General features: G+C 36.0%; 1 protein-coding gene across 5 annotated transcripts; it reads right to left on the bottom strand.

Moving 5' to 3' along the window:
• Nucleotides 1-34605: 34605 nt before the first annotated feature.
• LOC131041352 (pentatricopeptide repeat-containing protein At5g65560) lies at nt 34606-65381 on the bottom strand. 5 transcript variants are annotated; one of them, XM_057974397.2, is made up of 6 exons: nt 61868-65381; nt 61714-61769; nt 54204-54320; nt 35027-35236; nt 34872-34937; nt 34606-34738 (listed from the first exon to the last, which is right to left on the bottom strand). In XM_057974397.2, the coding sequence occupies exon 1, from the start codon at nt 64917-64919 to the stop codon at nt 62055-62057; it is 2865 nt and encodes a 954-aa protein (XP_057830380.1). In that variant the 5' UTR covers nt 64920-65381; the 3' UTR covers nt 34606-34738; nt 34872-34937; nt 35027-35236; nt 54204-54320; nt 61714-61769; nt 61868-62054. The 5 variants fall into 5 exon arrangements, with proteins under 5 accessions (XP_057830380.1, XP_057830378.1, XP_057830379.1 ...); XM_057974395.2 differs by having other exon boundaries at nt 61714-65381; XM_057974396.2 differs by having other exon boundaries at nt 34872-34904; nt 61714-65381.
• Between the last annotated feature and the right edge of the window lie 6708 nt (nt 65382-72089).

Raw genomic sequence — 72089 nt, 5'->3', positions numbered from 1 at the left:
TCAGAGGCATGAGCCTAGGGTTTTTGACTTCACTTCATACCTGGTAGACAGATTACATGAATGTTTCTTGAACCTGAAGGATAATCTAGACAAATATTTCAAGCACTATTCACTGCTAATGCATATTATTTTATTTTATGGGAAACTTAGAGGGTTATGGCTGGAAGAATTGAATGTAAATACAATTGGAAAAGATGGAAAGGAGCTTCCAGTGCAATTATGGGTTTCCCTTTGGGATTACAGATTTGTGAATTCTCATTACCTCAAATTTGAGGAATTCTTTGTCAAACCAAATTTCTTGCTCTTTGGTGAGCCTTGGGAAGGATCATTTTCTGAGGAGGTCAAGAAGTTTCTTAGGCCTCACGAGCACCAAAATCCAAAGGTCAATCACAATTGGGGTGATTGGTACTCATGCAAAAAATTCACTTTTGTTCAATGCTATGGATTTGAGGGTTATCCATATATGCTACCAAAGCCTGCACCAGACAAGATTGCCTTCTTGGAAATTGTAAGGCAATTAAGTGTTTCTAATGCCAAACATTTTGGAGGAGAACACAAGCAAGCTTTCCTCCCTAGTACACTTTACTTCCAGGACTTTAAAATTGTGTCTACCAAGGCATATGAAGCCATTGATAGGAAGTTGGTGGATGAATACAACATGTTGCAACACATATCTAGAGCACACTATGATCCTGAGGGTTACATCCATGCACACAGGAAGAAGCAAGAAATGGGAGATTATTTTCATCAGGAAGATGAATTTGAAGATATGTGTAGAAATAAGGAGGTGGAAGAACTGGTGGATGTTATGGATACCTTGGAGAAAAAACTAGAGGAGAGAAGGCAGAGATTAGAAAACATGAAAGAAGAACCAACCCCGAGTGATTCAGGGGAGAACGAGGTTGTTTCCAAGCTTCGGGCACCTGAGAAAGAAAAGGATCCGGAAGCACATGATAGGCTCATTGTTGCACTGAAGGCAGAAATAGATGAAAGAATGACAGAGCATGTTTCTTTTGTGTCAGATAATCAATTTATAAAGTCTAAATAGTTGAAATCCTTCCTGTACCATTTCAAGGGTAAGAAGTTAAGGGAGCAGTGCCAAATATTACCCCTGAAAATGAGGCAGAAATGAAGAATAGATTGAAGGAATATATTGACACAGAAATTGAGACTATGATCCCACAAAAGGGAAGGCAACTACTAGTAGAGGCTGTGACTATTGTGTTTCCAAGTTGGGACCTGAGTGCCTCATTTATTTTTGATTCTTTGCTGAACTTAGACAATAAGGATATGAAATTGAATATCCAAGGAGTAAAAGACATCTTTATTGGATCAAGGTATGATCCAAATGAGGAAGAAATGTTGTTGTGGGCCTTATACCCTCCCAATAAAAGGCCAAAGATCATAGATGTGGACAAAGCATTTGGTCACATGATGACCTTGAAAGTTGGAGAAGTAGACCCTATGGTCACGACCGATATAGGTATTAATATTTCAAAATTCAATAAGGCCCAGATGAAGCATGATATAGCGGAGAAGAATAAATACAATGCCTTATATGAAGAAACCCTTAAGAGGAGTGGGCATCTGATCCCTCAAATTACTGATTCAGGAGGTCAATGGAAGAAGAAATTCAAAAAATTGGCTTATGAGCATACTAAGTTGAAGAGGGATATGAAAAGCATCAGGGTTGACACTGCTTGTGTTTTGTTGAATAAGACATATGAGAATTTGGAGAAGGCGTTGGATGAGTTATGGGGTGTATATAAGAAGAATATGGACAATATGGTTTCACACACCAGAATTTGAGATAGACTCAATCTGTTGTTGCAAGATGCATCGACTAGAGAAAAGATAAAAAGGAAGGTTCAGAGTTTGCTTGTCACACATGAGGAAGATGCAAAGGAATTGAAGTCGGGATTTGACAAATGCCAACATATTGTTCAATGTGGGGTTCCTCATTTGGTAGATGATACAGGAGTAATCAAAGAGAAGACCATATGGCTTTATGAGTGTAAGTCTTTACTTAGTGCAGCCCAAGCCATTGCCAAAACATATATCCTTGATATGAATGACATTGTCGACCAGTTTGAGAACCTTTACATGATCGAGAATGTAGTCAGGGATGCGATCTTCAATGCAAAAACTTACAAAGACCCAAGCTATTTATGGCACATTCAGAAGTGTAGACACCGGTTGTATCAAAAACCTTAAGTCATTTGTTTAATTTTGTGTTTGTAATGCAATCAGTGTTTTAGTTAGGTTGTTTAGTTATTGTTCAGTTAGTTGTTAGGATAATGGAAGGGTGTGTCTTTCCATTCGTGCCTCTTGGCATATGTATTTATAATGAGTCATTTTGATTGTAATTGGTATTTTTTTAGAAAGAGCATACTGTCAGGCAAGACTGTAGGTTATATGTATTAAGGAAGTCTATAGAACAAAGAAGTATCTTTTTATGCAAACAGACTGTAATGGAGTATTTTTAAGTGCAGCTTATGTATACAATCATCTCTTAAGGATCAATATATGATGGTTCGTTGTTTCTTTTCCTAAGTATTGTGCATACTTTTGTTTTGATGAATTGATTTGTCCTTTTTATAAATCTATCATATGATTTACTATGATATGTCATCACATGTTGTTACATTAAACGTGATACTGGGTTTTCATTGTTGTGTAACACATACTAAAACCTTTATAGTTGATGATCAATATCGTCTCAGGAGTTGATAAGATCTTTTGTCCACAAAGTGTCATAAGTGCCCCTTGGATAAAGGCACTGGTCTGCTATTTGTCTTTTAAGGTTTTGGTTGATCATACATTCAAGGTCCTTGATAAAGAAACATTTCTTTGTAAATTCTATATGAACTGATCTTTACATATTTCTTTTGAAGTCCTGAAAGCATCCTTATTTTCATTATACTATTATAATCATTTTCATTTCTTTTCAAAGTATTCAGTTAAAGCACATAATAAAGCATAGTTGCAGAACAACAATTTGCCATTTTTGTAATTTGCTAAAAGACTTAAATCAACTTTAAATAATCTCGTTGGTGCTTGAGAGGAAAAGGTATACCCACCTAGGTTCAGTGTAGCCTAAAGTACAGAGGGATTTGGTCTTTGACCATCCCTATTCATTAGCCAAGGCTGATTGGATTACTTGAAGATTTGGCAAGCCTTTTTGGTTTTCCAATCTATGGTTTTGGGAACCAACAGATTGGCGACTCTGCTAGGGAATTGTGATAAAAAGTACTTAAAATTTTTTATGGTTTCATTTCAAACTCTGCTAGAGGAAAGAGACCGAAAAATTAGTAAAAGATATTATTCCTCTTAGGAGGTGGTGACTATACATGTAATACATGAGTAATGATTGGTATGTTGAGAAAATAAGAGAAACTCCTAGAAATTTGTCATTAAGATTTATGCAGGGGAGGAGATCTCTACACAAAGGACAAGAAGATCTTGTTCAGTTGAGTCCCAAGAAAAGGAACAAAGGAAAAAAATCAAACATGGTATTTGAAGGATATAAGAGATTTCCTAGCAGGAAGGAAGATTCTTCGTCTACTAGCAAATCTGAGAATAGAGAGGAAAATCCTTTTCATAAAATAAGTTAAAAGGATAATAGACATAGCCATGATGATATCATGAATGCTGAGGAACAGGAAGAAAAACAGTGGGATGATCTTATTCTTAAAATGGCTGATATGAGTGTTGATGATGCCAAGATGGTGAGGGAAATTAAAAGGCAACCAGATTGGGTGTTACAGAAATTAGGAATAGAGAGAAATAATATTTCAAGCCCTAAGATAGACAAGGTAGGATAAGAGAGAGGTGAAACAAGTAGACTAATAGTTCCAAAATATAGTCCTCCTCATATGAGAAGAAATGACCAGTCTTTTGTAACCTATAACAACCCGTTGGTAAGTGAAAATAGAAGATGGAGGGATGTGCATAGGGATAAAAATGATGAAAGGTCAGAGGATGGAAGAAGGAATGGAGACGGGGAAAATTATGGGAACTCGATTAACACAAATAGGGCTAACCATGTAGGAAATAATGGGTGTGGCAGCAACCAGAATAATGGACAAAATATAGGTAACAATGGCAATTATGGAAGTGGCAATGGTGGAGGTAGGAACAATGGTAACAATAATGGCAATGATAATGGGGGTGGAAACAATGGTAATAACGGAAACTATGGCAACAATGATGGGATTATGAACAATCAAAGCAACCGTCATGTTGGTAGACAACCCTTAATGATTGAGAGGTACAGACAATTGGATTTCATTGGCATTGTTGGTTATCCAAATCAGATCACTAATAATTTGAGATTATCAATCCCAAAAATTTTAGGAAATTGAGTTGATTCAGCAGAGCAACATGTTATTAATGTAAAGAATATCATCAAAGAATTTGAGATTCCTCATGAAGATGTATTCATGAAGTTGTTGGTTTAGTCTTTGACAAAGGATGCAAGGGAATGGTATAGAAGCCTTCTTGACAGATGTATTTGTAGTTGGCAGGAATTTGTGACGCTATTCTTGGAAGAATTTGGAGATCACAATGATCCTTCATTTGCATCCCATGAACTAACAAGCATAATTAAGAACCAAAATGAATCAGTTAATGAATTTAATAAAAGATTTAATAAGGTATTAAATAGAATACCCAAAGATGTCAAACCAGTTGATTCATTTTTTATTAACTTTTATTTAAGTGCTTTTGACAGCAAAACTCATTATGAGATTTTGTCTCATAGACCTAACACTTTACAGCAATCATTCAAAACAGTTGTTACTATTGAAAATAATAGGAAGGTGGCTGGGAAAATTGCTAAGAGAGATGATCCAAAGTTGTACAACTCCAGGGTCCCCAGGAAAGATGATCTTACTCAAATCATGGACATGCTCAAGGACTTAAATGGTAAGTAAAGTCATAATGAAAGGCCACCATATAGGAACAATAAGCAAATAAGTTACAATAGGCTAAGGTTGCATGACATGCCATATAATACAAATTGGAAAGATGGAAAACCAATAAAACCAAATACCAACAAAGAGACTCCTAACCCATTAAAGAAAACTACAAACTTTGTAGATGAATATCCATGGTGTGACGTATGTAATCTGCCTCATGTTGTAGAACAGTGTATGATTGCCCAGAGCTTGATAGAAGAAGAAGATAAAAATGAAGATTATGAACAAACTGTTAATGCCTTCTCATCTGATTCATGGAAAACAAGTTTGTACCCATGCTAGGTATTATGAAGGATGTAGAGTTCAGGTTTCCAACTTGCCTGGATACTACATATAAAACAGACATTAATGTGGTACAAGTTCCAACGAATTATGGAATGTTGTTGTCCAAGCAATGGTCAAATTTGGTGGGTGGTCATGTTCAGCTTGATCTATCTTATGCTACTATTCCAGTCAAAGGGACAACAATAAGGATAAATAGAGAGCCAAGATCCTCATATCTCATAGAAGAAGTTGATCCCGATGAAGCAACCTACTTTTGCCATTCAGATATGGACAACTTCCAGGTAAGTATTTCTAAACCTTTAGAGATTAGTGAAGTTACACAAATAGTTAAACAAAATGAAAATTTAATTTGGAAATTATACTTTGATGGTGCTTGCAGTAAGGAAGGAAATGGAGCAGGAGTTGTACTTATTTCACCTAATGAAAATAAAATTAAATACTCTTTTTTGTCAACCTTTGAATGTACTAATAATGTTGCTCAATATGAGGCCCTTTTACTAGGACTTAAATTAGCAATTAAACATGGCATTAAGTTACTAACGGTTTATGGTGATTTAGAATTAGCCGTTTCATAGGTTAGAGGTAAATTCGCTGCAAAAAATGAAAAATTAAAAAATTACAGGAACAAAGTATGGGATTGCATTGAACTATTTGACACTTTCTCCATCAATTGGACTGAAAGATCAAATAATATTTGGGCAGATTTCATGGCTAACTTGGCTATCAAGCATAATGACATCCCTTTGGATGATATTACCCAAGTAGAAATCAAGACCAGACTGTCAGTGCCTGAGAATGTGAAAAGTTGGCAAGTTTTTGATGATGACAAAGATTTGCTAAAAAACTTATTTTGTGAAGATCAGTATGAGCACCAGCAGATTGATTGGAATGGACTTGTGGAAGACAAGGATGACAAAACAACTGTACTTGGGCAAGAAGTACTGCAGTTGAAAACTAATAAAATCCCAAAAGGGTTAATAGATCTTGCAAGAATGTTTGACAATAAAGATGTAATGAATTTCAGGCCTAATTCAGGAGGATGTGAGGAGATCGAAAAGGTAAATTTAGGAAGTGAAAGCAACCCAAGAGAAGTGTATATTGGAGGGAAGCTCACACCAAAAATCAGAACAGAATTGATTAATTTACTGAGGAAGTATAGGCATGTTTTTGCTTGGTCATATGATGACCTTAAAGCTTACAAGGAAGATTTTTTCCATCATGAGATACCTTTGAAGCCCAATGCAAAACCTTTCAGAAAAAATCAAAGACTTATGAATCCTACCTTGGCTCCGAAGATAAAGGAGGAGTTAATGAAAATGAGAAATGCAAGGATTATTGAGCCTATAAGGCACTCAACATGGGTATCAAATTTAGTACCAGTAAGAAAGAAAAATGGTGATATTAGGTTATGTGTAGATTTTAGAAATCTAAATGTTACATCTTTGAAAGATAATTATGCCTTGCCTAATATGGAAGCTTTGTTGCAGAAGGTCACAGGGAATGAGTTGTTATCTATGATGGATGGCTTCTCAGGTTATAATCAAGTCAAAGTTAGGGAAGTAGAGAAGTTCAAAATTTCTTTCACTACACCTTGGGGTACTTATGTTTATGCTAATATGCCTTTTGGACTAACAAATGCAAGAGCTACATTCCAGAGAGATATGGACGTGGCTTTTGAGGGCATGATTGATTGTATCTTGGCAGTGTATCAGGATGATATGACTGCTTATTCTAAAAAGGCAGAAAATCATTGTAATGATCTGGAAAAGATTTTTATCAGAGCGCTAGAGTATGGCATATCTTTGAATCCTAAAAAATATCATTTTTAGGTTACCGAAGGAAAATTGTTAGGTCATATTATCTCCAAAGATGGAGTTAGAATTGATCCAGAAAGTATTGCTGCTATTGATAAAATTCAAATTCCAAAAACTGTTAAAGCTATCCAATCTTTCTTCGGTCAAATTAACTTTGTGAGAAGGTTTGTTTCAAATTTTTCTGAAATCATAAAGCCTATTGCTAAAATGTTGAAAAAGGGTTCTGAAATAAAATGGACTAATGAAGCTCTTGAAGCCTTTGTAAATATTAATAGAGCCATCAAGGAAGCCCCTGTATTAAAATCGCTTGATTTCTCTAAGTCGTTTCAAGTGTTTTCATTTGCTTCATTCCATACTATTGCTGATGTCATGTTACAAAAGAATGATGAGGGTCATGAACAGCCAGTGGCATTTTTTAGCAAAACATTGCAAGCATCTGAATTGAATTATGATGTAAATGAAAAACAAGCTTATGCTCTAGTGAAAGCTGTGAAATATTTTAGATCATATCTAGTTGGTGCCACCGTTATTGCCTATGTACCAAATGTTGTTGTTAAAGACATTTTCAAACAATCAAAAACTACTAGAAGGAGATGCAGATGGATAAATCAGATCCAAGAATTCAATATTGATCTACAAATCACAAAGTTGGTAAGAGGTCAAGGTTTAGCAAAATTGATGGCAGAATCCAATCTTGAATCAGCACAAGTAAATCAAATGGAGTTGGAAGATGAACAAATGAGCATTGAAAGATGCCCTTGGTATACAAATATTGTTCACTTCTTGAAATACATGAAATGTCTAGACAATTTAAACGATAGTCAAAGAAGAACTTTAAAGCCTCAAACATCTAGGTATGTATTACTTAATGGGGATCTATACTGGAAAAATAGAGATGGTAATCTTCTATTGTGTCTAGATGAGTATCAAGCATCTGTTGTTTTAAAATATTTACATGAAGGTGTATGTGGAGATCACTTCTCAGCTAAAACCACTGCTCACAAAATTCTTAATGCTGGTTATTACTGGCCTCAAGTTTTCAAGGATTGTCATACTTATGTCAGAAAATGTGAGGCTTGTCAAAAGTTTTTAGGGAAGATCAAATATAATGGAGCCATTCCTCTCAGGCCCATGCATGCAGAAGAACCATTCCAGATGTGGGGTATTGACTTCATAGGAGAGATAGAAAACAAATATAGTGGTGGGCATAAATGGATTTTGGTTGCTAGTGACTATTTTACTAAATGGGTTGAGGCTATTCCTACAAGACAGGCTACAAGCAAAGTGGTGACAAAGTTTCTCTTAGAAAATATTCTGACTTGATTTGGAGTACCTCGGAAGATTGTAGTAGACAATGCGATGTGTTTCAGATCCAAGGAGTTCTCTAATATCTGTGAAAATTATGGTATCACTTTGTCTTACTAATCACCTTACCATCCCCAAGGAAATAGACAAGCAGAATCAAGCAACAAGAACTTGTTGAAGATTATCAGAAGGATGTTGGGTGATAATAAAAAGGTTTGGGACTCAAAATTGGTCTTAGCAGTATGGGCTGATAGAGTGACAATCAAGAAGTCCACAGGATTTGCCCCATATGAGCTTGTATATGGCAAGGAAGCAAGATTTCCCTTAAATAATTTGCTTCCAGTTTATAAATTTGTTATAGAAGAATGTTTGGAAGAAGTAAACTTCATGGGGGACAGATTGATGACTTTAGTTGAGCTAGATGAATGTAGAGGAGAAGCTCAGGAAAGAAACTTACAGAGACAACAAATGGTAAAAGCATTACATGATAGAAAAGCATGTGACAGATCCTTTAAAGATGGGGAAAGGGTGTTAAAATGGAATGCCAAAGATCAGGATAAAGGGAAGCATGACAAGTTCAATGCACTCTAGCTAGGACCTTTTATCATTTCAAAAAAAGGTGGAGAAAACTCCTATTACTTGCAGGATACTAATGGTCAATGTAGACACCTAAAATTGTCCAGTCTAATTAAATAAATATTTTATTTATTTAATTATTTTATCTTAATTCTTCTATTAATTAAATAAATCTTTATTTATTTAATTAATTCATTTATCCTATTCTCGCCTTAATTCTCATTTAAATAAATACATTTATTTATTTAAATTATCTTTTTTCCTAAATTAAATAAATATCTTATTTATTTAATTAATCCCACTTCTTCTATTAATTAAATGAATATTTATTTAATTAATTCATTAACCTTTTCTACCTATGACACATGTCATTCATCTCTTAATTCCTACACTACCTACCCACTCATTATTTTCTTATTTTCTCTACCTACCCTCTAATCATAGCCGACCATTTATCTTTTACACCTCTCAATCTCATCCCTTCATTTCTTATAGTGTCTTCTATATAAGGAGATGTTTCCTTCATTATCAAGCCCCGATAATTATTTGACTACACTACGCCTTTGAATTTCCATATGCGATCCTACTTGCAACCACATTTCCGTTCTTTGTTAAGCTCTAGTGCATATAAAATATGAGAGCAAATATATCAAGCAAGATCAATGGAGATAGGAAGAATGGAAATTCAAACCCTATTGGACATGTGATGGTATAATCTTTGTGATTTCATTTGATTTGCATTGTCTAGGGTAATCTTCATATGTTATGGTGGATCTTTGTTGTTGTTAGGCTAGGGTTTTGTGGTTGAATCTATTTAGTCATTCAATATTGTTGTTTCCATTTTCACAATAAACATTTTGGCACACCTGGTGTGACATGGATTTTTGTTAGATCTGTGTGTTTTTGTAGGTTTTCCTAACCATATATTGTTGTTTTGTCAAACAATTTGGAAAATAACCTTGTGCAACTAGGGTTTTGGACACAAAATCAAGATCTTGGAGAGATTCGATCATATATCACAAATGGCTTGGAAATTTTGTACCAATTTTTTTTTGTAGGTTTAAGACAGTATCAAGAACTCTCAAACCAAAATTCAGATCTATTGGAGAATATTTTAATTTTCTATGAATTTTCATAAAAATTTGATTTTGAGAGCAAATGAGCGAATTTTTCGGATTTTCTTACATTTTTGGAAATATCTCATAATTATACACAGGATCTGTTCTTTGTGGTTTTAATTTTGATACAAAATATTTCCTAAAAATTTGGATCTTTAAAAATTAGGGTTTTCATTATTTTGATTAGATCTCACAAATGGCTTTGAATTTTCGCATCAAATTGTTTTTGCAGGTCAAGAACTTTATCAGAGTTTTTGGAGAATATTTGAAATTTCTATGAATTTTTTATGTATTTTCATGAAAAATTAATTTTGAGAGAAAATTAGCGAATTTTTTGGATTTTCTTATATTTTTGGAAAGCTCTTTGATTTATACATTGACTTTGTTTTTTTTAATTTTAAATGTGATGCAAAATCATTCCTCAAAAATTGGATCTTTGAAAATTAGGGTTTTGTATTATTTTGCTCATATCTCACAAATTAATCGGATTTGTTGCAGGAATTTTTTTATGGAGGTTTGGAAGGTCATCAAGAGTGTCCAGTAAAAATTGCAGATTTTTTAGATCCATTTTGCATTTTATATGAATTTTTTATGATTTTTCATAAAAAATTAATTTTTGGAGCAAATTAGCAAATTTTTTGGATTTTCTTACATTTCTGGAAATTTATTGAAATTTTGTAGGTGGTTTTTTTTTGTGATGAATCAAATATTTGAATTGGTCAACAAAACGCATTCTTGAAGGCCCCTATTTCACAAAGTCTTTTGGATCTAAAATTTACCTAACTTGTGTGCTTGCAGGAAGGGGTGATCATTTCAAACAATCCAAACTACTAATAGATCTTTGGTGCAGGACCTTGGCAAGGGTTTTTGATATTTCATTGTGTGCCTTGTTTTCATTGACTAGCAAACACTTCAATTGGTGCACTAAAATTGAACCAATGTCTTTTGTGTCTTGGGCAATAGGCTCTTTTTTTTTAATCTTTAGAGGGTCTGTCTCCTCGTGTGGTCATTAGGACTACTAGTGAGGAGAGAATGACCCAAGTGGTAGCAAGGAAAATCCATCCTCTTCTGAACCACTATAAACAACCGTATTCATGGTGAAAACTATGGATAACGTGTGCTGATTAGTTCATACCGACACTATGTCTCCCCATAAACCCGTTTGATCAAATTTATTTGATTAGTTGTAGGGCATAAGCCCTATCAGCTGGGAGCCTTCTATATTTATAGATCTGAAAGTGTCGCATGTATGGCCACACGAGCGGATGCCCTTACTAGCACCTTTTTGTTTTAGAAGCCAAAATCCTTCTAGTTTTCGGAGTAGGAGGTCGGACCTCTGGAGCGGCCCACACACATACGGTTCTTAGTAGAGATACAAAGTTCACCACGAGGAGTTTTCATGGGGACTGATGCTTGGCTGCCCCGAGAAGTGAGTGTTGAGGGTGGATCTAGTGGGGTCAAGCATCTAAGTATCCGCTCTGAATAGCGTAGCGTCATGTGGGATCAACAACTATTGTCATGGCCGACCATAAGAATTGTGCTTGTCTTATTTTAAACATTCAGACATTCAAGACCAAACATCAAAACATTGTGTCTTTTGTGTCTTCAAGTGTATGCAAAACATTTTTTACATCAAACAACACACTTTTTTTGAGTCATTTTGAGTCTAAACACTTACAAACATTGAGTCCTCATCAACATTGTGTCGTCTTGTCACGAAAAAATAGTCAAAAATTTAGATTTGGTCACAACAAACAACTTCACAAATTGGAAAAATTTACAGTCCAACAAACAAGAGCAGTTAGTTTTAGAATTCTTGAGCTTCCTAAGCTATCTCTTCAGGTTTTCATCTAGAATTGAACATGTCTTTGGGTCTCACAAAGTTCATCATTGATTTACACCTTACATTACATTCACATTTGTCTAAACTTGAGTCAAAAGGTCACTTGCTTGTCATCATCATACTTTGTCAACACACTACATACAACAACATTTTGCTAAGTGGTCCCTCATCAAGGTCTATCACCTTTGGGTCTCATTTTGTCTTACTTAGAGTCAAGGTCAACATACCTCATCAAGAGAAACTATCATCTCTTTGATAGCCACACCTACTCTACTACATACATACTTGGTCTTACACTTTGGACATTGCAAGTAAACCTCAGATTCATTTACATTCCATCCAATTCTTAAGCTACTCTACTACATACATACTTGGTCTTACACTTTGGACATTGCAAGTAAACCTTTGCAACAACCTCACCTCAACATGGATCAAAGGAGGCCTAATAGTGGAGGCAATAGAGGACCACATATGGTGCCTGAATCACCATCATCTTTATTTCAAAAACCTGAGGTCCCAAACACACATGGTCACGCATATGATACTCACCTTCACAGACCATTATGGAAGTCTTATGCAGAAAAATATACTCAATCACATACCAATGTTAAGGACCAACCACCAAAGCAATTGGATATCCAAAGGCATGTTCAAAATTTGGACACAAGGAAACCCCGCATCAAATTTGGGGGCAACACACTAGAACAAACTCATGACATGCCTGTAGAGTATGGTATACATGGACAACGCAAATATTCCATTCCTCATCATGACTCTATACCAAGTGGTCCATATACGCAGCATCATTATAGACCTCCTCCATATGAACATGTGTATGATCAATACCATCCATATATGCAACATGCTCCTCCTCCACCCGGTGGTTCAGGCATGGGATATGGTCTAAGAAGTCGGTCTCCACCTAAGAATAATTTGGAACAGCAAATCAAGGACTTACAAAAGAAAATGAAGCCAAAGCCAACTTACACAATGAGAGACATATGTCCCTATCCATTTGAAAAAAGCATTCCAATACCTCCATTTCCTACACACTTTGTGACACCTAAGTTTGATAAGTACAGAGGCAGAGGAGATCCTAAGGCACATATAAGACAGTTTTTCACAGCTTGCATTGAGGTAGCAACAAAAGAGACACATTTAATGAGATTATTCCCACAAAGCTTAGGAGATCAAGCTATGGAATGGTTCTGCCAACTTCCACCTGGAATTAAGTCTTGGGGTGATCTAGCAGAAGCTTTCATACAACATTTCTCATACAACATAGAGATAGACATATCAGTCACTACCTTGTGCAAAACCAAGCAAAAGGATGGAGAATATTTTTCATCATTTTTACAAAGATGGAGAAATCTAGCTAGCAGATGCTCTTGTGAAATTCCACAGAAACAAATGGTAGAAATGTGCACTCATAATGTTAACAAAGACATTGGTTATGACCTAAGAAAAGCTTGTTTGTCCACCTTCAAGGACGTCATTGAAAAAGGCTTGGCAATAGAGAAGGTCCCTATTGAACAAGGAGTCATTAAGATATTCAAAGAAAACAAAGAGGACTTTAAAGGAAAAGACAAGCCAAGATTTTGGAATAAAAACAAGAACACAGTCAGTGATGGTGTTGTTGATGCCAATACAGTGCGACCCAAAATAGTTTTTTTGGGATCAAGCTCTACAAACAATCAAGTGAATACTCAAACAACTTCCAAATCATGAAAGAAGTACACCCCATTGGGAGAAACACTTGAGTCAGCTTTCAAGAAGCTAGTGGCAAACAAAATAATAACAATTTTAGATTTTCCTCCATATGAGCCAAAGGTTAAACCAAATTGGTGGAATGATGATGAATATTGTGAATTTCATAAAAGCAAGGCACATAAAACAAGAAACTATCATCGACTAAAGAACATCATACAAGATCTCATTGATAGAGGTGACATTGAGATTGAAGGACACTCATCCAATCAAGAACATGAAATGTTTAAAGAACCATTCCCAAAACATGACAAGGGAAAAGTTAAAGCCACAGATGAGCAGACCAACTATACCAGAGCATCCTATAACTATGATTCAACTGTTAATCACATTTTGATGGAAAATTATGTTTCTACCATTATCATCAAGGACAAAACGCTTGAAAATTCTACCCAAAGACCCAAGATTGTCCTAAAAGGCATTGGATCTTCTTCTGAACCTACCTCTGAATGTAATGTTACTACTTGTGGAGGTAAATTCACCTTGCAAGGTGCTCCAGCTAAACACACGGCTTTCTCATCAACCAAACCTGAGTATGACCTTGTAGAACAGTTAGGGAAGACACCCGCACTTATCTCCATCCCCGAGCTCTTACGCATATCCCCTGCACATAAAGATATTCTTGACCAAACTTTGAGAGACACTTATTTATCCACTGATCTGAATGTGGACTAGTTTCAATCCATGGTGGGATACCTTTCTGTTCCACACTCCTTGACATTCACAGAAGTTGATGACGCCTCTGTGAGCCAACCACATAATGCACCATTGCACATTGAAGCTTTCCTACACAAACATCGAATAAAATGAGTCCTGATAGATGGAGGAGAAGGTCTAAACATTTGTACTTTGAACACAATAATACAATTGGGATATTTTGATAAAGTCGCGAATGCTACAAACAAAATTACCATCAAGGCATATGATGATGAAGAGCGTTCATCAAAAGGCACAGTCACCTTACCTCTCAGAGTTGGGCCAGTGACGAAAGATGTGGTTTTTCAAGTCCTTGATCTAGATCTCACATACAACATACTTTTGGGACGTCCATGGATTCATGAGATGAGCGCAATCCCATCTACATATCATCAATGTATCAAGTTCCCACACAATGGAGTTGAAGTGACCATCAAAGATGACCCAAATCCATTCATATATTGCAACAATTTGCAACCTAGATCAGAAATAACAATTCCAGTTAATAGAGAAGCAACTCCATCCTCAGCATATGTGGATCCAGAATCCTTGAAAGCTTCTACATCAAAACAAGTAGAGATCAAAGAAAAGTTCAAGATTAAGGACATCAGATGTGGTGAGTATATCTTTCATGTTGATAAACTCCCACTATCTCTTAAGACATTCAGTCAAGAAGATCAACCTACAAACAATTTGCAATTCCAAGGAATTGGGTGTGAATCACCTAGTGTTGTGGCTACTAAGTTTGAATACAAATCTCCTCCAGTGGTGTAAGCATCTCTTGATATCAGTAGTCCTAAGAGTGGTTCCAACAAAGAATCTATTGAGCGTATCGCCAGCCCCCTTGAGAACTCATATAGCTTTACCATTTCATCCACTCATTCCATTTCCACTACACTTCCAGACTTGGATCAACAAGAATCACAAAAGCCCTTACTAATTGGGGATCAGAAATTAAACCTTGAAAAGAAAAAAACTAAAAGTCAAAACTAAAGAAAAGTTCTTCAGTCCAAATCAAAATCAAAAGCTATTGGACTCTGAAAAAATCAAGGTCAAGGATAAAAATCCTATGAAGAAAAAAGAGCAAGAGATGATCTCCCCTAATATCAAAATAACTGGGGGCAAAAGTTCTACAATTTCAAGTAAAAAAGAATACTTGTTGATACTAAGTCTGCATCATGCTACCATACTTTCACTTCTTTTTGCAATCATAAGCCTTCATCCCTCATCCACTTGTTCTACACATCCATTCCCTTCTAGTGATTCATCATGGACCTTTAATGGAGCTTCCTCGAAGGACTTTGTTATCAGGGACGCCCAAACTTCTTTAGGTGACACGCATACAGGTCTACGTAGTTCACACACTAGTAATTCTATATTAGTTCCTTCATCAAGAAAGATAGTCACTCAAGCTACACATAATTCAGTCAAGGAACAATGCAGCTACAACCATAAGATAAAGCCTCACACATTCGAGGTGGGTGACTTAGTTATAAAAGAAAATCCTAAAAATCAGCAAGACAAACAGAAGAAGGACAAGTTCAAATCAAATTGGCTTGGTCCTTACATCATCACAGCAGTCTATGGATTCGGTGCATATCAACTCTCAACCAGAGAGGGTGAACCTTTGGAGAATCCTATCGACAACATGCACCTTCACAAGTTTTACACATAGCTCTTCAGAGTATCAAAAAAATTCAAAAATACAAAAAATTAAGAAAAAAAAATACAAAAATACAAAAAAATCACAAAAATAAAAAATTGTTACTTGGTGAAAACCTGGCAAACAGGCGCCTTGTGACACACAAAAAAAAACAAAAAAAAACAGAAAACATTTCGTCCAACGGTGAAAACCACTTCGGTGGCGCCCTAGGCAAGTACCGTGGTGAAAACTGGGTCATCAACGCCATGCGTAGAGACATTGCTCCTCCCTCCTTCAAGATTCACTTTCATCCCTTCACTTTGCACACACTCACAACCTGTTCATCCATAATAAACTTTACACATTCCCATCATGGCTTGTCATTGATCTACCTAAGATTGGTTATCCATTCATAATAAATCCTTCCCTTTCACCCTTTCCATCCATAATAAATCAGCTCCTATCTGTGGCTAAGGCGAACCCTATGTCTAGTGATGGGTGTGGAACTGAGAACATCACACGTTCTGAGGAGTACAATTTATTCTAGTTTTCTTCAGTCTATCCACGCACAATCCACAATAAAGCAACATTTGCATCACCAATCCACAATAAAGTTTTGTCTTCTCTACAATAAAGTATTAGTTGCATGGATTCAGTCAGTTTCAGATGAGACATAGTAGCAACAATGGGCTTCAACAAATCAAATCTTTCAACAGACTCAAACAACATTAGGGTTCAATGCTATCTATCCTTTTGTGAAAGTAAACATTGTGACCACAATCAAATAGACTTATACAAGTGACAAGAGACACGAAACTTGAGGACTACAATGGATGTTGGTGTCGAGTCTTGGTTTTCTTTTGATTTTATCTTTTTTGGTGACATGTCTTTTAGCTTTTCCGGGATGTCTCTGACTAGAAATTTTATCTGTAGGATGTCTTTGACTAGAAAGGCGAGGATGGGGTATTGTCACCTATTTTTCTTTGTTGTCTGTGAATTGTCTCTTAGTAATGCTATGACTTGTCCAAGGATATGAGGACGCTGTGATTCTAGTATGAATTAGGGCATTCTTTGTTTGCAACTGTTTGATCTCCATGCAAACAGGTACAATGACTTTCTGGGTCAAACATATGCCTTGATTTTCATAACCTATTTTTCCATAATAAAGCTCAATGATGATAACGCACAAAAATCTCTTTCACTTTCATATCTTCTATCTTCCATCCCCCTTTCTTGATTGACCTCCATCGTCCTTCTTGAGTCTGTGTAGCCTGTTATCACATGACTGAGTATAATGACACACCAAAAAAATTTGCATTTCATGTAGTTTGCACCTGCATTACTACATATTAGCATTTCATACATATAGATATCAAAATTGCACCATATCCTACACACAACACATGTTAGCACATTCTACATTCTCATCATATTCATCTGCATTTCATACATTCACATTTGAATTTGCATAACATATTTGAAAACATAAAACAACAAAAATATTGCATTCCATTATGTACATATTTGCATCCATATCATAACCATCACACAAAAATATACATCATAAAACATATAGAAACATCAAATCGGTAGACATGCATATAGCTGCCACAAGGATGAATCATCTCATATATATATATATATATATATATATATATATATATATATATATATATATATATATATATATATATATATATATATATATATATATATATATATATATATATATATATATATATATATATATATATATATATATATATATATATATATATATATTTCAAAATCATAAGTGTCATGATACAATGATGTCAAAATACATATAGCTACACAGCCAATCCTCGTGTCGCCTTGTCCGGACAGAGGAACCCACTAATCATCCCTGCCAGTACTGTTGGTAGTGCTAATCCAGACCGTGTCATCATGTCCCATGCCATGTGCCATGTCGTCATCTCCAGTCTAGATCCTGAAACACTCGTCTCAGTGCAGCTTTGTCTCCATCTCAATCGTAAGGAACTAACTCCCCATCGATCGGTATCCTCAATATCCTGTACACATCCTCTAAGATGACTATCATCTCACCCATCAGCAAATGAAAATTGCAAGTCTCTGAGTGCCATCTCTCAACCAGCACAGTCAGCAATCCCATGTTCGCCCGAAACTTAGGCACATACAAAATATGTCACAGGCCCATAGCCTGAACCACTGCTCTCTCCTCAACTGTCAGCTCTGCTCGCAAACTCTGAGTCAACAGGAATCTCTCTCATGACTCCAGCATAGTTAGGTCCTCCTACAGTCAAGAAAGTCAACTGTGTCAATCATAGTGGCATTCCTTGTTCATCACAAAATGTTGCTTATTATCTATCATATGGTACTCTATCCTAGTGGCACTCCCTGTTCATCACAAAGTGTTTCTTTTTATCCTAGTGGTACTCCTTGTTCATCACAAAGTGATGCTCTTTTTAGTACTCCCTATTCATCACAAAGTACTATGACTTGGTAGTCCCTGTTCATCACAAAGTGCCTCGATCTATCTTATCCTAGGGCCTCTGCTGGAGTGTATCCTCTTGAGTAGTTTCCTGATTGGCAACATATGTTCTATCACAGAATTGTCAATCCTAGCCCTATCTACTATTTTGGTCTTCCCTAGAGGACCTGCTTGAGTGTATCCTCTTAGCAGCTTATCCAATCGACAGCGTATGTTCATCACAGAACTGTCGATTTGGCCTAGAAGACATAAACGCACATTTAAGACATAAACGCACTTACATATTGCACATACATGCCTAGCCAACCCAGATGCGCCTTGGCTTTTTTTTGACCTTGTTGGACATACCTAAACGTGCATTTATTTCTCTACCTAGCATGCATTAATGACAACATTTATTGCGACAAAGTACAAGGAGGTTTGTGGTACTTACCTGCTCTCCTGCCTCTACTAGCCTCTGAAATCGACGAACGCGATCAAATCTATGAACCAATGCCATCACTGCTGACTATTGCTGCTCTCTACTCTCTCTGCACTCTGATCTCTTAGGTGTGTGGATGACAATGAGGATGTTTTCCCTCATAGTCTATCTTATAGACTACCCTAGCCCGAGTCTCCCGAGTCAGTCTTCATTATCCCATGACTCTGTCACTCTATCTTGTCAGTCAATTCTAGCCTTTATTTCTTATCGAGAGATTGTCTGCGATCTTTCTAGACATTTTCATCCAATCTCTCGAGGGGGCATATCATTCCGATCTTGGGGCAACTTTGTATCAGTTCATATTATCTTCTTTGAAACAACGCGACAAGCTGTATTGTCTCAAAGAGGGGCAAAATGTAGACACCTAAAATTGTCCAGTCTAGTTAAATAAATATTTTATTTATTTAATTGTTTTATCTTAATTCTTCTATTAATTAAATAAATCATTATTTATTTAATTCATTCATTTATCCTCTTCTAGCCTTAATTCTCATTTAAATAAATACATTTATTTATTTAAATTATCCTTTTTCCTAAATTAAATAAATATCTTATTTATTTAATTAATCCCACTTCTTCTATTAATTAAATGAATCTTTATTTATTTAATTAATTCATTATCCTTTTCTACCTATGACACATGTTATTCATCTCTTAATTCCTACACTCCCTACCCTCTCATTATTTTCTTATTTTCTCTACCTACTCTCTAATCATAGCCGACCATTTATCTTTTACACCTCTCAATCTTATCCCTCCATTTCTTATAGTGTCTTCTATATAAGGAGATGCTTCCTTCATTATCAAGCCCCGATAATTATTCGACTACACTACACCTTTGAATTTTCATATGCGATCCTACTTGCAACCACATTTTCGTTCTTTGTTGAGCTCTTGTGCATATAAAATCTGAGAGCAAATATATCAAGCAAGATCAATGGAGATAGGAAGAATGGAGATTCAAATCCTATTGGACATGTGATGGTATAATCTTTGTGATTTCATTTGATTTGCATTGTCTTAGGTAATCTACGTATGTTATGGTGGATCTTTGTTGTTTTTAGGCTAGGGTTTTGTGGTTGAATCTATTTAGTCTTTCAATATTGTTGTTTCCATTTTCACCATAAACAGTCAAAAGCAGAAGTTATTGGTTCATGCTCTGTATCTTAAGCATTTTTTCTCTTGATGAGCAGGGAGTATTTTTGTATCATAATAGTTTAAATTTCTTTTTGTTTTATGTTTTCAATTTTCATGTTGGTCTGTTTTCCAGAGATAACTAGGATCCTCCTATGTCCTTAAAGAGAACATACATCCCCAGAAAGAGCCACTGTTAGCACATATTTTTACAAAATATTTTATGCTATATAGAGGCCTTTTTCTTTTATCATATGAGCGTTTATTACTGGTTCGCATGTGCAGGAACCTTATTAGCACAAGTAAAGTTCTCGAAGGATCAGTTGTTTCAGGAATGTGTTGGTATCACTTGGGCAGACTGAGGGCATGCACTAAGTATGGACTGCACAAGGAATTCATTATGAAGCATTTGTCATCAGAGGAGTCATTATGGTGTGATCAAGGATTGTCTTCTAGTATGTTTCAGACCCTGTGGGAAAAGTTGGGATCATCAATTTACAGGATGGATGGCTCATTTGTGCTAAATTGCAAAATTTCACTTATCGGCATAAGTAGTCCCAATGAAACCGCATTGGCAATCCAAAGGAGGATTATCGACATCACTTATACCGATGAAACAAAGAGCGGACTCATTGGAGTGCTTAAAAAATACTCAACACGGTGCGCACTCTTGGAGAGGTCATTCCATCGAGATAGCTTGTTCTAATGAGATAGTAGGTTGTTGTTTCCTATCGGCTTGTGTCGGCTTATCAGCAAAGCGTAGAAATTGCTATACTGATAACCTATGAAACCATCAGTATAACTTGTAACGGTATGGAAAAGCTTACCATATAGTATCGGGAGATCGGAACTAATGAGAAAGTTTTATCCCGATACTCGATGACTAAAGGAAACCAAAGGCGAGCCCATCAGAAAAAAAAGAACCATATCGGAGTAATACAAAAATAGCTAGACCGATCCTCGATGACATGGAGAATCGGAAGGCGGAGCTATCGGTAAAACCTATACTGATAAAGTAAACTCGGAAGCATAAAATACAAAAGTGCATCGGGAACTCATCGGGACTTCGGGAGGTATAGAAAAAGGCTATTCCAACCCCCAATGAAGATAGAAGCACTTGTGGGAGCATCGACGTGAGTTATACCGATAAAGAAAACATCTAATGAGGATTCATCGGGACATCAGAAGAAGACCTTTTATGTTATGCCAAAACCTGATAGGATAGTTTAGGAAAATGGTAAGTGTGAGGAGTTCCTCGGGATAAGTTATGCTGATAACACGGTGGTCTTAGTCAGAATGTGGATTGGTATATTGAGATCATTGGGGCATCAGAGGGACATGAAATAAACTATGTCGACACCCGATGAGTTAAGTAAAAGGAAACCAAAGGCAAATGCATCGGGGAGAGTTATGTTGATGGAGCGTTAAAATAAAAGGCAAAGTCTAGACTGAACTGATGCCCATCGGGATAAAGAAAAATTTTCTATCCCGAGACCCGATAAGTGGGTTGGGATAGTTTGTGCCTATCAGAAAGCAAAAAGTAGTAAAGTCATAACAACCGGTGCCAAACATTTGAATCATCGGGAGGAGTCTCGCCGATTAGTCGCTAGACGTCTTGGTGAGAAGAACTAACAAAATGGTTTCCATTAAATGCATCAATTGAGTACATCTGTTGCCACACAAAGAAGATCCATCAAGATTGCAATAATCAATTACAAGATTAGACTCCTTGGGACATATAGCCAGTATTGCAGAGCAGCATTTCTCACAAAGTTATTGCAGAAAGATATCAAGTGCTTATTAAGAAAATTTCTGAATTATTGAGCATAGATTGAAGGAAATTGCAGGGATGGAGGGGTCAAACTCAAAAGGGAAGTGAAAGGTTGCCAAAATACCTAGTACCACGGAAAAGAAATCAAAGAGTGAGGACCGAAGAAAGCTAAATCAGGACATGATAGACAAAATGGGATCTCCAAGAGCTAGGTCACGCAGAGCTAAGGTGAATTTTCCTATTCGCGAGCAGTTGGAGGACAGGTACAGAGAAATTGGAGATGTACTCACAACAGTGCGAGGGCATGATTTGTTTCTCTTTCATTACCTCCGTAGGGATGAGCCCATGCCAATTTCAAACCCATGGAATATTGGTCTAGTTAAACTTGTAGTACCCAATGTGTTTGTGAATAATGATTTGTTGAAGCTTTTAGTAAGACATTATGATGCAAACAAGCGATGCATTATGTTGTCTGATGGGATTGCTCTAATGCACTTTGCAAAGGCTACATATCAGGAAGTTTTTGCAGTAGATTTGGAGGCAGATGTACCTTTATATTTTGTAGATTTGGAAGAGGAGTACAAGAAGATGGACACTACATACCAAGGCTGGAATCTCACTGTCCACAAAGTAGAGAAGGGGAGGCTAACAGAGGAAGATGGTCCTCCTTATGACATGACTATTTTCAAGAAGTACCTACAATATACATTTATGGCTTGTGGTCAGGTGGGAGGAGTTGAAGCTCCTGATGCGGCAAACATAGGACCACTGGTTCTAGCAGCAGAAATTTAGAGGCATGAGCCTAGGGTTTTTTACTTCACTTCATACTTGATAGACAGATTGCATGAAAGGTTTCTTGAACCTGAAGGATAATCCAGACAAATATTTCAAGCACTATTCACTGTTAATGCATATTATTTTATTTTATGGGAAAGTTAGAGGGTTATGGCCGGAAGAATTGAATGTAAATACAATTGGAAAGGATGGAAAGGAGAAACCAGTGCAATTATGGGTTTCCCTTTGGGATTACAGATTTGTGAATTCTCATTACCTCAAATTTGAGGAATTCTTTGTCAAACCAATTTTCTTGCTCTTTGGTGAGCCTCGACAAGGATCATTTTCTGAGGAGGTCAAGAAGTTTATTAGGCCTCACGAGCACCAAAATCCAAAGGTCAATCACAATTGGGTGATCGGTACTCATGCCAAAACTTCACTTTTGTTCGATGCTATGGATTTGAGGGTTATCCATACGTGCTACCAAAGCCTGCACCAGACAAGATTGCCTTCTTGGAAATTGTAAGGCAATTAAGTGTTTCTAATGCCAAGCATTTTGGAGGAGCACACAAGCAAGCTTTCCTCCCTGGTACACTTCACTTCCAGGACTTTAAAATTGTGTCTACCAAGGCATATGAAGCCATTGATAGGAAGATGGTGGATGAATACAACATGTTGCAACACATATCTAGAGCACACTATGATCCTGAGGGTTACATCCATGCAAGCAGGAAGAAGCAAGAATTGGGAGATTATTTTCATCAGGAAGATGAATTTGAAGATATGTGCAGAAATACGGATGTGGAAGAACTGGTGGATGTTATGGAGACCTTGGAGAAAAAACTAGAGGAGAGAAGGCAAAGATTAGAAAACATGGAAGAAGAACCAACCCAGAGTGATTTAGGGGAGAACGAGGTCGTTTCCAAGCTCCGGGCACCTGAGAAAGAAAAGGATCAGGTTGCATAGGATAGGATCATCATTGCACTGAAGGCAGAAACAGATAAAAGAATAACAGTGTGTTTCTTTTGTGTCAGATGATCAATTTATAAAGTCTAAAGAGTTCAAATCCTTCCTGTACCATTTCAAGGGTAAGATATTAAGGGACGCAATGCCAAATATTACCCCTGAAAATGAGGCAGAAATGAAGAAGAGATTGAAGGAAGATATTGACACAGAAATTGAGACTATGACCCCACAAAAGGGGAGGCAACTACTAGTAGAGACTGGGATTATTGTATTTCCAAATTGGGACCTGAGTGCCTCATTTATTTTTTATTCTTTGCTGAACTTAGACAATAAGGATATGAAATTGAATATCCAAGGAGTAAAAGACATCTTTATTCGATCAAGGTACGATCCAAATGAGGAAGAAATGTTGTTGTGGGCCTTATACCCTCCCAATAAAAGGCCAAAGATCATAGATGTGGACAAAGCATTTGGTCACATGATGACCTTGAAAGTTGGAGAAGTAGACCCTATGGTCACGGCCAATACAGGTATTAATATTTCAAAATTCAATAAGGTTGAGCTGAAGCATGAGATAGAAGAGAAGAATAAATACAAGGCCTTATATGAAGAAACCCGTAAGAGGAGTGGGCATCCGATCCCTCAAATTACTGATTTAGAAGGTCAATGGAAGAAGAAATTCAAAAAATTGGCTTATGAACATACTAAGTTGAAGAGGGATATGAAAAGCATCAGGGTTGACACTGCTTGCATTTTGTTGAATAAGAGATATGAGAATTTGGAGAAGGTGTTGGATGAGTTATGGGGTGTATATCAGAAGATTATGGACAATATGGTTTCACACACTGGGATTCAAGATAGACTCAATATGTTGTTGCAAGATGCATGGACTAGAGAAAAGACAAAAAGGAAGGTTCAGAGTTTGCTTGTCACATATGAGGAAGCTGCAAAGGAATTGAAGTCAGAATTTGATGAATGCCAGCAGATTGTTCAATGTGGGGTTCCTCGTTTGGTAGATGATACAGGAGTAATCAAATATAAGACCATATGGCTTTCTAAGTGTAAGTCCTCACTTAGTGCAGCCCAAGCCATTGCCAAAACAGATATCCTTGATATGAATGACATTGCCGACTAGTTTGAGAACCTTTACATGATCGATAATGCAGCTAGGGATGCGATCTTCAACGCAACAACTTACAAAGACCCAGACTATTTACGACACATTCAGAAGTGCGGACACTAACTCGATCGAAAGCCTTAAGTCATTTGTTTAGTTTTGTGTTTGTAATGCAATCGGTGTTTTAGTTAGGTTGTTTAGTTACTGTTTAGTTAGTTGTTAGGATAATGGAAGAGTGTGTCTTTCCATTCGTGCCTCTTGGCATTTATATTTATAATGGGTCATTTTGATTGTAATTGGTAATTTTTTAGAAAGAGCATACTGCCAGGCAGGACTATAAGTTATATGTTTTAGGGAAGTCTATAGAACAAAAAAGTATTTTTTTATGCAAATAGACTATAATGGAGTATTTTCAAGTGCAGCTTGTGTATGCAATCATCTCTTAAGGATCATCAGTATATGAAGGTTCATTGTTTATTTTCCTAAGTATTGTGCATACTTTTGTGTTGATGAATTATTTTGTCCTCTTGATAAATTTGTCATACGATTTACTATGATGTGTCATCACATGTTACATTAAACGTGATACCGGGTTTTCATTGTTGTGTAACACATACTGAAACCTTCATAGTTGATGATCAATATTGTCTCACGAGTTGATAATATTTTTTGTCCACAAAGTGTCATAAGTACCCCCTGGATAAAGGCACTGGTCTGTTATTTGTCTTTTAAGGTTTTGGTTGATCATACATTCAAGGTCCTTGATAAAGAAACATTCTTCATAAATTCTATATGAACTGATCTTTACATATTTCTTTTGAAGTCCTGAAAGTATCCTTATTTTCATTATAATATTATAATCATTTTCATTTCTTTTCAAAGTATTCAGTTAAAGCACATAATAAACCATAGTTGCAGAAAAATAATTTGCCATTTTTGTAATTTTCTAAAAGACTTAAATCCACTTTAAATAATCTCTTTGGTGCTTGAGAGGAAGTATACCCACCTAGGTTTAGTTGAGCCTAAAGTGCAAAGGGATTTGGTCTTCGACCATCCCTGTTCGTTGGCCAAGGTTGATTGGATTTCTTGAAGATTTGGCAAGCCTTTTTGGTTTTCCAATTTGTGGTTTTGGGAACCAACAGATCTTATCTTGTTTTTACATTCCACCTCATGTGGAATATTATATTGTTTCTCATACCTACCACACCTATTTCCTACCTACCCTTGTTTCTTATTGAGCCACATGTCATGTTTGTGTGCTCACATATCCATATAGCCTTGCCTATTTAAGAAGGCTCATCTACATTGTTTGTACGGGCATTCATTGAACATCTTGTAATGATACAGTTGATCATCATTTGTATACTGATAGAATACAGTTTATTTCTATCATCTATTTTGTTCTCTTATTTGTGTTTTCCATTGCCTCTAGATCTTGGCAAAATCTCACACTTTTCAGAAGAGTCTCTCCAATAGGCATTGCCATATCCAATTTTTCCTTTATCTCTTCTTTTTCTTCTTTTTCCTCATGCCAGTGTGCATATGGAGTTCCATTTTCCCGATTTATCTTAAAGATGTCATGATCTTTCTCTTTGATCTTGTCTTCTTCTTCCCTCCTTGCTTCAAGTTCCCGACTCATCTAGATTGTAAGGGCTTCAAGCTCTCTCCTTAGGTTAGACTTCTCATCATTTAGTTTCTCCACCTCATCAAGCAATACACCTATGTTTGCTTCATTAGAAGAACTGCTTTAGAAACCTCCAACAGTTGTTCAGTTAGCTCTCTTCTCTTACTAAGTGAATCTTTGTACTTACCTCTCAATGTTTCTAGGGCTTCCTCAGTTTCTGCAAGTTTATTAGACATCTCTCTATAACTCATATCCTCCATGTCTGCCTTAGGAATCCTTCTCAAGCGGTTAAGCCTCAAAGAAGGTTCTCTCTGACACCAATTGATAAACTTATAAGGCACTGAGAGGGGGGGTGAATCAATGCAAGCAAAAACAATATGAATCTGATCACCAGCTTAAACGACTTAAAACTTAACAAGCATAAGAGGAATATCACCACATAAGTTAATGTCCAGTAAAACAAATTCCACATAACACAAGAGATTTATACGTGGAAACCCAAAAGGGAAAAACCATAGTGGGAGTTAATATCCACAAGATTCACTATCTGCATAATAGAAATCTTGACCGGTTAAGGTCTTACAAATATGCCCTGTTAGGAGTAGACCCAATTAGGAATCACTCGGTTAAGGGATTTAAATTATAAGCCCTATTAGGATCAACCTCACAAGAGGATTTAACACTCTAATATAGAGCTACCCTATTAGGGGATTTACAATTTATGGTCTGTTAGGACCTAGCCGGTTAGGGGATTTTACTGTTGCAAACTGTTAGGGAAACAACAGTCAAATGATTTTCATGTAACACCTTAATGTCTAATCAGATCCGCTTCAAATCCTCAAAACTTCAACAATACATTCATACAGAGCTTCACTAATCACCGCATAATCAAAATCTCAAAATTTGCCTTCGATCTCACTCACATACACATATCTATCTCATAACTCATCACATTTTTATAGGCATCAACTTTAGTCGGCTACAACCTTGGAACAATTTCCTAGGTTTAATGAATCTAGACATTCTTGCAATACACGCTTTAATTATGTCGGCCACCGACATAAGAAATCAAAAACATGTGTCATTTTACTGATTTAAGTGACTTTATCACTACCAGTTGAGTGTTCATCAGAATGTTTGCTCTGTACATCAAATCTCACTTGTCCGGTTGAATCCACCAATGTGGTTATGAACATAGCTCCAAATACCTGTCTCCATCATTATTTTAAAATCGCATCATCCAACTCTTCATGAATCGCCTGTACGAGTTGTTGGAATGCAACTCTGTTCATAGTTTACCGGTTGAAGTCCTAATTACCGATTCTCTGCTAAACTGTCTTATGTACTGGTTAAACCTTACCGGTTGGCTTCCAAGACTTAGATGACAACAAAAACATTGTTGTCATCAATGACAACACAAGACTTAGTCATCAAACATGAATCTCAATCTCTTCATCACATTCACCAATCAATCATTTACCGGTTGCATATCACCAACAGTCTTTAATGGTTCAGTCAAATGCCAACATTTACTAATCTCAATGAAGATATTTTATTATGGCCAATGGCAAAGCCTTTATTTGTGGCAGGCTTCTTAGAAAGTTTTACTAGACGCTCTCAAACTCTATTGGCAAGGATCTTCATAAATTTTATCTTGAATTCATTCATTCTAAATCATTAGGGGAATTGTTAACAAAGTAATAATTAAATTCATACCTAAGTTTGGCGACCCTAGGGATATCTACAACTAGAGGCTCGTCGCTTTGCTTATCGTTTCATATAAGATCATAGCCAAGGCTCTTGCATTGGAGTTGTGTCATCTTCATATTGTGATTCTTGAACAAATAGGCTTTATTAAATCCAAATATATTATGGATAATATTATTGTGATCTAATAAGGTATAGAATGGGCCTGACAATCTAATTAGGAAGCTATTTTAATCAAAATTGTCTTTGCTAAAGCTTATGACTACATTGAGTGGCCATTTATCCTTGTTATGATTCAAGCTTTAGGATTTGGCCCATATTTTGTGCAATTTTTTCACATGTTTTTTTTCTGGTGTTATAGCATGTTTCACTAGGAATGATCATCAATACAATGCTTTCATCCTCTTCAAGTCTATCCACCAAGGGTGTCCTTTAGCCCCTACGCTTGATGTGCTTGTTGTAAAAGGTTTTAGATATTTTTTGGCCTATTTTGTTTCTAGGAGGTGCTTAAAGGTGTCTTTGTACTTGATTTCACGACTCAATTAGTGAATGACTATTTTATTAATTATTCCTTTCTCACTCTTTTAAAATAAGAATTATATGAATCAAGCTTTTCATTGTCTGAATATTTTTTGCAAAGCTTCAATCTCTAGCATTCAATGGCAGATAACCCCATGTTAAAGACAATCTTTTCTACCAAAGCCTTCCTAACTTGATTTTTTGGGGTGAAAATGGATTGAACATGAAAAAATATTATATTTTTTGGTTTACCTCTTGCTTGTCAAGCTTCTCTAATTACTTTATGGCAAGTTTTTCTTAGCCAAAATTGAGAAGAAATTGGCATACTAGGTTACTTAAGCTTTTTGTTTTAAGATCTTGGCATGCTAATTTATTATTCTTCCTATTCAGTCCCTTCTAAAGCCTCTTACCTAAAGCTTGGAAAACTTCTTAGAGAATTTCTTTGGTTTCCTTTGTTGACAAGACAGTAATGTTGTATTCCTCGTGAACTTGAAGGTTTGGGATTGATTTCCATCAAGTGAAAAAGTTTGGTTTCATGTGCCAAATGGAGCATTCAAGCTTTAGAAGGTAGCGATGCATGGAAAACTTGGCTCACCATTGCATTTCTTCTAGTGCCCCTTCTAGGAGGCATGCTTGGAAGAGGATTAGACTTCATATCCTTATTATAATGACTTAAAGTGACTTTCATGATGGGAAGCATTTGAAGAGCTTGGGATGCCATCAAGCCTTGGCTTGTTTTAAATGTCATCAACTTCTACGATGGGATTTCTGTTAATCAAAAAACTATTTGATGGTCCCCCATTTTACATTGGTGGGACCATCCTCTAGCTAAGACTCTTTGGTTTTATGCATTGAGGTTTTTCAGAAGGGGGATAAGACCCTTCTAAATCTTTTTTCCAAAGTGACCCAAATGTTTTTTTAACTTGGCATGATGTCAAAGCAAATTTTCATATATCTAATTAGGATGTGAAACTTTTGAAGGAGTGATTGACTTTGTTCCTTTAGATATTTCTCACAAAATTGGTGTTCAATCTTTCAAACCATGGTGAAAATATTGGAAATGCACAAAATTATAAGTCTCACCAAGGCTATTCTTGGTCTTCACTTCATTTACCTATGGTGCCTTTTTTAAATTAGAGATGGCTATTGCAATCTTTGTTAATGGTTTGGTAACATAGCTTCCATACTATTTGGTTGGCTATTTTTGAGCCAAAACTTGTTCATTTTGCTTGTACTTTTTTCAAGGTCTTCTAGTTGACTCTAGATTCACCCATTTTAGAATTTAAGAATCTCAATATCCATATTGTGGTCATTAGGAATCTCTCAAACATCTATTCTAGTTTTGTCCAAAAGATCAAACTATCTATACTAGGATTGTCGCTTTTTTCATGTCTTTTCAGCCTAAATCTTTTTCTTGGCATGTGGTTTTTTCAAGATCTACATACCACTACTTACTAGCAATTGCACATTATGTGCATGCAACGGAAAGCCGACAGGCAGGGTTTTTTCAAAGGGAGGAGTGAATATTGGGAAGAATAGCGTAGTTTTATATATGCACTTTAATGCAATTTTCTTTTTCTTTATATGCATTATAATAGTAGTATTATTGTAAAATGTGGTTTTTTTTAATTTTTGGAGAAAGAGTTAGATGAATAAAATTTAAATTAGTTAAGTTTATGAGTGGAATAAAACTTTGCTAAGTAAAATGCTATTTAGAGTGGAATATCACTGTTATATAATTTTTTTTGGTAGAGGAAGAGCATTACATTTGTGCAATCTTCTATTGATTTTTTAAATGGAGAAAGCATTGTAAATAAGTTTTAATATCAGATATTATTAGATTTTAGCAAACTTGTTTGTTATATTATAACTTGATTAACTTTATATGCATTATAATGTTAGTATTAGTATTAACTTTATTTGGTTTTACTATGCGTTTGTGATGGTAAGAGTGATTTATTTGTAATACATGTGGGGTAAAGGAAAGCACAGAGTTAGAGGACGGTAAAATTAAGTGTTGTGACTCTTGCAAGAACATTTAGTTCAGGGAAAATGTGATGAAAATTATATTAATTTAGTGTATGGAATAAAATAACATTGTATGTAGAGATTAGTTGCGTAGCATACATTGGAGATGAAGGCTTATATAAGTGATGTTGTACATAAATAAAGTAGTGAACCATATTATAAAAATGCCTATGTCGAGAATACATTTTTTTTAATTGGAAATAGGGAAAATTGATTGTTGTATTTAAATGGCAATTATAGTAAGAGTTAAATGTTGTTTTAATGATTAAAAAAATGGTTGCACCATTGAAAATGAGATCACATTGCAATATATATATTATGATGTTGGAGAATTTAAATTTATAATATGAACTTATTTATAACAAGAAGATAAGGATTTTAAATTTTGTCACCAGAAAGGGTGTAAAGAAACCTATTTTGAAAATCATTTGAAAAGCATATACAAAAAGCACACAATAAGAAAAAAAGGGTATATAATGAAAATGTTTATTAATATGTACATGTTCAAACTCTTGAGAATGAAGAGGTTTTTTGAGAAAGTGAGTGAGGTAGTGAACATGGATTTTATATTAATAAATTCTATTATAAAGACATTGTAGTGGGAAAGCCTCTATCCATTTTTATTGTGATTATAATGCGCATTCATCTTGAAGGGTCGAAATAGAGAAGTTCCATTTCACTACAACAGTACATAAATCTAGTCAAGAATGAAATGATGACAAGTGAAGAAATGGCAGATATCTAAGTATTCATGCCTAGAGCAATGTCTTGTCTCCTCTTGATTAGGGTAATGATTACTCAAGAAATATAGCATCCATTTAAATATACCATGCTTACAAGATCACCAAAAAGAGACGCAATGGCAGTTAAAAAGACCCAAAACAATAGATTAGGGCAACACACAGAAAAGCCATAAAAAGACAATCTATTGCCATTGTTAATGGTAGGTGTGATTCAAGTTTTTGTGATAATATTGAAAGAAAGTATAACCCTAGAGAGAGCACAGGGATTGTATTTTGTTACAGCATATAGACAAGTATGGTCAAGTATAAACATCAAAAGAAGAAAACAGAGGTTCAAGAGGGTTTTGCAAATGCCAAAATAGACAGTCCTCAACAGTGAGAATGAATGATAAAATTCTATATTTTTGTTTGAATTTCTATGTTTATTGCCCTGCGTGGCAAATGCCTAAAACTCTGTTTATTACTGCTTTATTTCTGCTAAACTCTCGTAGAATGATAATTGTTGTTGATAGAGGCAAAAGGCTGTAGCTCTACTGATTATATGCAGACAGTGGTCCTGCCACTGTTCTCCTTATTGTTCCTATGGGTCAGCCCCCTTGTTTTTTGGTTGCTTTTAATATCAAAAACAGTGAGAATGAATAGAAGAGGATCAAGCAACATAGGTACCCTTGTGAGCATCATAATAAATAATAGAGACTATGATTCAGAGATCATTCCAAAGGCCAAAGTTTTGAAGAAAACATAGAGGTAGTGATAAGACAGAGCTACCAAGACATAGGTATTTAGTACAACCAAAATCCCATCTAAGAGAAGAGGACAACATCAAGAAGTAAAGTCTTCAGAAGAAGAGGTTAGAGGTTTGTATGTAAAGAGTAACAAAGCATGATATATGTGGGTGTGTTCTTTTCCAAAATGTTGACAAAGTTCAATCTGTATTGGAAGAAAGGCCATGTTGGCTGTTATAGCCTTGTCCCGCCAAGGTTATGATAGGATTCTTAAGAACAGCATATAGAGCTTCAACAAGGAACGATCAAAGTTCCTGAACCCTTCCTAAGCAGTCTAAACAAATCAAAGGACACAACTCAAACACTTCTTGATAGCGGCCAAGATAGTGAAGAGCATCACAAAGGGATAGACACTCACAAAACCCTTCATACATGATGAATATGTTTCTCAAATAGACAGAGACAGTCAAATACCAGCCAGGTCATAATGCAATCCAAAAAAAAAAAGAGAAAGCAATGTGTAGGACAGTCTAAAAACAAATATCATTCAAGATAGATGCCGCAGTCAAAATAGAAGGCTCATGGCAGATCTAGAAAATGTTTAGTGACAGTCCTAAGCCATAATTCAAAGAGATATCTACGAACTCCCTGGCTCATGATATGGTTGTCATACATGATTAAAGGCATTAGCTTATAAGTTATTATTTAAGTAATTCACCTTTCTCCTATAGAGTAAAGCATTCACCCCTGATTGATTACAAAGATTCTGGGGCCACGAGGCTTTGCTGTTAATTAAAAAAAATGGAAAGGAAAGAATAAGAAATAAAAGCTCTCCAAGTTTCAAAATTAGAAATATTCTCTTAAAGAAAATTTGACCCTAAGGTAAGCTGCCACTGATAAAATGGAAAAGGACATCCTATAATTTTATCAAAGGGATGTCTCCCACCCCTGTGAGAGTTTTACAGAATGACTGTCTGAATTTGAATAAGGGAAGTACATTATTCATTAAGGCATTTGTCATCGACCGTCACTCATTTCATCTTCATTTTAGAGTATTACTAAGGTTTGAAATAAATTGTAATTTTGCTGAGATGGACAGGTTGATCTAGATCATAGAGAGTTACAAAAGAGACGATTGTAGCCCCAAGCAATTTAGCATGAGAAACAGGACATAGGCCTTGGCAAACATTTTCAACAGTTTTGTAGTAATTAACAGCACCATCTAAGACTGGCAATCTCTCAATTCAAAGCCAAACGATCACTCCTAAAGATAATTTCCCCAAGTAACCATAGTGCCCTTATTTCTAGCATTCAATTCATCAATGACAATTTCCTCCAGGTGTATGCAAACTGGTACATAACCATCACAAGCGCAAGTAACATGAAACAATTAAACTCTTACGATTCCATAAACCATCATTGGTACCATAGCTACTTCATTTTTAATCCCAGATATAGACTGTTACCAGTCAAAAAAATCGCTCAATATATCAGACTTCACAAGCAGTGCTCATTTTTCATTAGAAATCAGAACTTGTGGCCTTCCAAATAAAGACTTCAAAAAAATGGTAGACTGGCACTAGAACAATGAGTAAATTGGATAAATTTTAGTTGCATCTTCTCTAGACCCAAAGAGGGAATATCCCCAACTTTATAAAAATGTTTACAAGTTTTTATGCTAAAAAATCAATACGCACACTATAAGCATATTTCGACTCTCTTCCCATTTCACCTACTCTTTCATAGATTTTACCTCTTACTAATGGCTAAAATATAGACTATACATAAGGGATATTTTATGGAGGAAACTATGTTTAGAGTGATAATGATAAGGTTGCACAGATGCATTGACGAACCCAAAGGACCATTACTTAAGACAAATCAAATATCCAATATAGATAAAATGGCAATCGTGTTGATATGGTGCAGACACTTGTCACTCAGGAATATATGTGTATGTTTTATAAGTTGTGTGGCAAGAGATTTTAGTTTTTACCCATGTTGGCTACCAAAGACCCTTCACCATGGAAAACTAAGATCCTCATATTATAACAATAAAGAATATATTCAAAGCCATTTCTGTAAGAGTTCTTTGAGACTATTTAGACATGCTCTAATAAAAATGGTGCAGCATGATGGTAGTGTCTTACATGTGCGTCTCCTAAGACCTGTATGTCTCCATTGGTCTTCTGAGGAGTAATCTTGTGTTTCATGTAGATGGCATTCTAGCATAATGTGCTGTAGATACACCGCATCATCATGCTACACCATTTTTATTATAAAATGTATGTGTACATGTGTACTTTCAAAGATAATAACTGAAACTTACATGTTACAGGTCCAGATAAATGAATATTCAGGTAGTTAAACTGAAGGTGGTTTATGCATCCTAGAATTTGATCAATGGCGTCCTGGTACCATAAGCGCACATCAGTACAAACTTGATCATTTCGACATCTTGCAGTATGAAGCTTTTTTGCTGGCTCTCCAATCAAATCTGTCAAGGCTGCTTCTACGTTCATATGAACATCTTCTCTATCAGCTCTCCAAGTAAATTTTCCACTTTCAATATTTCTCTGAACTTCAGCTAGACCTTTTAGTATAGCATCTCTATCCTCTGCAGTTATAAGACCCTGTATCATCAATAAACAAAACACATTACTAGTCTGCACAAAAAACTCAAACATCCGCTATTAAATGAATGCAAACATTCTAGAGATAAAGAAAAAAACTCAACTACCAAGAACGAGATGCACAAATCTTAACCTGCAATCAAGTTCAAGCACCTCCCACAGAATCCTTATACAAATAAATACAGACAATTATCAAGGCCTGCAGCAACATTAATCCAAAACAGAAGAAATTTAAGCACTCCAAGCATAACTCTGCTAACATCTAAATAAACAGTGACAACCAATCACCTGTGTTAATATACAAGAACAAGGAAGATGATTCAGATTTTCAAAAGGTATTTTTGCTGGCTCTCCAATTAAATCTGTCAAGGTTGGTTCTATGTTCATATGAACATCTTCTCTATCAGCTCTCCAAGTAAATTTTCCACTTTCAGTATTTCTCTGAATTTCAGCTAGACCTTTTGGTATAGCATCTCTATCCTCTGCAGTTATAAGACCCTGTATCATCAAAAAACAAAACACATTACTAGTCTGCAGAAAAAACTCAAACATCCACTATTAAATGAATGCAATCATTCTAGAGATAAAGAAAGAAACTCAACTACCAAGAACGAGATGCACAAATTTTAACCTACAATCAAGTTCAAGCACCTCCCAGAGAATCCTTATACAAGAAATACAGACAAAATTATCAAGGCTTGCAGCAACATTAATCCAAAACAGAAGAAATTTAAGCACTCCAAGCATAACTCTGCTAACATCTGAATAAACAGTGACAACCAATCACATGTGTTAATATACAAGAACAAGGATGATGATTCAGATTTTCAGAAGGTATGCCACATAGAGCTCTGAATCATGCACAGGTTTGAATAGCCACAACCTAAACAAGCCTATTCTTAATGCATGAAGTTCCATGCATATATGTTTTGGTAGATTTTACCCTGAGAACGCCATACAAACTCACAATTTACCACCTGGAGTCGTCTATGAAGTTTACAAATGAAGAGACAAATGGACAAAAACGGTTTTGCAAATTTTTAAACTGCACTTTAAAATCTCTAACTCTGAACTATAATTAGGCGAACACATTATATTTTGACATCTAATTATTTAGAATCTCAAAACAAAGCTCCCTGCTTTGTTCACTGAAGACCAAAGAAACGGGACTCGGACTCGGCTCGGACTCGGCAAGGCCGAATTGGACTCGGCTTCGGGACTCGGAGTCAGACTCGGCTTCAGACTCGGCTAGACTCGGGAAAGTGAAAAAATCAAGAAATTTAGAGATTTTTAAAGATTTAAAACTTGTTTCATGCACCCTTTATTGAATACATCTTAAAGACACAATAACATCATCAAACTTGGCTCATTTGATTACATTCACAAGTATACATCAATCACATTAGCATAAATGCAAATTGTAGCTGAAGGAAATAACAAACATAAATATATAAATATTGTCAAACGTATACAATATTACAAAACTCGTGGAATAAAAAATCCATGTCATCATATGATCATCATCAAATGTTCCACACAAATACCAAAGGTAAATACAACTACAAGCCTATGGCTCAGAGGAGTGTGCACCCTCTCACCCTAGCCCGTTGCGAAGGCGTTTAAGGTAGGTCCTGGATGATTCGGCAGCCATAGTCGCTCCCCGTGACACCATGCCATGCCCACCAACATCAGGAACATCTGTGTCACTATCAGTATCTCCTGTCTCTACTCGTGCTCTTTGCTCCTCCTCTGCCATGGCTACAGCCTCAGCCTCTATATCTACCTGGTTGATCCAATCAGTGTCAGACTCGGAGGTTAAATTTTCCCTACTTCTATCAATGCAGTTTCCTCCCATATTTTTCAAAGGGGGTTTGGGGGCAGCGCCCCCAAGGTGGGGTCAAGGGGTAGCCTGGGACTCGATCGGCATCAAGGGGCATCGCCCCTTTAAAAAATGCATTTTTTTTGGCTTTTTTTGGGCCTTGACGTCGGCCGAGTCGCAGGCACAGGACTCGCCGAGTTTGGCGAGTTTGTCGAGTTTGCTCGCCAAACTTGGCCCAGTCCAAGTCTGAGCTCCAGAGACTCGGTGAGCATGTCTCGGACTCGGACTCGCCGAGTTTGGCGAGTTTCGAGCGATTTTCTAATCTCTGTTGAAGACACTTTACAACAGACTTTGTATCTTAAGTAAGCTCAAGATACCCATGAATTTAATCAAGATAAATGGTAAATACTATTATTAATAAGAATGATCGATGAAAAGCCCGTGACGGGTAGGAAAGTTGGCTTGGGCAGTGGGTTTGCTCCCCATTGGTCTCGAGTTCGACACTCTAAACCCAGTGTTTATACGGTGTGTGTAATGCACGGGCCCTTACCCACACCCCAAGGGATAAGTCTCACCTCAGCTCACTTCAAAAATGGGCGCTAGGCTGGGGGATCACGGGGATACCCTTCAGCACCAAAAATAAGAATAATCAATGAATACATCAAGCACATGGGCGAATGGTGTAAAAGTATGTACATCCATTGGCTATTTGGTGATAGATACTAAGTTTGAGTCCCATGGTAGATGTTGCTTTTCAATGTACAAGGATGAGGCCCCCCATTTGTGGCCTTGCTAGGATGGTGAAGGTTATAAGTATATATAGAACTAAAAACAATATCCCTCAAAAATAAAATGCTACAATAGATATCCTCCAAAGAAAAAGCTTCTACACTTCCATGTTTTTACAGGAAACAAGATTCTAGTCAAATACTTTTCACTGGATCTCCAATCGTACAAGTTTAAAGATGAAATGGGTTGACATCATCTATCCAAATCTATAGTTTGCAATCGTCCCCAATTCAAAAAAAAGAAGTGGAAATGAACTTACACTAAAAACTGAATATAAAAACCACATTTTATTTTTAGGAAATGGTTAAGATCATCTATCCAGATTCACAGCTTCCACTCCTCCCCAGTTTAACAGAACAGTGACAACAAACCCATATAAGATGTTTAAATGCTTTTTCCTACATTTTTATAAGACAAAAGAAAAGCTACTTGCTTGTTTGGCAAGAATGAACTCTGCTACCATCGATGTCATGCTTGTAGAGTTTCTTGTCATATGAGACTGATTCGCTGAACTTCTCCACAGCATCAACACCAGTAAACTATATTACAAGTAATAAGTAGAAGCACAACAAACAAAAAGCATCAGAATAATTATTTAGACATATTCTATAAAAAAAATTCCTTGATTATTATTAACTATATAATTTCAAACATGTTAAATTTTCAGAGTTTTCTAAAAGCTGTGGATTCGACTGTCAGTTGCTATGTGATCTATGAGTTGTGTGAGGTAACAACTAAAATAAACTTAAAATTATTAGTGATCGATTACTTACAGTCACTTGTTTTGACCACATGAGCATCAATGGGAGTTGCAGAGAGCAGAGGACCATTATGATAGGTGAAAACAATTTTTCACACCTACCTAGAAAGCTGATAAATCCTGCATAAGAGGTAACCAACAAAAGCCCTCAACTGGGTTCACAATATATCTATGTGAAGACAATAAAATAGGGCTCTAACAATAGGTATTAATAATTATAACAATATCATATTACAAACAGCCATAGATTTAAAAAATCAGCACAAAAGATGTTTATTTAACTGATAAAGACATAATTACTTTCAAATAAACCCTTAAAAAACTAATGCTAGTCCTTCGAGTTTGACATTATAATCCCTTAAAACCTGTTGACGTGTATTTTGTACACTATCAAACACAGAATAAAATACCTAAGGGTACCTTATCCTCTCTTGAATAAAGCCTCTGATTGCTGAAGATATCGCGAAAAATGATCAATGAGGATGACTCCAAGGTTCTTGTATGTAGGGTCTCTACGTGTGGATAAGCTCTTTGTGGTATGATGTGATTTGCTGGAATCACAAGGGGACTTACATTTTGATGCCTGAACTTCTGATTTGCTTTGAATATTGCTGGACACAGGATTTTACTAACTTTGACTTGAAAAAAAGAAAAAAGAGGAGGGTGAGGAAAGAATCTAATCCTAATACTAAGGAATGTAGGAGCAATGATTGATCTTTGGTGAAATTCTAACTAGGTCTTGTTTTGACATCGCAGGATCATCTCCACAAGGCTAGTGCGATCTTCGAAGGAAAGCTTTATGATGTTCAAATCATCACTGCAGGCATAGACACCATTAGGTTGATGCATATCAATGAAGAAGCGACAATTGAAGTTAAGCTTAAGCTGAATGATTCCAGTTGACTACACAAGGCAAGTCTGCAATCAACAAACTGCTAGTAGTATGGATATACGAATTCCACCATCAATCAAGCACATTTCTTCCACTCATCTAATAACATGAAATCAAATATGAGAAGTATAAAGACCATGCAAATTGTCGAATCGACCCATAAATTTCACCATTTCTTCAATGAAGTTACAAGTCTTTTACAACAACATCTTGGCAACAATCTTTGCCTTCTCTCTCTACTCTACTCTAGTTACTATTCTATTTCTATCTTCTAACTATTTTCAACTCTCTAACTATTATCTAACTATTGCTAATTGCCTTTACAAAATGAAATGCCAGGGCTTATATAGTGCCCTCAATACAATTCGATGGCTTAGATCAATTCGAGATCAATGGCCAAGATTTTACAATGAAAACCCTAATTAGGGTTTGTTACAACCATTACATAACATTTAATGCTTGACCAATGATAAAATTGTATTGCTTGGACACATGTCCTCTCTAGAAAAATCGACCAATGAATAGCCGGGGTAGGTACATCGGAGTTTGTGCCACCTTCCATGAGTTAGGTACATTGAATCTGGACATGCTGAGGTGGACCACACTGACTGGAGAAGTGATGACTAGGATGCCACCTCGTCTGACACTTGTAACTTGGTAAATATTCAACTTGGTGTTGTTGAGAAGCTAGCTTTAATTAATTCATCTGGAACTATCTGCTTCTTCAACGAACCCTTGTTCTAACTTCTTGTGTCCTTGATGTGCAGGATGATGATGTACCTCGCCTTGTAATACTGGATTGGAGAAGGTCGCCCTTGTCCTTGCTTGATCGTCCCGGAGGAGACCGTCCTTGATCTGGCTTGATTTTCCTTGATGAGAGCCTTCCGACTTGTAGATCCTTCGAGTTTGGGAGTCGCCATCTTGATACCTACACAACATTTCAAAATTAGTAACATGTTTTGCAACGTGGAAATATAGACTAGAAAGAGGATTTAAGTTTTAAATTAGGAAACCTCATGATAAATCTTTGAATTATCATTTCCTAAATTTAACTAAGCCACTTGAAATTGAAAATTGAAAATTGAAAATTGAGACTAGGAGAATCTCGCCATACCTCCACTTGAGAACTAAATCTAAGAAAAGATGCAAAATTAAGCAAGTTTGCTAGGCAAAATGTGGATCAAAGTCCTCAAAATGTGCTTCTTCTATCAACTTCACCACCTCTAGCCTTCAACGCTTTGAGGAAAATTCGCTCCTCCTTTAGTCTTCAACTAAATTCGCTCCTCCTTAGACCAGATTTCGCACCTTGTTGTTCTTCTCCAAATCGCACTTGTGTGAGTGGATGAATGATGGATTAGAATCGCTAAACACAGCTCCACTATATAGGCGCTTACCTCTTTATTTTCACAAAGGCCGACTTTTAGAAATAAGGCAAATAATAAGCAAATTTAAATAAAAGGGAGGCCGACTTTATAAAAATATAAAAATATAACCCCAAGCGCTCTCCCTTTTTATTTAATTTAATAATTAATCAATTTAAATGCCTTTGTATTTAATAATTTCGATTTTTAAAAAGGCCCAATCAATTATTAAATGCCTTATGCGCTATTTTTCAAATGCCATTTTAATCAAATAATTCAAAGTTTTTATCGAATTTTAGCATTTAATGTATTTCAACATTTATTGGCACCAAAACATGAGAGATGTAAGGGATACAAACCACATCGCTCTGGTCCCTGGGAGAGGGACAGGAGCGATTATACATTTAGGTCCTCCATCTTGCATTTTTCACATTTGAAACTTCATCTCCTACGTCCAAACTGGGATCTTCATTCGTAACTTGATGCTTGATCGATTCTATTTTGTAAATGAATGCCTCTTAGAACCATTATCGCGCTGGTCCTTGACTGAAGGACAGGAGCGAACCTTGCATTTAGCTCAAATTTGCCAACCTTTTGTCGTTAACCTCTCATTCATCATCTTCTTAAAGATATTTTCAACCTTGTGTAACCTTGCCCTGACGTAATTTTTTGAAGGAAATGACCAGTTTAGTAGAAATCGCCCTGGTCCTTGACTGAAGGACAGGAGCGAACTTGCATCTTTGCTTAAGCTAGTCACCTTTTGACGTTTGGTTCCTTGTCCATCATCCTTCCAAGGACATATTCGATCTTGTATAACTTTGCCTTGGCGTGGTTTTTTGGAAGGGATGATGGTCTTCATAGAAATCGCTCTGGTCCTTGACTGAAGGACAGGAGCGAACCTTTGTTCCTTGGGCTAATCCTTGTTCTTATCAACTTTCGATTGTCTTCAAAGTATAAAATGGTGTCTCTTACTCCTTCTTGAACGTTTGAAATGGAAGTGACATCTCAAAATTAAGTATACTTGGACATTTCGCTCTGGTCCCTAGGAGAGGGACAGGAGCGAACTTGGGTAATTTCATCACTTTTCATGGTCCTTGCAACTTTGTTCTTCTTCGAAGCGTTCCAAACATCATCGCCCCCTTGTACCTTGGCCTGGATTTATTAAAATTCGAAGGGGAAGTCTAAATAACCAAGATTTCGCCCTGGTCCTTGACTAAAGGACAGGAGCGAACTTTCATTTGTAGGCTCAATCATTCTTTGCCAACGTTTAAAACTATCTTCAATGGATCCGCTATGCTCCCCTTCACTCATCTTTGACATGGAATTTGCTTCAAATTGGTGAGAAATTTGTCCTAGGAAGAAATCGCTCTGGTCCCTTGGAGAGGGACAGGAGCGCCTAGGACAAAAATAGGCTTCACTGGTGTTTTGCACTCTTCAAAATTATATTCAATAGATTCGTTATGCCTCCTTTTACTTGCCTCAAACTTAAAAAACTCATTTCACTTCGCCAAAACTTGTCTTATAAGAAAATCGCTCTGGTCCCTGAGAGAGGGACGGGAGCTATCATTGAAATTCGCCCTGGTCCCTGGCAGAGGGACAGGAGCGATTTTGCTTCTAGGGCCAATTTTCCCCTTCGAGGTGCAACCAAATTATATTCAATGACTAAAATGTACCTCCCTCGTTCTTCTCAAATCGCGAAATCGTTCAAATCTTTCAAGGACAAGGCAATTTTGGATTTCAAGCTCCGGTCCTTCAGTGAGGGACAGGAGCGATTTTTGTCCTTGAGGGCAAATGTTCAACTTTTTATTGCAAACGGCTAAATCCTGGCATTCCATCATGTTGATTTCACCTTCCATTACGTCCTTGATGCTTCAACTTGATCAAAATGAGGTCAAAATGGTCTAAGTAAGTCATTTCGCCCTGGTCCCTGACTGAGGGACAGGAGCGATTTGACCTTAAACTTCAAAATTCGCCATTTTGAGTCTCAAAAATCTTCTAAATCTTTCGATTCTTGTTCAACTGCATCTCCTGGCAACCCTACACAAGACAAATGAAATAAATTAATAACCAAGATGCATAAAATATCATTTTCGCCCTGGTCCTTGGCTGAGGGACAGGAGCGATTTTGCTTCCACAGGCTAAAATATCAAGATTTTAGGACCTCAGTCACTTCACAAGGTAAAATTAAGCTATTTCCAATGCCTGGGATCAATTATCAAAATTTCCAAAATTTGGTCAAAATCACTCAAACAAAATTTCAAAATTCCATCATTAACACTTAGGCAAAATTTGGACTTGCATTCAAAATTCCGGCTGAACCTAGACAGATTCATTTGACCTCCTGACAGATTCACCCCATTTCAAAATTGCAACCTATGCGAGGATGCTCAACAATCCCCTTCAAAATTGACTGGACTCTGGCTTGAAAACATCTAAATAGAAACCCTAAGGCTTAACCCTAGTCCAGACGACTCACTCACCTATCCAAAACCCTAAAAAAAGCAGAGAGAGAAACAGGCAAAACCGAGCAAAAAAGAGGGGGTCCCCATTTTAATGGGGCGATGTGTGAAAACGTCACAACAAAACCCTAGCCATAATCCTTGGGGTTTGAAAACCCTAACCTTGGAGATCCCAAATCCTTGAAACCCTAACCATCAAAGAAACAACTCGAAAGTTAACAAAATCATTTCAAAGGGTTTTAAGTATATCATCTGCCCGCTTATGGTATACAAACCCCCTTCCTCCAAATGAAGAACTTTCACAATGCCATCCATCCTTGTAGGGCATAAATGGTATGAAAAGGTTGTAGACTAGGAAAAAACTCACCAGTTATAGAAATAACAGCTAGCGCACTCCATACCGACTTGAGCAGAGCGGATAATGGGCTGCCAATAATGCCTAAAATCACAATGTAAAGGATTGCATTCCCTCATCAAGTAGATAATGCCAACAAAACAACACACAACAACCAGTTCAATACAAAATCCCATCAATTTCTACGACAACCCTGTACCACATTTGTTATAAATTGATAGATACTTGCGCAAATGCACGCTGAGACCAATAGGCTTATCGCTTAAATCGATGGTGTCTCCCATAGCATTGGAACGAGAAATTCATCTTTTGATCAAATGAACCACATTTCTGCAAGAACGTCTTCTATTGGTTGCAAAATGCACATAGACCGTGTGCAAATAAACCACACATTAGAATTTCACAAGTGGAACAAGAAATTCATCTTCCTGCAAAGCTGAAGCCCCATGGTTCCAAAATTTAAACAACCAATTTAAACTTTTCAACTTCAATCACAAGTATATAACTCATCTCATTAACATATTCATTGCATATTACCATTCACATGAGATCAAACTATTATGAACACAATTAGAACACAAGATATATACATGAAAACCCTTACAGGAGAAAACCACGACAAATCAATTCTTTTTATATGAATATCCTTTTTTACAATGTCCGTAGGCACCAACCCCTAAGTTTATTTGTGAGCACCAACCCATTGGAAGCACCAACTCCCAAATCTGATTTTGTGAGCACCAACTCCCAAATATGGATTTTGTGAGCAGCAACCCACTGGAAGCACCAACTCCCACTTCAGAATACGTGAGCACCAACCCACTTCACATAAATCTGATTTTCCACCTTGACAATGTTGCTTCTACAACAGATGATGGATTCTATTCTTCTCAAACTTCCTTCTACAAACTGTTATAATGTTGCCAATAAATCTGTGACAAAACTGATTAAAATATCTTCACTAAACTCTATAAATCTGTTCATACTTCTCCTCATAATACTCTATTTTGTATGTCCTATAAGTCTGCTCCAACACGCTTCATAAGTCTACTAAAATCTGCCTCATAAAGTCTCCACCAATATGCTCATAGAATCTTCACAAATCTGTTCATAAAGTCTTCATAAATCTGTTCATAAGGCCTTCGTAAAATCTTCATAAATCTGATATAAAGTTCTTCTCATGTACTGCACACACTTACATCTCAAGGATTTTTTTATTTTTTTTATTCCATACTCTACACACATACCACACACATCATCACTCCTATTTTCCATCTCCATTTATTCCTACCAAGATATACATTTTATGTCAAAAGTCACACCTCTTCATAATTGAAGAGTTTTCTCCAAGAGAGTTTCACTAAACAAGTCGCATTCCTTGCTAATTAAAAGCTGCCTTTTGTAAATCGATATCATTGACTTTAATCTTTCCTTTAACAAATTGCATCTGTTTATTAATTATATCTTTCAAATCGCACCTTGTCACTTTATATACTTTTTATGTTTGTTTGTACTTTAATACAAATCTTTCGTCATTCCAATAGAGTCGCTGTCTCCTCTTTTGCTGACCATATCATCTTTATCGAACCACTAATTAGACATGCAATCTGAGATCAAGCCATTATACTTTGTTATTTGAATCCTGTCTTTTTTAATGAAATTCACCAGCATATAAACTACGTAATTGATCTTAGTCGGCTAACAAATTACTTAAGTCATCACATCTTTGACTAGGTGCTGAGTTTAACTTGCCATGTTAACATTGCTTTACCTGATTGTATTTAATTAACCACTGCTTCATGAAGTATTCAGTTTAGTCGCCTACATTTTCTAATAAAGAAATCAATTCTTCTTCATGATAATTAATTCCGCCTTGGTAATGTTGCTGCCATAGAAGAAGTTGACAGTATTGTGACTCAACCCATGGTAAATCGATGTCCTTTAATTTTCATTCTTGATCGCTGCTGTGAACTCAATAAAGTCAACATATATGAAGTTGACTTCCTTGAATAGAATCAACCATCTTTAGTCACAACTCCAAGTTGGAGTCTTACGAACCTTCACATTTCTGTTTGTAATCATTGCCGCCACATATTGAGGCTTATTATCATTATTCTTTTAATCTTTGTAATTGCCATTTTAGTTATTCACCGGTGCATGCTAGCAAGTCGGTTATACGATAATTCGACCATATTTGAATTGAATCGATCCTTTGTCTTGGGCATTAATAGTCACCTTTACTAGACTGAACTACTTCTCATATTAAGTCGCTGTAGCAACCTATCATCTTTGATTAAGTCGACAACACATAGATGGTTCTTTTCTTTGCTATATCTAATATGAGATCGGGCCATTTCAAATAAGTCGCTGACTTTGGAATTATATTAGTTTGCTGCTATCATCTTAATCGAACTTGATTGTAGTTGCTGCTTCTATAATTTTTGCCCATCACCATCTTTCAAATTTGACCGTCTTCACTAATCTCAAAATAGATATTCCTCATGAAGTCGCTGCTTCCTTTAAGATTATGCTCATATAACACAATCTGATTCTTGTATTCCACGCAGACTTTCAGATTCTTTGATGCTTCAAAGTTGTTTACATAGTGATCCACGTCACCCCTTCAATCAACCATTGTAATCTGATTGCTGTCTTCAGCATGAAATAAGAGAAATCGCTGTGCAACACATCTGTCTTTACCCAAGTCTACTCTTATTTATCCAAAGTCGTTCTCTTAATTTTGTATAAACTTTCTACCACTTAAACGCTGCATATTATCTTTATCTCAGTTCCTTATATTTTATCAATCTTTTCTGTCCACGAACTGAAGCCGCTCTTCACAATAGTTCTGCCTAGATATTAATATAAACTCCAGTGTTTTATTCTCAGGACCTCTTTAGGCACTCTTGCCGATAGTCTTTCGTTATTTCCAATCAAGATATAATCGATTCTAATTAACCCGATAATACGAGTCCAAGGTTTCAAATATCAAGTACAATATATCACATCAAATATTTATCCTCAATATTGTTGATTATTGATCATATTATTCATGTCCTTAGCAAACAATGATCGTGTTTGTGCCATTCGCTACTTATGGTTTCTCATATAGCCACTATTCTTTTATGTCTTTTCCACTCGCTTTATCTGTTTACTTTTACTGTCTTGTATGCATCTTAGGTTAATATGAAGTCTTTGTCTTTGTTTACCATTCTTTAATAAATTCGCTGCCTTATAATGTAAGTCACAGGTATAGCTTGTTTTCTCACCTTTGACATTGATGACAGTCTTGTACATAACATTGTCTTCTTACTTTTTACATCAATAGCACAACTTCACTTTTTCCACTGATTGCCTTTGACATCAATGACAACATTTCCAACACTCCTCACTGAGTTAAACCTTCACTAAACAATAGTCAAGAAATAAACATGCCTTTTGAAGATCCATTTTTCCCACGTCACAAACAAGCAATTTTGAATGAATATTATCCTTGTCAGATGTAGACAGTACATGGTCTTTAGTCCAGGCCTTAAAAATGACATGCAAATCTACAGAATGCTTGGACAAGCAAGCATTAATAACAACGTAAAATCAAAACCCAAGATAAAAGGTAGTTGGAAGAAATAATGCTCCCCACAGAACCCCTAGTTTCAAGGGCAAGGGTGAGATGCCCACTACCCATCCCCAACTACAGCTTGCAGGTTTAGCTGACCCCCATAAAAAAATAATTACGAGTTTTTCAAATTGCCAGAACACGGTAGACATTTTTCATCAGCTTCCCCACCCTCTAGTTCAGCTGCAATTCATTGAATCTGCTATTGGCTAGGAGTCATCTAAAAAAATGCAAATCCATGCAAACTATAATTTTTATAAGCAGCAACTCTGAGAAAGCAGATCAGATTTGGGTGAGAGAAATCACAACAAAACAATGGGCATTGAGCAGACTGGGAACACACAGTAATTTTTTTAAACATTTATCTGCCCTCTCTGATCAGGCTGCAATTTGTGCAAATTGCCATTGGCTAGGGGTCACCTGAAAGAAGGCAAATCCACACACCCCTATAATTCTTCCAAGCACAATTTCTGAGAAAGTGCCTAGCATTTGGGCAGAATGGTCACTGTTAAAAACCACATACATTGTCTGTTCTACACTAAGGAGTGTGTCATCACAATGATAGCTAGTCAGAAAGTGATTGCATATAAATTATATCATTATATAGTATTAAGTTATTAAGTTATTAACCATGTTAAATTTATATTTAAATATTTTTATATTTAACTAAAATATTTAATTATAATGGGCATGAGTTTTCCACAGTCCAATCATTAGCCAACAGGCTATATAGTGTGGGCATTGCCCACCGGAATTCAGTATTCTCACACCAGGAAAAAAAACCTGTGAAATAAATTCCGAGTAGTTACCTCATGTCTGGAAACAAATTTTGAATCACATTGAATGCATTTAATATTTTCGTGCAGCAAAATTCTTGTTGTAGATCTCCGAATTAGAGTGAATTCCATGCCCTAAAAATTTGATAATACATATCCACTTTTCATTTAATCTAAATAGATTGAAACAGCAACTGTAGGGAGATTGGTTCAGATTTTAGTAGCCCTAATCCTGTCAACCATCAATAGATTGAAGCAACAACTGCAGGGTTATTGGTTTTGGTACGTCTGGTTTTAGAAAAAAATTGCTATGGTAGGGTTTCGTAAATTTTTCCAGCAATCTCTGCCCATTTTGCTTTATCGACATCATTGACACAATGACAATTTGTGCAGAATCTTGAGGTAAGTCACTTGCCATGGTTTCTGTTAAATTAAGTACTTTCAGATTGTATAAACTCAGAAAAATCAGAATTAGATTAAGCTAGGTTAATTAATCCATAGTTTTCCAGACTTAAGCATGAAATGAAAATGAAATGCACAAGGACAAAACACAGTTACCCTGGGAAAACCTCCTAGGAGGAAAAACCCAGCCAAAGGATCCTCAGATCTGATTATGATTATAAACTGAATATTACACACTTATCTGGAGCATAGAGGTTGCAGTCACAAATAAGAGATAGGAGACTTCACAATTAGGTTGCTGATGAGTTTATGATTTGCAGTCCTTCTCATTGGAATTTCTGAGTGTAGCTAGGGTAACAGCACCTTGAGTAGATTACAGCCCTTCAATGAAGTCCTTCAATGGTTCGCTCATTTCAATTGGAAATCTGCTGCTAATTGGGTTCGCTGTCTTCTATCACAGATCTGCTGCTAATTGGGTGAAGTTCGCTACCTCCTAGTTCAAGATCTGCTACCTTCTATTGGAGTTCGCTGTTACCAGTTTTCCCTTTCATTAATTTCGCCTTCACCAAATATGTCTTGCATATACATAAAACTGAATGTAGATATTGAGAAGTATACGCCATCTTTATATGAGTCATGTTCCCTTTTTATGTCGGCCTTCTTTGCATTTAAATCTTTTATTTATTTTAATTTCTTTTTAGGTGAAGTGAGATAGGGTCGGCCCTATCAAGGAGGCGAATGGGTTTGAGTGAAGCGTGGAACCTTTTGTGTGCACCGAAAGGCAATGGGCCAGACCCTAAATTAAGGAGGCGGATTCCAATGTTGCCCAAGGCAATTGGAATCCACCAGCCCTAATTATAACCAACAGTTTCAGTGAGCTTCATTTTATTATAATATGCACACGGCTAGATCATGCAGCCCTAAAATCCCATTTTGATTATTTTTAGTTTTTTGCTGCGATAGTGTTTTGTAATTTTTCCTGCAAACTTTGCCCATTTTTCATCTTTGACATCATTGACACCACATCACAATTTGTGCAGGGTCTTGAAGTAAGTCATTTGCCATGGATTCATTGAGTTTTATTGTTTTGGAATCTGTATGCAGCTGGACCATGTAGCAAAGATATGAATTCCACTAGTCCACAAGTCTTTGGTAAATAAATCACCCTGAAAGCATTTTCGAGCATTAGTATGTTTCAATTGTTTCAATTGTCTATCCAAATACTCTAATGGCATAGGTGGAATTTGATTTTGTGTTAACCTGTCATAAGACATCAGTATGCACAGCTATGGACAGGAACATAAAGATAATTACTTTGTATGACATGCGGATTCACTAATTTGACTGTATGAGTCTATTTGGCAGTCGAGTAATTTGGCTTGGGTATTGTGATTTACTTTGCTATGTTGAAACTAAAAGACTAGTGGAAATGATAGGGAGTCTTTGTTGGAGAAAGATCAAGTACGTACAAAATCTTCTCTAATAGACTTTGATTGAAACTGAAAACTGATTTTTCTTTATAGCTTAGTAATGATATTTGTTAACTGAATCAAATTTGGGATGTTCCATGGCAGCTTTGCAGTGAGAAGAAAGCGGGGCATATATTCACAGGATGGAATGAAGGGAAAATATATTTCCCTCCACTCATAAGTAATGCAAAAACTCAAACGTCTACACAGGAGATAATTTTAGATCAAGATGAAAGAGAAACACCAGTGTGGTAAGTGCAAAATAATGTATTTACTGGCTTTTGTCTATAACACAACTGGGAGAAGTTCTATGAAAGTGGGTAAATTGGACAAAAATAGTGAGCTTGCTCATGTCGTACCAAACCAAACTTTTGTGCTTGTCCACAAACATAATTGTCAACTAAATACAGGGCAGAGGTGCAAGCCGTTGGGCACACATGTGATCTTGCTCTCCTTATAGTTAATAATGAGGAAATTTAGAAGGAATGGATTTTTTCGAGTTTGGCAACATTCCCTTTCTCCCGGAAGCTGTGCCTGTCGTGGGATATTCAAGGTATGTTTGTTTACTTCTAATTAAGGGTTCTATCCTTTCACCTTCCGATGCATCTTTCTTGATATTTGCTCACTATATTGGAGGTTACAATGGTTATAGACTGGCTTCGTTAGCTGTTTCATTATTCACCTACTATGTACCACCTATGTAGTGGCTTATTCTAAAACATGAAGATCTATTTACCTCTATGGCATACAGTACTTATCCTTTGTCCTGTCAGGTGAGCACTGAGCTAGTCACCAAAACAAATGTTTTTTTATCAGAATGTGATTAGGTCCTCGTGTGCTAGAGACAAATTGTAAGATTTTTACTGTTCTGTATTTGGATTTGAAGCTAAGCATTTTGGATATTTAGCTGAAACAATCTAACATTTGATGCTCATATGTTTACAAACATGACATATATATATATATATATATATATAGCCGCAATCATGAGTTGGGCATTTCACAGATTATAAGAAGCTACCTCAATTTTAGCTAAGATTTGTACTCATCATATCTGGTCTAGGATTAGCTTATTTTGCAAGTAGAAAACATATATGTTGTTTGAATGTTTCTCTATTCTTTAGGAGCTGGGTTCTCATTGCTCCATACACAAATTCTTGAAGGCTTGTCCCTGTTTTGCATGGAGAAGGAAACCAGGAGCTGAGGAATGAAAATAGTAAACTAGCTTATTCCTCAACTTTCAATCTAGAGTTAGCTCTTCGAGCTATTCTCACCCACTCTCGTAATAGTAGAGCACCCATTAATTCTAGTAGCACCATTATTCCCGTTTTTATTAGAACTGTATAAAGAAAAGAGATTTCTACCTTGCCTAAAACATAAAAATGTTTATTTGTATCATCTAGAGTGCTTCCGGATTAGATTGTGTATGATTTTTTGCATCAACGTTTCGGATCTTCTCATTTTGCATGCTCTCTTTTCATCCTGATGATGGATCACAGAGTGTGATCCGAAATGTTGATGCAAAAGATCATACACAATCTAATCCGGAAGCACTCTAGATGATATCAAATGGATTGTGGAAACTTGATGTCTGTTGTTTATTTGTAGTTAGGGAAGTGTAGGTTTAAGGAGTAATTAAAAGAGTCAAGTCATGAGTGTTAGTGTTTAATATGAGATGTTAACATATAGCTCAAGAAACACTTTTCCTCCATGGACCTTAAAAAATACAAGAAATTGAATCTTAAACAACACAATCAAAGTTATTTTCAATCAAACTTCAGATGCTAGTTTCTAGAAAGTTTGAGGAGAATAATGTATGAGGAAAATTACTTCCCTAGGTTGTTTAAATGCTTCTTTGAAAGTTCTATAGATTGGTAACTGCTTGCTTTGTCCTCAATGGTTTCTAATCAACTGTGGTAAAATTATCAAACAACAAATTTTGAGAGGGCTTCTAAATGATGAAACATAATGATTGTTTAACATTAACCTTATTTATCTGGGGTGATAGTTGTCTTTTAGTTTGGACATTACTTAACTATGATATTCATATATTCCTGTAGCACTCTAAATTGTACTTGCCTCCAATTTTGAATTGTACTCGTCTACAATTTTGTCCTCACTTAGGCCTCACTTTGGTATTCGTCCTCTAATGCCTAACCGAAGCACTGATTTTGCTCATACCAACTATCAAACACAACTTTTCACCATCTACACTGTCTCCCCTTAACCCCGGAGCCCTGATTTCCAGGACCATGGCACCATGGTCCTTTCAAAAAGGGCCCATCTTTGGGCCTCATAACGGTCACCTAATTTAGGTGGGGACCTAGATCCATGTCAGCCTGTGTCAAAAATTCAATTTGTTTTTCGACCAACAAGTATAAAAGGAGGTCTACTCCTCTCATTTCAAATCTAAGTGATCACCTAACGAATTCAAGATCTCAATTGCACTCTAGCAAACTCAAGCAAGCAAGCAATCAGTCTTCTATCAAGCATTGGAGCAAAAGTGAAGTCAAGATTCAAGCATTGGAGATGATATTCATGTTCTATGTTTTATGAAGACTATCTACATGAAACCATAATTCCTTGTGAAGACAAACAAAACTTCATTAAAGGTATACCATTAGTGTTTCATTCATTTACAACCTTTCCCTCAAAAGGAAAGTATTTTACTGCAGTACTTCATTTACAATTCAATTTAATTTCATGGTTAATTCCAAAACCGGGTTTTGACCTAAGGCAAACCCCTATTCCCAACAATTTCCCCTTTTCACTATGTGCAAGTAAAAGTATAGAGTTGTGTTCAGGAGGATTGACAAGATTCACAGAGATGAACAAGTTCACCTTTTGACGGCAAGAAATCCGGAGGACCAAGATGACCAGCAACATGGTCCCGAAAAATCAGGTCAAACTTCTAGGAACAGATCCAAATCATCCTCTTACGCTCAAATCCAAGTCGGTGGTTCCGCATGACATCTATAGCTCACTATTTATGCCCGATCTCTTCAATAATTACTATTTTGCCCTAATCTTTAACAATTCAAATTCAATTCAACTTAGGGAAGAAAGAGCCCCATTTAGGAGGCCTAGAATCTGATCATAATCTTGGTCTATCAAGCCTAGATCTATAAAATTCCTCTCTCCCCCTAATGTAATGTTAAATTAGGCTTGTTAGTGGTTTTAGTATCTTAATTTAACCCTAACCCTAAATTTCTCACCATTACAATTCCATTCAAATGTGTATTTCAACAGCACTTTGAATCATTGCTTTCCTTATAGTTGTGATTGTATACCATGGTATGGTAAAGGCATAAATCAGCTCTCTTATGTTCAAAGGGAATCAAAGTTCTCTGGTCATCAACCTATTTATTCAGTTTTTATGGCCAAGGTGGAAACACTCAATAGAAGCAAATTGAAACAAGCTTTGATGAGCTCTAGCACAAGAATCCAAGTGGAAAAGCTTCTCCTTTTTATTTTTTAATTGGAAAAGCCTTCTTGCTCGAACTAACAGTAGTCATTATATTTTCGAATATTTGATGAGTATTTGCACTTTGGGAGTTCCTCGCATCATTCTGAATACGTAGAATCTGTTAAACATGTCCCCTACTTTAGAACCAACAAGGCAATAATGATGAGAAAACTTCAAGACTACTATGCTATTTATTTGTGAACAAATGTATTCTGATCTTTTGGTTTCTATCTATCTATTCAATAGACATCACACACAAGTGATTTTATATGGACAATAAGAGGATACTTCTATTTAATTTCAATAATAACTACTTCATACAGAGGACGAGGGATGTAAATTTTGTGAAGAAAGATACAATGCTGTGCTTCTTTGTTCCAAAATAATATGAATCTGCACAACTAAAAATATACATACATGATATGCATTCTGACCTCTCACTTTGTGCTGGTGAACTTTTACTGAGATGTCTTAGTGTTTCCATAAATGAAACTCATTTTTGGCCAGGTTTTGTTGAATGCTACTTATAGATGAGTTTGAGCCTCCAATAGTATTGTTGAGAAACAACCGTTATTGGTCTCTAAAAATAGTTGTATAATATATAGTCATGAAAATCAATCTCCTTTTCTACTTCTGATGACCTATAAAGCGTAAAATTTGTCAACTCAAATACTTTTCCACTTAGCATTAAGATAAAGACTATAGTATCATATATGTCGGACACCTATCCTGATTTTACTTGGTCTTTTTCAGGCTGTCACATGGAGGTGATATAAGGATTTTGATATGGATATCTAATTATGTAATTATAATGCAAAGAACAAATGATACTTTCACATGGATAATTGCAATACTAGTTCGTAAGTGGTCAATTTGAACATGACAAATGCAGTTTACTACACAGTTGTCTTCAATGTAAATTATGCATTCAAAGAAATTCTGAAATAATCATTCAAATTTAATACAATATGCATACGTAACAGAAGAAACATTCATATCAAAAACTGAAACTCTTAACTCCAATAATGGATAAATTAGTATACCATATTTAATTACAATTAAATTTCTATAGAGAGTTACCATGCAGAGGTTGATATCCAAGTATGCTTCTTTGATATAGTGCATGTTCACTAAGAAATGCTTCTGACATACTCATATGGGGAAATTTTTTTCATCCTCGGTGACATCTAAACTAAAAATAAAAACCATGCAACTTATTTCTACAACAATATTGATTGGCTGATCAACCATAAGATAGGCCTCAAGGTACATTTCTAGCATCCTCAAAACAACTTCAATACCTTGCTTTGCAGCTGCTCCAGACACAGAATGCTCTATCGATTGCTCTGAAAGGAGTGATTCCTCTCCCATGTCAATAGCATGATTTACACAAGTTGATGTCACAACCTTCATAATACCTGAAATATTTGCATTGTACCAAAAAAACCATAGAAAAACTCCAAGATAAAGAGAGGGTGTTTCTCAAGGAAAATAGTTACAAGCATAATGAATAACTCTAAAATGTCGATGATAATACTTAAAATGCAAAACATTGAATCAGCTTCATTTATGCTACAAAATATATAAATAAACAAGTCATATACATCAATCCAATCAAAACACACAGAATTCACTTAAAATATGCAATCTGAAAGACCAAAAGATTTGGATCATAAGAAAACATTCGTTGATAAATCCTACCTTGTGCCCAATGAGAACGCAGCTGTGAAACATAGGCTGTGTTGTGTACTCAAATAGGAGTGTGACCGTCTTGAAGACTTAAAGCATTAGTTAAAGCCCATGATTTTTAATATCTTTAGACTCCCGAACAAGTATGGCATGCTTGTGGAACTCTTAAATTCTATAAATTATCAGCATCAATCTTTCTGTCTAATATAAATTTGGAGTGAAGTATAGGTGATTATATGTGTTGTTTGTAACTAGGTAAATATGGGTTCGGATTGCCTTAAGGCAACATCCGAACCCATTTAGGATTGGGCCCTATCCTAAAGGGGTAACGTGCCCCCAAGATTGAGCCCAGCCCTATACTTCCACACCTCCCTAAATACTCCACGCCACAATAATAAATTGGCACCAAAAGAAGGAGGCCGACTTGGATATCAATAAAGGCTAAGGACTCATATAAATAAAGTCATCTTGCAAATTCAATTCATTCATTTCATGCATTCAGCGAATTAGCTCTGCAAGTAAAAGGTGCGAATTTACACAAGGATTGTGCGAACTTGTCTGTGATTGTGCAAATTCGTCCAAGAGGACATAGACCGTTTTGGTGCAGACTTGAAGAGCTTAGAAGTGCAGATCTGTCATACAAAAGGGATCAGATCTGAAAGAAAAGCTAAGTATTGTATTTGTGCTATTAAGGGAGAATATATAATCTGACCTGTGGGTCTTTAATGTTGGGTTTTTCCTCCTTGGAGGTTTTCCCAGGGTATTTGTGTTTGTCTCTTGTTTACTTCCTTCATTTCTGAGTTTACTGAATTATGGTTTACTAAAATGTTACAAATCTGATTAACAAACTAGGGCATAATTAAAAGACATAAATCTGATTACTGATCTAGGGCACAAAAATTACATGGTATCAGAGCTAAGGTGTCACTAACTTCAGATTTTAGTAAATCATTTGTTGCATATAGTTGTTGTTTGTTTTCAAATTAAAATGTCAGGTTTGAGGGCTGAAGATAGACTTGATGGAGCCCTTGATTTTGCTGCTTGGAAAGTCCGTATTCTATTGATCCTTGAAGAGAATGATCTGCTGAAATTCGTAGAAGAAGAAAGGCTGTCCCCTCTAGAAGATGCTGAAGAGATGAAGCAGTTCAAGAAAGACTCCCTCAAGGCTAGGAAGATCATAATTGAATCCGTTAAGAATCATCTTGTCACTGTCATATCAAAATTTGCGTCTGCCAGGGAAATGATCAAACACTTGGAAGGGATGTATGAAGTCAACAACCTCAGCAAGGCTCTTGCTCTAAGACAGCAACTTCTTCACATGAAATGAAAGAAGAAGACTCAATCATAGCCTACTTCATGAAGATCAATGAACTAAAGGACAAGCTAAGTACTCTTGATTGCCAAATCTCGGATAAAGATCTTGTTATGATTGCATTAAATGGTCTACCTGATGAATGGGAACCATTCATTCATAGCATTGGTGGAAGATCCGATTGTCCCAACTTTGAGCGTCTTCAATCCAATTGCATCGAAGAGGAATCTCGAATTGAGGTAAGAGGAAAACTCAAGAACTCTCACAAAGATAATCATGTCCTCTTAGCTAAATCTAGGAAAGGTGGACATTGGAAGAAAGAAAAGAGAAGCAAAGATTTTAGATCCTCCTCCTATGATCCAAGGAAGAAGTCAAGAGATTCCTCTCACATTCGTTGCTTCAGATGTGATAAGTATGGTCACTATGCCAGAGATTGTCAGAATGATCCGAAGGAAAGGGAAGTCAATTTAAATGAAGTTGCCGAACAAAGTGAGGATTATCTTCTTATCTCTTCTCTATCCAGCAATGTTCCTACGGACAGTAATACGTGGATACTTGACAGTGGTGCCTCCAGACACATCTCAGGTTTTCGTGAGCATCTTTCAGATCTGATTGAAAAGGACACCAACCTTCGTGTGGTAATCGGTGATGATGCTCGATACTCGATAAAAGGTTCTAGTACTACCTCTTTAAAACTAGATTCTGGTATTTCCTTACAACTCTGTGATATTCTCTTTGTACCTGGTATTAAAAGAAATCTTATTTCCATTTCTGCCTTAGAAGATAAGGGTTTGCAAATAGCATTTTCTGAAGGGAAAGTACTCGCTTGGTCTAAGAAATCTAATTTCAAAACTACTTGTGTTATTGGAAATAGATGTGATAGTTTATATAAGCTTGCAGCTAATCCAATTCAAGCTCTCATTCATGAGGCCCCTAAATCATGCGAGCTATGGCATAGAAGACTTGGACATCTACACTTTCAAGCTCTTCCCACTCTCAGTAAAATGGTTAAAGGTATGCCTAAACTTAGTTTATCTCATGATGATGCTTGTAAAGGTTGTGCAATGGGTAAGAATGTAAAGAATCTTTTTCATAAAAACGATAGTAGGGCTAAAGAAAAGTTAGAACTTATTCATTCAGATTTATGTGGTCTTATGTCTGTAGCATCTCCTATCGGTTTCCTGTATTATGTTATCTTCATAGATGATTTCTCTAGGAAAACATGGATCTACTTTCTTAAATCTAAAGAGTCTGAAGAAGTCCTAAACAAATTTAAAGAATTCAAAGCCTTAGTTGAAAACACTACAGGAAATCGAATTAAATGTTTAAGGTCTGACAATGGAGGTGACTACACCTCAGGTAGTTTCTATGACTTTTGTGTTACGGCAAGAATTAAGAGGGAGTTTTGTGTTCCCTACAATCCTCAGCAAAATGGAGTTGTTGAAAGAAAGAACAGGACCATTGTTGAAGCTGCAAGAGCCATGATTCATGATCAAGACCTGCAACCTTTTCTATGGACGAAAGCATCCAAAACAGCAGTTTACATTCAGAATAGATGTCCTCATCGTGCTCTAAAGAATGTAACTCCTAAAGAAGCCTTTACAGGAATCAAACCTGACATTAGCCACCTAAGGATATTCGGGAGCCCGGTGTATGTTCAGGTGCCTAAAGAAAAAAGAACCAAGTTGGATCCCTCTGGAAAGAAAGGCATCCTAGTGGGATACAGTGAATCTTCCAAAGCTTTCAAGATCTACATTTGAGGTCAAAGGTATGTTGAGGTAAGTAGAGATGTAACTTTTGAAGAAGATATTGCTTTCAAAAGATCTTAAGGTTCATTATCTGACAATAATGATATGGCGATTGAAAATCAAGATTCAATAGTTGATGCTAACCCTGAGATACAGGAGCAGTCCACTGACCTTCCGAATCAGGAAGTTCAAATTGACCCAACAGAACCCATGGTCTCTACCGATATACCTCGGGATATTGTAGTCTGCAAGAAGAGACCACTTTGGGTTAGAAACACGATTCAAGATGTTGAAGGATTTGTTGCTCCCAGAGGAACCTTTAGAGATAGCAGGAGATTCCAAAACCATGCCAACTACATTTCTGTGATGTGTAATATCATTGAGTCTGAACCCCACAATGTCGAAGAAGCTATGTGCCATCATGCTTGGAAATCAGCCATGGATGAAGAGTATGGGTCTATCATCAAGAATGATGTCTAGGACATTGTACCCCGACCCAAAGATAAGTCTGTTGTTTCCTCTAAATGGTTGTTTAAAATTAAGCATAATGTTGATGGTAGTATTGAAAAATACAAAGCTAGGTTTGTAGCTCGTGTTTTTCTCAAAAGGAAGGAATAGATTATGAAGAAACTTTTGCTCCTGTTGCTAGATATACTTCTATTAGAACTATAATAGCTATTGTTGCAGCCAAAGGTTGGGAACTGCATCAAATGGAAGTTAAGACAGCCTTCCTCAATGGTGTTATTGAGGAGGAAGTCTATATTGAGCAACCAGAAGGTTATGTAATCCATAAAAGAGATTCTCACGTTTGCAGGTTGAAGAAAGCCTTATATGGGCTCAAACAGGCTCCTCGGGCTTGGTATGAAAGAATTGATAAGTACTTACTAAGCTTAGAATTTCGTAAGAATGATGTTGATGCTAACATTTACTTAAAGGTTTATAATGATGATATGCTTTCTTTGGTTTTGTATGTGGATGATTTATTTCTCATTGGTGAAAATAAATTAATCATAAGATGTAAGAAAGAATTAGCCTCAGAATTTGAAATGAAGGATTTAGGACTAATGCATTACTTCCTAGGGTTAGAAGTATGGCAAAAATCCAATGAAATTTTTCTAAGTCAAGGAAAATATACTATTGATATTCTGAAAAGATTTAGAATGATGGATTGTAAACCCATGCATACTCCTATGGAATCTAACTTAAAGAAGTTAAGTGTTTTTGCAGCTAACTCTGATTTTGTAGATCCATCTGAGTACAGGCAGCTGATTGGATCATTAAAGTATCTAGTCAATACAAGGCCAGATATCTGTTATGCTGTGAATGCCCTCAATCAGTTCATGAGCTTGCCTAAACTTGTTCACTTGGTGGCTGCCAAGCACATCCTAAGATACCTGTGTGGCACCATTGGTTATGGGCTGAAGTATTCGCTTAACACTTCAATTTTCTTGGAAGGCTATTCAGATTCAGATTGGGCAAGAAGTGTCAAGGACAGGAAAAGTACTTTGGGTATCTGCTTCAACTTGGGTTCTGTAGTGATCTCTTGGGCATGTAGAAAGCAATCTTCCGTAGCATTGAGCACTGCGGAAGCTGAGTACATTGCAGTATCTGTTGTATCCAGAGAAGCAGTATGGCTTCGCAAATTCCTTGTTGGAATATTTGGTCAAACTAGTGGTCCTACCACCATTCATTGTGATAATCAAAGCTGTATAAAGATGTCAGTAAATCTTGTATTCCATGACCGGTCCAAACATGTGGAAACGCACTATCACTTCATTCGGGATATGGTGCAAAGAGGCGCCATTCAACTAAAGTACATTAGCACGGATGAACAGGTTGCGGACATCCTTACCAAACCCTTATCCAGAGTGAAGTTCGAATACTTCAGAGACAGACTTGGTATTGTGGAAAACGAAACCCTGATTGAGAGGGAGCTCCAATCTCAGTGACTCTATCTGCAGCACTTTGATCATTCTTTGCTTGTGTGCAAAAATGAATTGTGTCCAATCTATGCTTGTGTGCTAGATGGAAAATTGTAATTATGTAAAGACCCACTTGTGTATTACACTTTCTATGCTTGTGTGCTAGAACCATCCTATGCTTGTGTGCTAGGTGGAAGATGTAATTCTATGCTTGTGTGCTAGATCCATTCTATGCTTGTGTGCTAAATGAAACTCTAAAGGTTTAGATTATGTATTCTCTTCTTCCCTAGTTAAGAGGGAGTGTTGTTTGTAACTAGGTAAATATGGATTCGGATTTCCTTAAGGCAACATCCGAACCCATGTAGGACTGGGCCCTATCCTAAAGGGGTAACGTGCCCCCAAGATTGAGCCCAGCCCTATACTTCCACGCCTCCCTAAATACTCCATGCCACAATAATAAATTGGCGCCAAAAGAAGGAGGCTGACTTGGATATCAATAAAGGCTAAGGACTCATATAAATAAAGTCATCTTGCAAATACAATTCATTCATTTCATGCATTCAGCGAATTAGCTCTGCAAGTAAAAGGTGCGAACTTGTCTATGATTGTGCGAATTTGTCCAAGAGGACATAGACCATTTTGGTGCAGACTTGAAGAGCTTAGAAGTGCAGATCTGTCATACAAAAGGGATCAGATCTGAAAGGGAAGCTAAGTATTGTATTTGTGCTATTAAGGGAGAATATATAATCTGACCTGTGGGTCTTTAATGCTGGGTTTTTCCTCCTTGTAGGTTTTCCCAGGGTATTTGTGTTTGTCTCTTGTTTACTTCCTTCATTTCTGAGTTTACTGAATTATGGTTTACTAAAATGTTACAAATCTGATTAACAAACTAGGGCATAATTAAAAGACATAAATCTGATTACTGATCTAGGGCACAAAAATTACAATATGAAGATATTTACACAAAAAATATCAAAATATTTGTCAATTACATGAATATATGGATTATACTTCTTTCTTTGCTCTAATTCTATATTACTTGTTGATGCATAACTACCTAAATGGTGTTCAGTGCTCCCAATTCTATACTTGACAAAAAAAACAATGCTGCAAATGTCAATGGACATGGATTGCTTCGATGACTTATGTCAAAGCTCACCATCTAATGTTCTATCGATGCCTATAAATAATATCGCTCATGTAAAGGGTCATCACCTAATGTTCTATCAAGCCCTCTAAATGATTAGCAATGATTGGTACACACTTCTAATGTATCATATATACGGTATACCTATCAAAAGACGTAATACATAAATTACAATCAGCAAAACCATTGCACCTCCTTTTGGTGCAAGTGCTAGTTCAATGTAGAGTTTTCCACAATCCATGCACCCCCATAATTTTTCTAAGCAGCATCTCTGGGAAAGCATCTCTGGTTTGGGTGAGGGAAATCACAACAAAACAACAGGCACGGAGCAGGCTGGGAACACACTATTTTTTTTTTTAAGTAATCTGCCCTCTCTGATCAAGCTGCAATTTGTGCAAGCTGCAATTGGCTAGGGGTAACCCAAGAAAAGGCAACACACCCCTATAATTTGTCCAAACGCCATCTCTGAGAACGTGGCTAGGGTTTGGGAGAGGGAAATTACAACAAAATAATGGGTATGGTGCAGAATGAGTGCTGTACAAAACTAGGACAAACGTAATAGATATGTCAGAACTTTGACATTCTAGAAACTCTAAACATAAAACCGATACATAAAACTGTCTGCTTCATAAGTAATTTATATTAAAGATAATCAACAGATATCTGAAACCCTGAATGTAAAACTAATTCATTAGGATGTCTTCTTCAGAAATACTGGTAAAAACGATATTCAGAAAATGCTAGAAACCATAAAGATAAAGCTGCACAGGGCAGAATCATTATTTGAGAAGAGAGTGTGATAAAATTCCTTTAAAAGAATTAGTCAGAAGTGCTACAGATGTAGCAAAGCAAGAAGATTCTTAATCCTTATCTGATTCAGCATCTGTATTCTTCAACCATTCAACAAATGGTTTGATAGTATTTCCAAATTGGAGATTACATCTTTTCAGCCTCTGGAGTACATTTATCGAATGAATCATAAATAATTTCTACCTTCAATATCTCCTCATCGTACAGGAACTTCAGAACTGAAGGAATCTGCTTCACAGCTTCAAAATGAACAAGGTTACAAAATGCCTCCGGCACACCAAGCAGCAGCTTCTGAGAATTTTCATCTTGCACAACTTGAGCTATTTATTTTACTTACCTCTTTTGAACGCCCTTTCCTTGCACCATCAAAGAGAGCTTCAAAATAGGCATTCATAACTTCTTGTGGAGAAACATTTGATGATTGCAAGGAAGATGCCAATTGACTTGGTGTATTTGACTTTTATTTGCCTCGAAGGTGTGCTATTTTGAATTAAGCAACAAAATAGATATGCAATTCATTAAAGTCAACATGGAAGAGCTTCTTCCATAACAAAACCCTTCTCCATCATCTTATCAACAAGTGCTTTTGCTTCCATTGTCTTATCTTGTTTAAAAAGTTCTCTAGTTAATAGAGAATATGTTTGGACACTAGGCTCAGAGCCTCTCTCCTCCATCCTCTCTAGCAGCTTCAGGCAAACATCAATTGCACCTTCTTTGAGAAGCCCATCAATGAGCACGGTCCAAGTAATTTCATCAGAACTAAAACTGCTGATAATAACATCATCAAAAAATATGTCTGCCTTTGTTTTATTTCCTTCTCTATAAAGACCAGTAAGCACTGCGTTGCATATAGATAGGCTAAGTTCAAACCCATTTTTAACCATCGATTCTAAAATCTTCAAGGCACGTGCAGATTTCCCTTCTTGGCAATACCCCATTGCAAGAGAGGCATTTATTGATCCATTGGGAACCAAGCCTCTTTCTCGCATACTTTGGACCAACTTGTCTGCCTCATACAACCTTCCGACTTTGCATAATCCAGCTACCAAAACAGCATAGGTACCAGTAGTAGGTTGGCAATCATATTCTACCATTTTATCAATAAGCATGCTAGGAAGATGAATATCATTAACTTTAGGGTTCACGTCAAGTGTTGCGTGTTCTCTGGCAATGCTTTTTGCCACCCCCCTGAGCCCAATCATAAGCAAATGGTAAGTCAGATAATCAGGTTGGCATTTATTCCTGATCATTCTTCTCAGAATACCGAAAGCATGATTAATTTCACCTGCTTGAATGTTAGTATCAATGAGAGTGTTATAAGTTACTTGATCTAGTTTAAGGCCTTTTTCCTCCATTTCTCCAAGAAGCAATTCTGCTTCTACTGACTTTCCTTCTCTGCAACGGCCATAAATAAGAGCACTATATGTGTGGGCATCTGGTTCACACTCACAATTTTTCATTTCCTCAAAAAGTTTAAATGCTTGATCCATCTTATTTGCTTTGCAAAATGCATGAATCAGGTCTGTGTAAGTGTACACAGTGGGAACCACGCCATCCTCTACCATTCTGTGAAATAAATTGTCTGCCTCAGAAAGCTTATCGTCCTTGCATAGCCCATTAATGAGTGCATTGTAAGTATCAGCATTCGGTTCATAACCATTTTTCTTCATCTGGGCTATCAACTTGAGGCCTTTGTGAACTTGGCCATGCTTGCAGTAGCCATCAATTAATGCAGTGTAAGTTACTTCGTTTGGTATCAAGCCTTTCTCAGACAAATTAACAAATAAATCATTGGCCCGATCCAGCATCCCCTTCCTACAAAGTCCTTTAATCAGTTCAGTATAGGTGTAAAGGTTAGGCTCACATCCAGTTTTCTGCATCATGTCAAACAGCCTAAATGCATTTTCCAGGTTTCCCGTTTTGCAATAGCCATCAATTAATGTATTAAATGTGACAGGTGTAGGAGACAAACCCATTTTGGACATTTTATCAAAAAGCAACATGGCCTTATGCATTCCCTCTTCCTTGCATAGTCCGTCGATAAGTTCATTAAATGTTTGAGTATTTGGTTTGCAAGCACTCTTCTCCATTTTTTGTAGAAGCTCAAATGCAGCATCGACCTTATTTTTTTTGCAGAGGCCATAAATAAGAGCATTGTAAGTGACTACATTAGGCCTTACGCCTTGTTTTACTATATTATCAAATAATTCGTTTGCCTCGTCCAGCCTATCTGCTTTGCACAAGCTGTTGATCAATGTAGTATAAGTATGAATGTTGGGTTGGCATCCTCTCTCAACCATGTACCTTAATAAATCACGTGCCTCCTGCAACTGTCCTCTTTCACAAAGAATTGTGATGGGCAGAGTATAGGTGTGAACTGTAGGCTCGATTCCATTCTCTACCATCTCAACCAACATTTGAAAAGCCTCCTCTATTCTACCCACAGTGAAGAGACCATTTATAAGATTAGTATAAGTGACAGAATTGGGAGCACAAGCCTCTTCTTTCTGCATTTTGCGAAAAACCCTGAATGCTTGATCCACATTGCCGTTCCTGCAGTGACCGAGGACAAAGGAGGTGTAGGTGAAAGTGTTAGCATACCAACCTTCCTGAAGAAACTTTCCCAATACAAGCTGGGCCTCTTGTACCTTACCATGCTTGCACAAGGCATTTATCATAGTATTGAATGTCATAGGGACTAGCTTAATTCCACTCTTGATCATATCCTCATAAACACCCTGTGCTGCAGTGACCATATCGAGCCTTGCTAGCATGACTAAAAGAGAATTATAAGCTTGGAGAGTGAACTTGAAATCACCTTGGTTGTGCAACAAAAACAAGAATTCCATAGCCCTTTCCATTTCCTCCACTTCGGTACACCCCTTGATCATGGCTATTCTCAAATTCTCTGCCTTGCCCATTTCCCTCTCCCTCAAGAGCATCTTTAGCACGGTCACATAGCAATCCACGCTATGCTTGTATCCAGGCCGCTGTCGCTGCATCCAGTAAAAGAACTGCAGGGCAGACCTTGGACTGTAACTGCTCCGATTTTCTAAAACCTTGTGTATATCTTCCGGGGTTAATCTCCAACTTAAATTTTTTACGACACTGGCACTCTCATCCTTTTGCCACCCATTTTGGCAGATTATTTTACAAACTTGCTGCACTAGATCACCATTCGGCATTGTATTTGCCTCTTCATTTCCACTACTATTACTATTTCCTTTACCATTTATACTCAAAGCAACAGATATGTACTGATTCTTCCCAGAAAAAGCACACGCAGGAGAACGCAAAAACTCTTTACTTACATTGGATGATGGGAATCCCCGAAAAAAGGTTACTTTTTTGGCTGCGAGGAGCACCCATATCCACATCGACATCGACATAACTTTTTCATATCATTTTTCTCACTGGAATGGTAGGGTTTTGTATCTCAGAAAATATGCATAGCCAGGGAAAAACCCTAGCTCTCAGCAATGAAACGGGCTAAATTATTTGTCATCTCCCTTCAATGGTTTTTCTTGTATGGATTCATTTCAAGGAATATGTTTGGATTTTGTTCCCTCCTCCAGCGCTGCGCCTTCTCCTTCTCATTGCATTTCTCCCAGAAGTGATGATGTCTGATTCATATTCACTATACAGCCGGTGGAGAGATGCATACATAATACTCAAGTTCCGATTCGCCTCAACTCAACTACTACTTCTGCAGTTGGACCAGCTGCTCTTTTAATTTGCAACAACACCAGATCGAATGGGCTACTGATACCTAAGAGATTTGATTAAATTGGCACAAATTTCTTTTGTCAAGCTCTCTCTCAGTTTTCAGATTTGGAAATTTGTGCATTCAATAAAATTACAATGTTTATCATTACAATAGATAATTATTAAAGTAATATTGATTAGTTTTAAGATGTATTTGTTGTATTAATTTAAAAATATAGGATTTTTCCTATATTAATTGTGTATTATATTTCTAATATATTATATTTTTTATATTTTAATTTTTTTTAAATGAAAAGTGAGTGTGATTTTTATAATATTTGTTAGTTTTGAGTTTTTAATAAATTTAAACAAATATATTATTAAAATATTAATTTTTTATAAGAATATAGGTAAAATAAATCAAGATGTTCATATTCGTTCAGTATTATCTTTAGATGAATTATTAATACTATTATATTTATATTAAACTATTGACCAAATAAAAATTAATATTTAGACTACATCATCAACATCATTATTATTATATCTTTACCTGAATTGATTGAGATAATTATGAAGTTTACTAATTTTATGATAGGCAAAATTAATTGATGAAAGTGAGTAGGAGTTGAGAGGTGGAAGTGCAGATAAAACAATATAAAATTAAAAAATAATTATTATTATTTTATTTTATTTTGTCACAAACACATCAATATATGAATATAATAAGTCTTAACATAATAAATATCAAAAAATCATATGTAAAAAATAAGATAAAATGTAATTATAAAATAAAATTTGAATACAAATAGAATATTTTACATAAATTTGAATTAGAAATGATTTTGTCTACATTCATTATATAATTTAGATATTAAATACTAGATTTTATGGGGCAAAATAAAACTATGTAGTATTGTGCAAGCTTTGAAGTATAAATGAAACAATTTGGATAAGTTTGACCCAATCATAAATCTATAATATAATTAACCTTACCCACATTCCTTGCATGTTTTTGATATTTAAATACTAGATTTTAAAGGAAAGGCATACTTGTCATTTATATATCTCATTTATGAACCACATATGAATTGATAGCCTCTAAGCAAGCTATTTTATAGTTGGTTTGTAGAAGAGATTATGTGGAAGTATGTGTTAGCTTAGCCAATATGCATGTTGAAAAAGTGTTGAATTTTTTATATCTAGTTTATTGTTATAATTACTGTAGACACCCAAAATTGTCATGACTAATTAAATAAATATTTTATTTATTTAATTATTTAAGCCTAATTCTTCTATTAATTAAATAAATCTTTATTTATTTAATTAATTCATTTATCCTTTTCTAGCCTTATTTCTCATTTAAATTATCCTTTTCCTAATTAAATAAATATTTATTTATTTAATTGATCCCATTTTTTCTATTAATTAAATAAATCTTTATTTATTTAATTAATTCATTAACCTTTTCTACCCATGACACATGTCATTCATCTCTTAATTCCTACACTACCTACCTCTTTCATTATTTTATTATTTCTTCTACCTACCCTTTAATCATAGCCGACCTCCTTTTACACCTCTCAATCTTATCCCTCCATTTCATATTTGTGTCTTCTATATAAGGAGATGATTCCTTCATTATCAAACCCTAATGAACTATTTGATCACTTGGCTACACTACGATCCTACTTGCAACCACATTCTGTTCTTTGTTGAGCTCTTGTGCACATAAAATTTGAGAGCAAATATATCAAGCAAGATCAATGGAGATAGGAAGAATGGAGATCCAAACCCTATTGGACATGTGATGGTATAATCTTTGTGATTTCATTTGATTTGCATTGTCTTAGGTAATCTTCATATGTTATGGTGGATCTTTGTTGTTGTTAGGCTAGGGTTTGGTGGTTGAATTCATTTAGCCTTTCAATTTTGTTATTATTGTTATCCATTTTCACCATATACAATTACAAGTTAGAGAATATTATTATTTGTAAATGTAGCAATATAATATATACAACCTTAGTAGCATGTATGGATGACTAGAAGTCATATAACTAGGGTAGAGGTAAACATAGATGAAGTAGTGGTGCTAGTGGATGGTCGATTAGTTTGTTTGTTTGTAATTATTTTTCAATCAAGTTTGATGATAGGGTAATAGTAAATGTGTGGGTGGAGGTAAAGTCAATGAGGTGACAATTATGGTGGATGATTGACTGGTTTATTTGATCTATTTTCAATGGTTTGAATATGACGAAACAATAAATGTATAGGTGACTTGATTCTCTTGGTTGAATGGAAATCAAAGCTTGCAAAGAAGGGATGGTCATGCTCATGAATGGGTCCTTCCTTAGAAACTTTTATGAAATATCCCTATAATGAATATTTAAAATTAGTCAACAATTTAATAATTTATTTTTAATATATCATTTTAAGATCAAATAAAATTGCATCTAATGAAATGAGTTCTTATTCCATTATTTCATATAATTAGAATCTAACTATCTAAATTACATTTGAACTATCATTGTTATTTTGTATGAGAGTGACGTATACAAATTTAACTTGAAAATGAAAGAAAATAATGGTCCTTTTAACTAAGTTAAATATGAGTTGTATGTGACACATCAATGAAATGTAAGGATAATTTTCTTAATATAAATAGTATAGATTTAATATGGATAATTTATTTATATAAAAATTCAATGGCATTGGTCTCCCCTCGTTTTTAGTTGAATATTCCTCCAAGGGTTGAGAAATTCTATTGGTTGTTCTTTTTGGTTCTATGATCTCAAATTATGTCCTTTTAGAGAGCTATACTTTGTAATTTTTACCTATTTTTAATCTAATATTTTGATGACTTTGTCACCTTTTGCCCCAAAAAATGTCATTGGGTTCTATAAAAATCAATCTTATGTTTGCTCTGAAACACTCCAAGAATGGGAGTAGTATTAGGAGTGGCTTGGGAGTGTATCCACAGAGTAAGTTGACTAATTTGACTTTCTTTTCATTGAACTGTATATGTTTGGTATTCTTTAACAAATTGAAGTAGTAATTGAGATGCCTATAACCAAGTTTCAATAAGAAATCTCTTTAAAATGGAGCTTGTGGGTAGGAAATGTTCCTCAATTGCCCCAAAAACCATTAGGTCCATCCTCTATATTTGCTTTAAAAAAATTAAAAAAGACAGACAAAAAAAGCAAACCTACTTGGACAGATTGAATAATATTATAAGGGTGGGTTCAAATCCATGGATGATCATTTTAGGTATGATCATGTAAAATGGTCTCATAATGAAATGTGTTTATATTGCTCAGACATTCGAGGCATACCATTTAGGAAATCATCCAATCCTTGGGTCTTGCGAACTTGCACTAAGAAATGAGGTTTCTTTATTTTGGCTTGTGCGATGAGGTTATTGAAACCCAATTTTATAGTATTAGATAATTTGAGGTGATGAGCACACACACTTACACTAAGAGGGGAAGTGAATTGGTATAAGCCAGTCTTTTACTTTTTCAAAACTTAACAACCATGAAAATATCAATGGCACAAGATCTAACAATTATGCGACACAAGGAGAACACAAGATTTACATGGATACCCTTACAGAAGAAAACCATGATAGAATATTTATTTACATATAAAAACTATTTCTTACAAATCTTCGTAGGCACCCACCTACTAGAGATGAATGCATGCAAATGTAATAAGTGAAATATGTATATAATCTTAACCTATTTAACAAACACAACCTCAAAATGATAAGTATGTTGATATGTTTTTTTGGGGGGGGGATGTGGTTGCTCATTGATCCAATGGCACAATAGTGTGATAAGGGTGATTAAGTGATGAAATGGATAGCATAATGATAGCATATGAAGAGATGATTAAAATGAAAGCAAAGGCCTAAATTTATAGATTTTTCATGAATTTCTAATTCAAATGGATGGTTAGGATTGAATGGTGGTGTGGGCCTATATTTGGAGGCTTAGCCTTGTGACAAGTGTCACAAGGAGAAGTGAGGTGTAATGGCTAAGTCTACTCACATGTGTGTGAGCACACATGAGGAGGATCATGAAAGAGACATGTATATGACATGTGTAAGAGATAGGGTGGCTTGTGAAAGTGACATGTATGGCATCTGTAAGAGGTAGGGTGTCTATTATGTGACATTTCATACTCACACATGTGTGAGAAAAAGGGGTGTAGGGACACTTGTCACATGATGAAAAATTTAGATCTTGATCCATGTATATAGATTCAAGGGCTAGGATTAAGTAGACAAGGATTGAGGTGAGGTGGAATTTAGTAATAGGTGTAACATCCTAAAATTGTACCCTTGTACAATTTGACCAAATTGGGTCTCTACCTTAGCGTTTGTGCCCCTTGGCCTGATTGGGACTTGACTATGCTCATACCCCTCATGAATTGCATCATTTTTTACTTTTTATATGCACATGGCATCTTATCCTAGCCCAAAATAGGGGTGGGACTCGTGCACCATGCTTTAGTCCCCCCTAATTTGGGCTCCCTTTTAACCCTTGGTCCTATCTTAAATTTGAGCAATATTTCTTGCTCCATGTCGACTCATCTTGGGAAATTAGCAAGTTTTTCAATGGGCAAGTATAAAAGGAGACTCCCCCCTCTCATTTTGACATCTACACACATGAAATTAATTTGACATCAATCAATCAAGAATTCAAGAGCAATTGAGCAATAATCAGTCTTCCTTCAAGCCTTGGAGCAACAATAAAGTCAAGGTTCAAGCATTGAAGTAGACATCTTTCATCCTATTTTGTTGAAGTCTTCAACAAGCCCTAATTTTGTGTGGAGACAAACAAAACTTCACAAGAAAGTATATCACTTGATTTTCAATCATTATTCAATATCTCCCTCAAAAGGAGAACCTTCCATTATAGCAATTTCAATTATCTTTATCTCAATTTCATGGTTAATTCCAAAACAAGGGTTTGACCTAAGGCAAGCCCCTATTCCCAATGTATTTCCCTTTCTTTCTGTGTGCAAGAAACAGGTACGGAGTTGTACTCTTTCAAATAGGCACTATTTACAAAGACGAATCAACCCTCTTTAGCATGTGAAAAAGTAGGAAGGCTAGGGCGACGGGCACATCGGTCCTGACATTTTTGGAGCTTTTTCGAGGATCAGATCTTAATCGACATATAATACTCAGATCCATGTGCACGTGAAAATCCCGCATCTGTAGCTCACTGTTTCTATATTTTTACCTTCACTTTTCAGCACTTTATCTTAATTCAACATTTCAACTCACAAAAGAGGGCAAACAAATTCACAGCACCCTTAAATCCAATCAGTATTCAGTTCTTATCATTTTGTTTTGGGATTAGATCTATTGGATTCCTCCCTCTTTTGAATGTAATGGCAAATTAGTGGTTTCCATCCCTCTAATGGTGGAAACCTTAATTTTTCACCATTACATTTTGGTGAACCCGACTCCTTGCACCTTTAATTCCGATTTATGTTCTTAGATCTGATTGTTTATGCAATTTAAAATTCAAATTTTTCATTTACAAGTTTCATTTCCTTGCAAATGTTAAAAATTTAGAGGTTAATTTCAATAAAACCTTTTTTTTAATTCAAAATTGAGCTTGTCAATTGCTTAATTTGGATTAATTATTTCAAATATGAGTGTGTTTCCAATTTCAAAATTCAAATTTTCACTTGCAAGTTTAATTTCAAATTTAAATTTTAAAATTAAGTGGTTAATTAAAAGAAACCTAAATTTTGAATTTGAATTAACCTTGTGGGTTGCCCAATTTTGGATTAATCATTTTAATTTTAACCTTAGATCTAATTTTAAGTTTAAATTTTAAAATTAAGAGATTATTTTCACAAAGCCCTAATTTTAAATTTAAATTTCTATTGGGTAATTTTACATTTTTAAATTCAAATCTCCTGGTGGGTAATTTTAAATTTAAATTAAGAGGTTATTTTAGAAAAGCCCTAATTTTAAATTTAAATTTCCTAGGGGGTTGCATGATTTTTCATAATTATTCTTTATCTTTTTAATCAATTTGCTTATTCAATTGAATAATCATTTTTCTAAAATTTTGCATTATTCAAATATTTTGCAAGTTTCAAATTCAAATTTCAAATTTCAAATTTCAAGTTTCAAATTTCAAAATTCAAATTTCCAATTTCCCTCCCTTAGTGCAAGAGTTTTACTACTATTAGTCCAACCTATAATATCCCTGTGAGAAGAAGTTGTAGAATTAAAGCTTCCCAAGGTTTAATTACCGAGGAGATGGAGCCTAATTTGGATAACTTGTTCCATGAGGATGTAGGTGGTTCTTCAAATCCTACAAATGATGTCATTTATCCTCATTTTTTTACATAATTATCATGATGTGGATGAATCACTAACTAGGGTTTCCATTTACCAATTGGAGAAGATTGACAATCAATTTGATAATCTTCAACAATGGATGAGTCAACAATACCTGGAAAGTGAAGCTCTCCCATTGATTGAAGGATTGAAAAGAATGGTTCAAAGTGATAAACTTGGTGTTAATATCTTGTGTGGTATTGCTCATATTGTTGATACTAATATTATGCCTATGAAGAGTTGTGCCAAAGTCCTTCATTATACACAACTTATTAGTCAAGTTAACCATTCAATTCCTTTGACTACCCCTATGGCTAGTGTTCCCACCTTTACATCAAACATCATGGCTACCTCTACACAAAATGTCATACCTACAAATGTTATTCAAGGGGGCAACTCCTCTAATCATAATTCCTTCATACCTCCTCCTATGAGTCTCCCATTTGTTACCCAATCTTCTCTAATACCTATATTGTCATAGTGTTCC

This window comes from Cryptomeria japonica, chromosome 11, assembly GCF_030272615.1.
Source record: "Cryptomeria japonica chromosome 11, Sugi_1.0, whole genome shotgun sequence".
Lineage (NCBI taxonomy): Eukaryota > Viridiplantae > Streptophyta > Pinopsida > Cupressales > Cupressaceae > Cryptomeria > Cryptomeria japonica.
This window is presented reverse-complemented; position numbering and strand designations above follow the sequence as displayed.

Coding starts and splice junctions, on each gene's coding strand:
- LOC131041352 (XM_057974395.2), bottom strand. CDS start 64,919: ATGTCGATGTCGATGTGGATATGGGTGCTCCTCGCAGCCAAAAAAGTA.